The sequence below is a fragment of the Aplidium turbinatum genome, chromosome 14, assembly GCF_918807975.1.
Source record: "Aplidium turbinatum chromosome 14, kaAplTurb1.1, whole genome shotgun sequence".
Taxonomy (NCBI): domain Eukaryota; kingdom Metazoa; phylum Chordata; class Ascidiacea; order Aplousobranchia; family Polyclinidae; genus Aplidium; species Aplidium turbinatum.
The window spans coordinates 17,717,101-17,778,048 of record NC_137485.1 but is presented as its reverse complement, the minus strand read 5'-3'; the positions used below and the strand labels follow the sequence as shown (position 1 = coordinate 17,778,048).

General features: G+C 37.8%; 2 protein-coding genes across 2 annotated transcripts; both read right to left on the bottom strand.

The window, feature by feature from the left end:
• Positions 1–4,194: 4,194 nt before the first annotated feature.
• LOC145782949 (roundabout homolog 1-like) lies at positions 4,195–32,776 on the bottom strand. The gene is made up of 24 exons (XM_082594708.1): positions 32,701–32,776; positions 28,090–28,253; positions 26,489–26,612; positions 25,065–25,200; positions 24,723–24,850; positions 22,874–22,996; positions 21,164–21,331; positions 20,791–21,002; positions 19,865–19,946; positions 19,210–19,369; positions 18,667–18,833; positions 17,923–18,157; positions 16,709–16,827; positions 16,028–16,321; positions 14,514–14,687; positions 13,424–13,625; positions 8,243–8,368; positions 7,855–8,064; positions 7,241–7,408; positions 6,574–6,681; positions 6,003–6,133; positions 5,280–5,398; positions 4,303–4,471; positions 4,195–4,211 (listed from the first exon to the last, which is right to left on the bottom strand). The coding sequence occupies exons 1-24, from the start codon at positions 32,774–32,776 to the stop codon at positions 4,195–4,197; spliced, it is 3,612 nt and encodes a 1,203-aa protein (XP_082450834.1).
• A 5,869-nt stretch (positions 32,777–38,645) lies between these two features.
• LOC145782779 (uncharacterized) lies at positions 38,646–39,986 on the bottom strand. Its single transcript, XM_082594540.1, has 2 exons — positions 39,883–39,986; positions 38,646–39,155 (listed from the first exon to the last, which is right to left on the bottom strand). Exons 1-2 carry the CDS (start codon positions 39,921–39,923, stop codon positions 38,855–38,857), a joined length of 342 nt encoding a protein of 113 aa, XP_082450666.1. The 5' UTR covers positions 39,924–39,986; the 3' UTR covers positions 38,646–38,854.
• Positions 39,987–60,948: the final 20,962 nt, after the last annotated feature.

The window sequence follows — 60,948 nt, the reverse complement described above, 5'->3', positions numbered from 1 at the left end:
GCATTAACACTTAACAGTGCTTAATCAATGAAAATTTCTGTGCTGTATTATTTCCAAACACGATCATGCACAGGTTTAAAAATGTATATATATCCGGACTCTATTACATTCGAATCAGTATGAAAAATAATAATAATGTACAGTAGAAGATTCCTGTTTGAAGAAATTAACTCTTTTTTTTCAAAAGACCCGAACTGAAATCAGTTTGGATAAACTGTCACATTTATACTAAAATTGCAATTCAAAGCTTCATTCTATCGGACATGGCAACCTGCCATAAGCCAAACCAAAACAATTAAAAATCACACTACTGACAAAATGAAGTAAGTGAAAAGAACACTGAACACTATCTTTGTGATTCTGAACACTGAATCACAAAGACATTGTACAGTACAAAAGATTTATGAATGATATTGTCTTTGTTGTTGTGTCATAATAGTAGGTTTTAGTAATGAAAGGCCACCGTGATTGAGGACTGATGTATTGTGGTCTTGGTCGCAGACATTGCCGCATTAACGATGTCTCTTACCGCTATTATCACCTAGTCCTAGCCAACCTGACATCATTGTTTTATGCGGCCGCTAATCGACTTCAACGATCATGGAATGTTACGTAATAAGAACGGTTATATACGCAAAAATAAAAAATATCGATTGCTTAAATGAGCTCTTTTGTTTCATGAACTTTGCGTATTGCTCAACAAGTGTATAAAGTTTAGAATTGACAAGAAAATCACGGCAAATAAACGTATTTAAAACTTTTACTTCAGCCGACGCTGTTTCACACTCAGTAATCTAGGTCGGCAATAATTTTGCCGCAGCAAAAATGCGTTAATTTTGAAGGCTGCCGAGCTGGAAACAGCTTGTCCCGTGTATAACTCGAACCTGGCTTTTTGAGGTGAAAACCACTTGCGAAAATCTCGAACTACACTCGAGTATATACGGTAACAAGTAACATTTTGAATGTAGGCTACAGAACAAACATCGCCGGAGGCTAAATTTTCATGTCAAGTTCAATATTTCTGCTTCTGGAGTGCCCCACAATTAAAGAAGTCACGCCATGGTTACGCTACGCCACTGTCTGTACAGTATAACTCCTGTTGCAAGTAGGCTAACCACAGTTCACCTAAACTGCTTAGTGCATGAACAACGGAGAATGACAGGTATTTAAAGCGCAGATAAACAAGAAAAAAAACAGTTTCCGAACTTCATTGAAAAGCTGCAATGTGCCACAACGTTGTTCTTTGTACTACCGCTTTGAACTTGAAGAAGGATTACGAGTATGAACAAAAGAATAACTTTTAAACCTCATTTTGAATTGAAAAGACATGACGTATAGTAATGTCTTCCATCCTTAGTTATTATATATTGTTTCATTACGTAATGTCTTGTAGGAATAAATTGAAAATCAGTATGATCACTCAAAATGAAAGCAATGGGACTACGAATCCTCACTAAACCAATCAATCAATGGTCTTGTTGCACCTAAGATGACAACCTTATATTTTACTGATCTCCGAAGCTGATGTAAACCTAAGTCATGTCGACTTATGCTTAATATGCCCCCCTTATCGAAATTTGCTCTTTGTAATACCGCTTTGCAGGTGGATTACGACTATGAACAAATGAATAAATTTTAAACTTCAATTTGTATTGAAAATACATGACACAATGTCTTCCAACCTTATCACATATTTTTTCATTACGTAAGGTCTTATAAGAATGAATTGAAAACGAGTCTATTCACTAAAAATGAGAGCAACGGGACCACGAATCCTCACTGAACCAATCAGTAAAAGGTCTTGTTGTGCCTACTGATCTCTGGAGCTTACATAAACCTGAAAAAATATGGACTTATTCTTGATATGAAATTCGGCTACATATTATATAACATATCGATTAATGGATATTTTGTTTCACTGAACTTCAAAGTCAAAATGTATTTGTTTACCACAACCAAACCACTTGTGATGATCGAATTTGTTAATTCCTTATTCGATAAAATGTTTAGATGATGTCACGTCATTACGCCGATTTGAGATACGGTATTTCATTCATGATGTCGTATGGATGAAAAACTTTTACAAGTTTTATACTCTGCTGAGAGTAAAAAAGAAACACAAATGATAAATAATGGAGAAATTGAGTCTCCTTTACAACTTAAGAATTATCGAACAACGCAAAACTGCTGAAACAAAACGTTTTGGTTGAGTGAAAGAATCACTGCAAGCAACCAATGCCAAAATGCGAGCGCAAGAAGTCATGGGAGTGTGAGATATCAAAAATTTAACAGGTTGTTATTTTTCTACATCAATGTGACGTTAGTTACTACTTTAAAAAATCTATATTTTTGCTTCTGTAGAAAATCCGCAGCAAACGCCTTTTTTACATGTTTAGAATCGGCCAAATTTTTCCGAGACCGATACCCAAACAATGGCTGATATCACCGATACCGTTACATCGGATTTTTTATCTACAATTTAGTCATCAATGTTTTCCATACTTTTTCAATACCACGAGTGAGGTTTCACAAAATTCCCGACCTTTTCCCGGTCTGGAAAACGGGTTTTCAAATTCCCTACTTTTTCCCTACTTTCCCGACTGCGTGGGAACCCTGCATATAGTAGACTTGCAATATGTCTTACATATGTATAAAATTAACAACGCCTTTCAGAGGCACAACGCCTTTCAGAGGCATCTACTTTAAAAGTAGCGTGCTACCCGCTACCGTTACTCGGACTAAAGTAGCGCGAGCTACCGCTGCTTTTCTCTTAATTTAAACTGACACAGGAAGCACTTTGTGAAGTCAAAATGACCTTGAAGACGAATGAAATTATTCGTTTACACTGCCATTTTTACGTCGTTACAGAAAACACTTTCTCGTGAAATTTATTGTCACGCATTTTTCAAAACACGAGTCTTTCAAAATGCGAGTAACTGAGTCCTGCCCGATTTGGCTTCAACAATCAGCATGTCTTTTTCAACGAAGAAAAACCTCTCCACCACAGCAGTGGAAGGAATGGGTCTGTTGTATTTAAGAGACTTTATAAATTGGCACTAGGAAAGCTCAAGGACTTGCTTCTGTCAGAAAAAAAGGCTTCTACAATTGGCAAATTTCCACGCATTTACAATTTCCTCCATAAATGTTTTTCGTATCGACGTTGTATGCGATGACACCAACAAAATTCATCTTTGATGTCGTAACTGGTGTTGGTGTCACTCTTGCCGTTATCAACGTGGCTTGATGTTTTCCACAATAATCGAATGATTTCTGCTTTGATTTTTCATGCATTGTTTCCATGAAAAATCTCCAAGAACGAGTCATTTTTTCACTTTGTATTAGGAAGTAGCGGGGTGCGAATGAAAAAAATGTAGCGCCTCTCTGCTACATTGAAACAAATAGCGCCAACACTGCAGCCGCTACTCCAACAAAAATAGCTACCGCTACCAAAAAAGTAGCGCGTTACTGTCCACTTCTGCTTACAGCCTAATGTAACTGGGCAATTGGGCATACGTTACGGCAATTATTGACAAACTCTCTGTTCACCGGCGTGTAGTAAATAAACTTTGGATAAATTGCACAACCAATGCCAAAAACAAAACCATGTGTTTCTGATGAAAAACATGTGATGCATTGTCTTCACCACGGTGTCTGCTCTACTGAGGATACTTAAAAATACAGAATAGCAACCATACAAATTGATTATTATCAAATCTTATAACTCGAGACCTTTAGGCATTCAAATAGTCGTTTAAATTTAAATTTTTCCAGGCATGAAACCCTAACGCAAACCTGGAGTCGATTTCTTGTTCCACTGGGGAAAGGGATTTTCTGACACTTGATCTACCAATCCTACATATTGTGAGCGAGACTGGGCGGTTTGATTTGTTGAAGTTAGAGGCTTGAAGCTCAAACAACTTGATGCTGTGCTGAAGTAAGCGCTGTGTTCTGAAAATTCGCTTGTGGTTGGCGATACAGGAATAGGATGAATGTCATCTTGATCTTTCACATTGCTTGGATCTTTACTCAAATCTAAACGAGGCAATTTGTCTATATTCTGATTCGTGGGCGTCACATCATACGGCACATTTTGTGCCACAGCACTTTGATGCATTTTTGTTCTCTCAGTTTCAGCATAATTAATCTCATCATCAGGAATTCCGTCGTTTCCCGCTAAGCACTCCTCTCCAATTCTCACTCCGTGGTCTTTTCTGCAATGATGATGACGTGACGATCTAGTCACGTGTTTTGTACTGCTCAAGTTTTTTTTAGGCCGTCTCGACTTTCCTGCGTGTCTCTTACTGGGTTTTGGTATGATAGGGTTGAACTTTTGTTGGTTTTCCTCAAGGTTGTCTGGACGGATTTGACGACCTGCTTTTGAATAGTGTTCTTTCACATTCTTCTCACGTGATTTTGAAGTACAACCGTGACGAGGAGATGCTTGGTCTTCATGAGGAAAATTCTTACCAACCTAAAATTAAGTTGTCGATAAAATAAGTGTCAACGATTCCTGTTTAATTAATAATAATAATAATAGAAATAATAGCAATATTTATATAACGCCACTTCCACAGTGCAAACTATGCTTCAGGACGCTGTAGGCCTACATGACAATGGTGATAATTAATAGGCTACGATACTTTCAGTCATAATGTTCAGTGAAATAGAACGTTTTCAAGCGAATTTTTAATTCATTTAAATTTTCAGCTTCTTTTACACAAATTGCTAATTGACTAATTGTTACGAAATGTTAATTCAACCAAATAACACAAGCATACAAGGTGGAAATGGGAAAAGGCAGATGTTTAGGTTATTTCTCCTTAATTGATGAATTCTCTGAACTGCTTTCAGGCCTAACTATTTTAAAAAAATGAAATTAAATTCTTTTCAAGTAAAACAAAATCAAATAAAGCATTAGGCCCAGACGAAAAAAGCACTGAAATGATAAAAGCACTGGGTGACATTGGCATCAACGTTCTTCACGCACTCTCCAACAATATATATAACATTGGTGAAATTCCTAAGTAACCTACCTTGCGTATAGCTTCATTACATACTGTACTTTCACTTCTTCAGGTGATTATTTATCATCTGCAATTCTTGTAATTCCCCACTAAGGGGAAGTTCTCTGCTAGTTAAACACCGCTGGTAAAGCGAGCTTCCAAAAATACTTGTTGTCAGTGCGAATGGGAAGCTATCGGAAAAGGGTAATTTATAATTATCTAATTAATTATCCATTTATTGTTTTTGGCAAATTGACAACAAAATAATTTTTGAACCTGAGATACTGATTCCATGTGAAAAGAATCTTCACCAGACGTAAGTGATTCAATGTCGTAAGGTAGGTCATTGACATGCAATTCTGGGAGATGGATTCTTACATTCGACGAGTTTGTCACTAAAAATAAAGGCAAGTCGAAGCTTGTCCAGAAAAGCAAACCTATGTGATTAAACCGTGCTGCATTTCTGTATTTTCGAAACATGCAACAAACATTACCAGAACGTTTGTACAGATGTGAACTTGGTTAATCAATGTTAGTTTGTGCTAAGTCTGGTTGGCACAGTTTTTTTTAAGGCACAACCAACAGAAAAGTCGTATTTTTTTCACATGTATTCTATTCTCCGTATGCTTACCACTTTAGATGAAATGGAGCTGTTAAAACGTAATTTGAAATCAGCCGACAATTATCTTTTTGTCGGCTAATTTCTTACGCACAGTTTCGAGGAGTAGTTGAAGCAAAACAACCTAAGAAAATGACACCGGAATCTCAACTTAAAAAATCAGTATTTCCGCATGCAAGTAAGATGCAATTTATAACACACATAAAAAAGTGCGTTTAATTTGAAGAAACTATCGCTCCAACAAAATCGATTTTAACTACAACAATATTAAGGAGAAGAAATTGTTGTCCAAACGCCAGCATTGAGAACGGAAACAATATAAAAAAGGATTTTCTAGCTTGGTACCGACAGAGTGAACTGAAGAGTCTTTTAGGACTTACACCGTAAACCGTTTGTTGGATTGTGGTTGCCAGAAAAATTTTGTCCTTGCAGTTGGACGAATCTTTCGTATTCGAAATTCGTGTCTCCTTCTGATGGGTCACCAATGTAGCCGAGGATTGATGATGGATTTCTGGTTTAATTTCAAACATGATTTCATAAACACTCAAAACTAGATTTAGGATAGTTTTACAGTGGTTAGATTAATCAACTTGAAATCGTCATTTATCCCTCACTCCGCCCCAATAGCTCTAATGGAAAAGAGTTTTTCAAGGAAAGTTGTCCATTCAGTGGCACCTAATGGATGAATTTTACAACAACAACACTCCAAAAAGAGAAAACTTTACTCTGTCTATCTCGATAACCAGGTCTGTGTCAGGGGTTGAAGTCGTTACTGGTGTAAAAAACTAACTGTCAGAATTGACCTTCCAATGAGACCTTCATCAGTTTTCAGAAACATTTTCCTCAGTTTCATTTCATCGTAATGGTGATGTGACCCTATGGCAAAAAACAACCCAAGCAGAAAAATTTCTACAATCTCAAACGATGAAAATCAGGCATATATTTTTTTACTTTTTGAGATCAGATTGCCAAGGCGGATAACCATAGGATAAGTTGGAGGATCCGCGGACTGGAAGAGTAGGTGGAGCAGGAGAACTGTTTCTGCAGAGATCCTCAGGTCTAAATATTTGATTAAAAAAAACATTATTACACTTACATTCAACGTTGTACACTGCGCGTCATATCTGGTAATTTTTACACCATTGGCTAAAAAAATAGGGCTATTTTTGTGTATGACGAGACGAATGGTTCTTGTGGCTGTTGAAGATTGTGAGTAAATGGGGTGAAAAGAAGTCAAATGCTCATGTTGACATTCAAGTATGTCATTTAAAGCTGCACTAACAAAGAGTGTCCAACCATCATGCTTTGGAGCATCAGTCAGACTTTATATCTATTTTGTGCTTTTAAACGTTGACGGCTGAAAATGAGAAAAGTCTGACTGATGCTCTAAAGCATGCTGCAATAAACTACGTAAAGCAACACTCCAATGGGTTAGATTAGTTGCTAACCTTGCAGTAATGTCAATGTTTTCAGCGCATAAGTTACTCCTATGCTTGACTGTGCAATATCGACCAACAAATTTGAGCATTGATGACATGCTAACACCGGGAGCCGGTAAGATTTAAAAGTGTAAGTGTAAGATTTAAAAGTGATTTAAGTGTAGAGCTGTACACGATACCTTGTTGTGGAGGGAGTGTTGGCTGGAGAGTCTATACCAGTGTCCGTGTCTGTTAAGTGTTGCTTTCCAACCAACTCATTGGTCAACTTGTTTTCACGCACCACCCTTCGTGACCTTTGACCTGAACGTGATGACCCCGTAGATTGGAAGTTACTACTGACATGGCTTCTGCGTGCAATGAGTTCTTTTATTCGGTTAAGTTACAGACAATAAATTATACTGTAGATTGTAATATAGAGGCTTGTTCTAAGTGGAAAAACCTTGCCTGTCGGTTTTGGCTCCTAGTTTTGTTGAGTTAAATGTTTATAATGTGTGATTTTGTATAGCGCTATATCCATCGCAGATACGCGGTCTTCTCGGCGCTTCACTAAGCAGACAGTATAAACGCAGCCGTGTAGACCTACAAAAGCGCAGTCGTGTAGCCTACACCAGAACGTTCAAAGAAAACTATTCATTTCGGTAAACGTTAATCGCAATAATTAGTGAATGATGATTTATGAAAGTCACGTGTTTATCCACGAATTCTCAGCTGAATCCATTGATAAACGTATCGGTAGGTTAATTTAATTCAACTCATAAACTAACGCATACAATCTCTTGAAACACAAAAGTACCTGTCGCTAATCCACGTTCTTTGGGACAACGGTGGACTCGGTGGCGGGGGAGGAAGGCTTTCTGAGCCGTGAATATTATTCGTGGAGCCGAGGTATTGGCTCGCTTCAAAGTTTGCCTCCAGTTCGGATACATTGTTGCTTCTAGCCATCAAGCGGTGGTGGTAGTGAAGCTGTTGTGAAGGGAGGCTGGCTTGTGTGGATAAATTTGCTCTGAAAATTTAAAAATTTAAAAAGAGCAATGCTAATGTATTGGCGGCCTAATAAAAGGCAAACGCAGCTTTCGAAGGAGTAACTATGCCCACATGTCAAGAAGTTTTCTATTTAAGTAAAAATCGCATTATCCTACTACGCTATTCAACCTTTTGTTTATCGAAGGGAAAAATCTTACCTGGTAAATTGCGGAGGTATATCACTTTTGCAAGTCAATTGATTGGTGACGTAAGAGAAGCTCGGTTGGTTTGCCAGCACAGCTCCAAGTGAATGTTTTTGTACGTAATTTTCAATTTCACCGTTCCTATTGATCCAAAATTGAAATTTATATCAAGATAAGATGAAGAAAAATATCATACAGGAAACGGAAATGCCGTGAATATTGAATATTTTAGGATTTTAAACTTGCAAGGGTCAGTATGCAGCCATTTTATTGTGTCGATTCTCGTCAAGTGCAGTTCAGCAACACACTTCAATAACATTTCGCTTTTGAGGAAAACTTTGCAAGTGAAAGTTTCAAGCTACAAATTTAAACTTTGAATTTTTTGTGATTGCGTCTCCGTCACGTTAGCAGTTGAAAGCATCAGTGAGCGTACTGCAAGTTGCGACCATGCCGAATTCTTGTAGGTTTACTTTGTGCCTTGTTGCAGTGTCGAACATCTTTTGTTACTGTGTTATACAGAGACCTCTGCCGCTATATTGTAGAAAAGCATTGTTTTCGCTTTGTTGGTCAGAAACGAAATCAAACTGAATTGAACGGAACGAGACCTTCCAGTCCAACTAGGAACATTAATTTATTAACCGAGTAATTTTTTCATCACTAAAATGGTTGGTCCTGTTGAAAAGCTGAATGACGAAGTTGAATCCGTGAATGCCTTTTGCTATCTAGGAGATAGATTGAATGCCAGTGGTGGTTGTGAAGCGGCAGTGACTGCAAGAGTAAGGTTTGGTTGGGTGAAATTCAGAGAGTGTCGAGAGTTGTTATGTGGTAGAAGATTTCCGTTGAAAATGAGGGGAAAAATTTATACTAGTTGTGTGAGATCTGCAATGCTGTACGGAAGTGAGACATGGTGCTTACGGGAAAACGAATTGGCGATTTTAAGAAGAACTGAGAGAGCGATGGTGAGAGCAATGTGTGGTGTGAAGCTGATGGACAAAAGGAATACTGAAGAACTTATGAACTTGCTTGGGTGGAATGAAAATGTTGATAAGTTGGCGAAAGCAAATGGAGTGAGGTAGTATGGGCATGTTTTGAGAAGGGATGAAGATGATGTTTTGAGAAGAGCGCTGGAGTTGCGAGTGGAGGGTCGTAAAAAACAAGGAAGACCCAAGAAAACGTGGAAAAGGCAAGTTGAGGAAGAAAGGGTGGCAATTGACTAGTAGACCGTATGGTCGTCTCGTTGCCTCCCTGTCGGTATGGGAACTTGTGTAACTTTTGTACTGTTAGGGTGGTCCTTATATGTAGTCAAAAATTTAAGTTGGAGGAAATTGTATGGGCGCCCCTTACATTGATTCCACTTGATGTAAAAACACTTACTGTAAAATATTTTCTATTCTAAACGAAAATTAAGGTATGCTCAATGCAAACGAAATTTCACGTGGCTGAATCCAATTAATACGATACCGGTAACACAAAATGTTAGCGGTTATCAAATGTTCTACAAAAAAACAATATGACGAATGTCTCTTTACTCTTCTACAATAGTCTGTCTTTCTCATTCTCAACAAGAGCAGCTTTAGTTATGTAGGGCAGTTTCTTTCGGTGCTCAGCCACTACTTGGAGGATAAATTGTATTTGTTCCTCTGATTTTGTCCGCAACCCATTATATTCCTGAATGAGGGCTACACCCCTCTCTGCTGTGTCGTTCGTAACACGAAGTGTTCCAACAGTTTTCTGGGCCTCAATGAATGCTGGCAAACTGGGCCATAAATTAGGATCTTCTTCTAGAAATGAAGTTGAAATACTCAAAGTCTCAAAGAAATTCTTCGTGTTTTTTGTGACGAAGTCAGGGATCTCCTTCGTTCGTATGTCTTGGTCTGACAAACTGACTTGTTTGGCTGGATGTTCTGCTCCTTGTTCAACTAATGCCTGAACCATCTTTCTCTTGTCTTCTAAGGAAATGGAGGCATCAAAGAATGAAAATCCAATAGCTTCTTCAGACAGGTACCAAAAGTGTCGTTTCAGTTTCTTTAGGGCAGCGAGTGATACTTGGTCACCAGATGCCAACAATTCTTTAGCTAGTTGGAGGTCATTCTTTGGAGCTGAAATTCCAAGAGGAGAAGAAAACCAGCTTTTAATATAGAACTTCACTGCAAAGATACATAGGTCTTTGAGACCCTTTAGCTCACGTTTAGTCAGGCAAAATCCACTGTTTCGGAAGATGAATATCTTCATGGTGTAAATGAGACGAGACATAAATCTTGCTCGGTGCATGGCTCCAGGCTTCATGAATCTTATCCCTTCAGGTGGAAATCTCCCTAAGAAGATAATCGTGATTTCGAGAAGTTCTCTGTAATCATCTCTGGGATGTTTGCTGTCTAGCTGCTCCTTGGCATAGGACAGCACCCTCTGCTGAGTTTCAGTATCCAATTCAGCCAGTACAACTTCATCCTGAATTCCAGGAGTGTAGTCATGATGCTTAACCTTAGGCCAGAACTGCTTAAACCTCTTGAAAAGCTGTATTTCTGGGGCAGATGAAGGGCCAAAGCAAGACGAAAATACCTCCTCAAGTATAATCTCATGAATATGGTGGCGGCATGCCAGATACAGAACATCATGTTCAAGTTTTGCTTCAAGAAGTGCACAAGCTCCTTTAAGTCGCCCAGTGTTGGCTGCTGTGGTGTCAAAGCTGAAGGCCTTAATGTCTTCCCTGATATTCCACTCATCAACAGTCTGGATTATGGCATCACATATGGCCTGTCCTGTTCCAAATGGAAGTTTAGGTACTGCTAGAAGCTGATCAACGCCATCAGAAGAAACTATAATGGGCAGTCTATCAACTTTCTCATCTCCTGTCAAATCAAGCATCAGCTTTCCATCCCAGTGAATTGTTAGTGGTTTTCCATAACTCTGAAACGCTGCTTTCAGGTCCCTTGACCTATCTTCACGATACTTTCTGCGATATCGTCGAAGAGAAGAGCGGTTAATAGCAAATTCTGATAGATTCAAACCTGTTGCAGATAGCACAGATGCTACAGTGTGAACTGCATGCCTATCGCTGATCCTACCTCTGTCAAGAGAAGCAAGGACATCTGGTTTAAAAATTTTCTTTCTGCCACGTTTTTGAAGAGGTGAAGGTCTGAAGTCAGACGATGAAGGTCGTATGAAATCTTCGTCTTCTTGTGAATCCTCTTCACTTGAAGAAGAGCTGCTCTCCAGAACAACTTTATCAAACAGTTCCTTCCTGGCTTCGTCACTAGCAATTTTCCGTTTCTTCATTTGTTTCACTCTTGTTGCCTTTTCATTCTCTCTTTTCTTCAGCTTCTTGTCCAATCCTGCCATATACCCCCTCCTGCCAGGTTCCCGTTGAGCAACCAAAAATTCTATGTCCTCTTGAATGTCAATCATTTCGAGAGCATTGCCATGAGAAACATCAAACAAATTTGGATATTCTGCAGTGAAGATTTCTTCATTCATTTTCTGCGTGTCGGTCTTTCTATTCTTATTCTTTTTTAGGTTCTCCCATGCTGTGATAAGACCATCCAACTTCTTAATTGCTCTTCTTTCATCCCGTACTGGAATCTTTGCTCGGCTCCAGTATGCGAAAAGTTTCTGGATAGTATGCTTGGCTGCCTCCCTTTTTGTTTCCTTCATGATCTTTAGCCGGTAAAAGTACACGGCGAGAGCATCATGCACAGATGGCAATTTTGAGCCAGTAAATTCATCCTTCACTGGCCCAACTATCTCAGACTGTTTTCTTGTAGATTCTGCCATTAACGCTTACAGTACCTGAAAAAAACAAGACTATTATATTATTATTAATCAGGCTGCTACAATATTCAGTAGCCTACTCAGCAGGCAAAACACGGCGCAGAGTGCAGACATAGCATTGTGACATCACTCAGTACGATTTGGCTGCACATGTGTTCGGCGTGTCTATCTCGTGATCACGGCGTGGAAAAGAAATGCCAAAACTTTTTATAGTTTGAAAGATTTGAAATAAGGATCCCCCTATAATAACTATCGTTATTAACTTCTCATTTGATATATGCGAGCCCACAGTAGAATGAAAGTGCAGTAACACATGTGCACCCATGCCTCAATGCTATTACCGACTTAAGCTGTTATGCGTAGAAAGTTTAAGCTCTTTGAGCATACCTTAGACGTCGATGATTTTTTTTTTAAAATTTGAGGTTTTCCATTTTAACCAAATTGGAACAGCTTGAGAGGGCGCCCGCTTAAAAATTCAAAAGTTGACAAATAAGGACCACCCTACAGTGTGTATATTGCATATTTCAAACATGTACCTATGTTCCTGTTACTGACAAATAAAACATTGATTGATTGATTGATTGATTGAAAGCAGCAAGGTGGGCTTAACAAGAGAGGACGCGATAGACAGATCGATGTGCCAGTGGAGGCAGGGTGTGAAGGCGATTGCGGCATTTGGACTTTGGAGGTGCATCCGGCCACCCTCGGTAACGGGGACATCACCGGATTAAAACTGGACTACTACTACTAAAGTAGTTGTTAAACCGATTTTGCGCTTAAAGAAAACAGCCCTAAAGAAAACCTTAAAGAAAACTTGGTTTATTCAAGCGAAATACAAAATGACAATTTTTAAAAAACGAATTATTTTGGCGTAGGCTATAGCCTACTACAAGCAAACGATTTCTAGTTTTACAAAGCCAAGTATAAACAATGGGAAGTCTTTTTATTTATTTATTCGGTAATGCTTTATTTGTTTCAGTAGAAATAAATTAAATAGAAATCAAATGATAAAATCAATAGACAACGCAAAATTTTTCATCATACAGGAATACTAGAGCGTGAAAGGATGCCTTGCATAACGATATCTTGCGTCTAACAAACGACATTGGCATGACATAAAGACCAGTGAGCCCACGTTAACCATGTTCATGAGTGTGTGGGCCAGACGCCCAGAAGCACACAGCATCATCCAACACTACCCTATCTATCGACTTCGAAATGGAAATGCTGATCTCAATGTGCTTGATACTCAACGCAGTCCAATTGTTGCAGTGCATAGATGGAATAAACTACAGAGACTGGCAGTCTGGCAGTCACTACAGTTTATTCCATCTATGCGCTGACTGACTGCAGACTGCAGTCATTTCCAAGAAAAATCATTTCCAAAAAAAGTTTAAAACCATGAGTTGTGTGAGTTGTGCTACTCACGTAGGGTTGTAAGTCACCATGGGGTTTGTTGAGGAATTCTGATTTCTGTTTCTATTTCCATGTTCCATTGATTCGCTAAAGTCAGGACAATCATCTGTCCTCGCTACGTTCCCTCCTGTTCCAGAAGGTGTCACACTTTTCGTGATTTGAAATCCAGCATCGAATCGCATTGTGGGATCAAATCTGGCACTTCGATGTGAGCCTGCACAATAATACATGGTCAAGTTTTAAAATATCGCAAGCAATTTTTTTACATTGTTTAAAATTTTTGCGAAAATTTTGTAAATGCGTTTTTTACGATTTTTGTTGAAAAGGTATTGATAGTGCTTGGCTTTGTAAAGAAAAACTATGGAAAAAAAGCTTCGAAAGCCACTGCCTTGGGAGCTGTATTGATTCCTACTCCCGAAAAAGGTTCTACATTACAACTTTGTTCTGTTGCTGAATCAAAATAAGTAGCCTACACAATTTTGTGTCACACCCAAGAAAAAGAAAACCGAAGTGTAGAATGTAGGCAAAAGCCAGAATCTTTTTGAATATCTAGTGATATTGGTCTGCAGCTGGATGTCTCGTCTGGTGGTTTTCCTGGTTTGAGATTTGCTATAACTTAAGCCGTTTTTCATTGCTGAGGGTATTTTCCTTTTTGTAAGAAGGTTTTTAAAGCTTTTGCTAGCCATTTTATCGAATAAGGTCCAAGGTTTCTGATCATGTCAAGGAAAATGCCATCAATTTCTGCGGCTTTTCCAGGTTTAGTGCTTTTTATTGCTATCTTCCACGACCTGGATCATCACGTTGTCGGCGCGTGGACTGCTTGTATCGTGTGGAGACTCCTATCAGGCGCGGCCAACACAAGATTACCCATGTTGGAACGGCTGCTGATGAGATGCCAGACTAAAAACGATCCAAACTCGACGTTATGAAGACACGACAACTAACACATTAAAGTTCAACTGAACACCACCTACTCAAACCTGCAAGTGCAAAGCATAAAATGTCACAAAATAAGCGATCAGGGCATACAATCCACCGGCAATGTAAACAACCATACCGTTTCAATTAGGAGATTTTAATTAACTTAGTCATGGCTTTTTACCGTTTAAGCTTTTTGTTTTCCACTTTCGCTTTGACCTTTGGCAGCAGACCCCGCCCACAATGCAGCTGATAATAACAACCAATAGGGCGACGGCACAGCCTGCTATAATAGCTGGATGTTGAAACCAGGACGTACTCTTTTCTCCGTCAAGGTCGGACACTTCAGTTTGTATTTCTGGATACAAAAAAAGCATCATCAACATCAAAGCATCAACGCATTTTTCAGTGGGCTCGCAGTCGAGAGCCTGCATGTTCGACTCCAGCCACCCGCACTTGCTGTTGTTTTTCTGGGCAAGAAACTTTACGATAATTGCCTCTACCCAGTGATCGATTTTGAGTAATGGGTAGTACCAAATTTAAGTCATAAGTAGAGTAGACAACCGGAAACAGACATTGAAGTCGGCTGCGGCGTGGGTCAGGTGTACGTCGGAAAGCGTACACCGATGCATAGCGCTCAAGTCCGCTTTCCCGCAATGCAGGATAAAGATAATAAAACAAAAATAAAAAACAAAAAAAACAAGTAAACAAATATAACAGCTGCACTTTAAAAAACGATTTAAAGAAGAAAAATGTTTGAACGTTAATTACGGATAGGCCTGTAGAATAAGTACACAATATCACATAACGCTATCATCTGCTACGTTGTTTAAACTGTGAAACCTTATGTCAAACTTTTTTCTGGAATCACACAGTTTTCGAGCTACCACCGTCGTCTTCCATGGCCTAACCAAGCAGTGCCGGTCTTAGGGTATTTCGGGCCCTGTGCGGAATATGCTTTGCCGGCCCCAATGACAATGATCCAATTCAGTAGCGTAGGTAGGTATTTAAAATTTTTTGATGACCGGCGGGCGAAGCCTGACGGCGTGTTCTCCGAAGGCGACACCCAGCGGCAGGAGGTCTGGGAGTCCTCCCCCAGAAAACTTTGAAAAATTACTTTGAATTTGGTGTATTCTGAGAGCATGTTCAACAAAAATTTGGGTATGAATATTACTGTAAAATGGTGTTGTCCGGAGGCATAGCAAAAGGATGACAAAAACTACGGCATTTGAGTAAATTGCGGGCCCCTAATTTGCGGGCCCTGTTGCGATCGCACGGTTTGCACACCCCAGAGACTGGCACTGAACCAAGTCACCAGTGCACTAATTGTTTCGAAAGTATTTACGCACATACACTTCAACCTACGGAAGGTTGTGTCTTAGCCTATTGTATGATTTGTTCAGTTCCATTGGTTGGTGCTATAAAACCTTTTGCCGTAGGTCTCTCGAGGTCGTTTTCTCGACCGAATGAATCCGAATTGACGCGAAGTAAATGTGGATGTTCTTTTTCAGTAGGCACTTGGAGGTAAAAATAATCAACTTTTGTTGAATAAATTTTGCTGCTTTTTTGTCGTAATAGATGTATAACAAAAGAATTTCAAATAACATAAAAAGCCTTCACTCTGCTGGTTTGCGAATTAAGTTGCAATAGGCTTTTGTTATAGTCATAGACCAAACTGATAAGCCATCCAATAGTTACCTTTCAAAATAACAGTTCTTTTATTGCTGGTGACACCTTTCCCTAATCGCGTGAAATACGTTACTGTCGCGTCGTAAGCCACGTTGTTATGCAATCCTGCAAGCACAACATCGGTAGTTGACGAATTAACCTTGATCGTGCGTGAAAACGTGCCGTCTTGTGCGTGACACGTCAAAACGTAACTTGACACGTACGCTGCAGGTAGATCTCGTGGTGGTTGCCATAGAAACAGAATTTTTCCTTTGCCATTTGAAGCTGCTTTTGCGTTGAGCAAAGGGGGAGCAGCTTCTATCACTGCAAAAAAATCTTTCGTAAATTTGTTGAAGCACCTTAACTAAAGTGTTTTAGCCTATCCTAACAGTTCAATCGATGGCTGTGAACCAGGAACATAACCATGAGGGCAATCGCTCCCCTAAAATAATTAAATCTTGCCCTCTTAAAAATGTTTCAATACTATTACAACCTTTACCATTGTAATTCACGTTGAATAACGTTTGCCGCCAAACAGTTGCTTTTGCACCCCTAAAATTTGCTTTCTAGATACGTACTGAAGAAAACTCTAGATACACTCGAGAATCATCGATAGACCAAGGTTCATATAAACCTTTTCTACAACTTTAATTGCGAATTTTTACACGATGTATTATTTTATATCATGCTGAGTTGCAAAAATAAACTCACTTCCTGCTTGAAGGCTAACGAACACAATTGGGCTAGCAGGACCGATAGAAAGATCCTTGAACGGACTTACGCGAACTTCGTATTTATTTCCGCTGACTAAATTCGGTACATCGACCGTCCTGTTGAAAAATATCGAGTTGAAACGAAAAAAAAAAATCAACAACAGCCTGATCAACTGATATAACCTTTCGTTGAAAAAAAAGGTTACCTTCATGAAAAGATAATTTGAGGTGGTCCATGAAAATATTGGCCAAAGCAAATGTATACAAATTTGTAAAATATTTTTTGAATTGCATCTTTTAAATGCTGAGTATGACTAGTTTGCAGCTGACCCGACTCATTGAAACGTTTGATAAGATTTGAAAAATGCAATCAAGTGTAGCTTTAATTTGGTTTTGTGAGTGATAGAAGATAAACATAGAATTAAAACATGAATGAAACAACTGGGTGATGGATTGTGGGAATTGTTGTAATAAGTCCGAGTAAGCTTCTTTGATAGCTTAATCCTGGCATTTTGGATGGAAAGCAGTCCTTATAATGCGTGGCTCAAGCACACGCAACAAGAGCCAAACCAGCACTGCTCAATGTTGCGGTTTCTGTTCGCATGCCCAACTGAGCCAACGAAGCGGATATGAACCCAGCGCTATTTTTACAGATTTTAATGAACTACAAGTCACTGACAAGTTACAGGGGTAATACCAGACAAGGGTTTTTTCAAAAGATGTTTTCCTCTAAAAATCTTACCCTGGTAACTATCCCTACGTGAAAATCCCAAAAAAAGATTCGTGAAAATACTGCGGGGTATAACTTACTTTAAATCACGGGCGATGTCAGGAGAAAAAGCAGCACATTAGTAGCATTTCCAGTCAAGTTGAACATTTAGGTTCCAACCACCCGGGCCTTGTTTTGAAAAAGTTGGCCTATTCGTTTTCGGCAATAAGTTAAAGTTAGAGGTCAAACAACAGAAGCCGGAGACTTTTGTTGAGTACTTCTCAAAGTGAGATTTAATGGGGTTCGTGAATGCATTGCTTTTGGAAAAAAGAACTAAATTACTAAAATTTAAGAGCTAGATTTTATGCACTTAAGAGCTAGATTTTCAATGCACCATGTAGCCTATACGGTGACTTTACAATAGGCAAACAAGATTTAATTTACACACAAAAAACGCATTATTGTCTGTAATAAGATACCACGCACAACTTATGACAAGCTACCTTTGTGAGCAGGAAACTTGCTTGGTGAACAACTCGCTGTTTTTAGAGACTACTGGCCGTGCAGAAGCAACGAAACCATCTATGGCTTCACATCCGCCCTTGGTGTTCCACTGAAGCCGGATTGAACCGGTTTGTAGTCCAGATTTTACAAGAGGGGTAGACTGCGTCATCGTCACAAAAATCCCATCTAAAGGTTTAGGAACTTCTGGAGAGACTGGGTCAATACGTGGCGGCTCTAGCAACAAAGAAAGCACCATAAAGAATAGATGCAAGTCCAACATCTTTGATGTAAAAACATGAAACTCAATAAATGTTTGAGATAGAAACAAACATCACTTTCTAATTAGACAAAATTGGTCTTCCTTTGCAAGCTATGGCGCAAAACCGTGATCAAGTGTGAAAGACAATTTTGGTAAAGAGGTGACTTTCTTCAACCATAGACAGATAAATTTATTTTCAATGTAGATGTAAAATCAGTTATTTTTCGTTACTTGAAAAGGGCTAACATGTGTAATAAACATTGTGTATGGCCGAAAAACGTTCGTAGTTTATAGTTCATGTTCACTTTAATATATTATGTTAAATGCCGTGTGGTTGCTTGGTTTAATCTGTCTATGGTTGAAGTGTGTAAGAGCACTCCAAGCATGCTCTGAAAAGAGAAACATTTAAATGTCGAAATCAACACATGAACCGATGTGAAAAACAACTGGTGTGCTGGCTGGGTAGTGGGTACTGGGTACGAACCTATGGTCCTCATAATCTTCGACACGGGGCTGGGGTTGCTGATGCCGTGTTGGTTCCTCGTTCTTGCAACAAAGATATAAGCAGATGATGGCGACAAATGACGGAGGATGTAAATATTGTTGAGGATCGGAGATAACCGGGACCAATCTAGTGATGAACTGCCAACTCTTTAAATAAACGAAAGACTGATAAAATCATATCTAACGTAAGCACTAAGCATGTTTAATTTGTGAAAATTGAAAAATGTATTAAAAGATGTGTGATTGGTTTAATATGAGAAATTGATGTTTAAAATAACCAGGCAATGTAATCTTGAAGTGCTTTGCCATAAAATCATTTGAACGTTCAAAAGATAAAAAATAAACAAAGTGAGGCAAATTTACGTTGTTGTGTCTTATTTTATTGATTTCAAACCTGATTTCTGTAAAGGGGTTAATTTTTTTAAGGCAAAGCTGAATGGACAAAGCATAGCTTACAGTATGAAAGCATTTCTAGGTAAAAAAAAGAACTGCAATGCCATCAAAAGCGTTTTCTGATGATTACCTATAGTAATCCAAAACGTAATGTTGAACCAGACCCCTTGTGTTTAAGCTTGATTTCCACGTCACAGTGACGTACGATGACGTTGAATTTATGAGTACAGGCTTCCCTGGAGCACGGGGCACATCGTCCCTGGAAAGTGGCGCTATCGCAAATTCTTGAGCTAAAGAAATTGAAGGATGCGCAGTTTGAACCTATATCACATTAGGCTGCTTTTGTTTATGTAGCTTAAAATAAATAAAATAAAACAACTTACATTTTCAAAAATATATTGTTTTATGACTTAAAGCAGGGGTTCTTAACGAATGGATGCGAGACCTGTGGCTAGGCGGTGCGGGATGCTGAATTATCAAGGTTTGTTATTAATATGACGCAAGAAGCAAGTTGTTTTACCAGGTCTCAACAAAAATTTCGAACTGTAGGCGTCTATAACTTTTTAGCCAATTCAAAAAGGGGGTGCGAGAACTGATTGATAATTTCAAGATGGTGCCGACAAGGAAAAAGGTCAAGAATCGCTGCTTTAAAGAAATACGCCAAAACAACACAAAAAAACAGAAGAGATGCATATTGCAGAGCCTACATTAGAATCTGGGATATTTGATAAAAATCGTTTACAATTCCGTGACGCAAACAGTGATATTTTTAGTAAATCACTGACCATGCACTGTGAGCCATGAACTGCATGTGGCCATCCCATAATCGTTCGACACCTTGCATGTGTAGCGGCCTGAGTCTGTTACCTGGTGATCAATGCACAAAAATTGATTTCACAATAAAAACGTGTTGCTTGTTTTCATTAAACTAAACATTTAAGTTCCACTAAAAAGTCCTCTGCTTATGACACTATTATTGTGGTTTCCAACCTTTCTGAAGGACCGGTCAAAGCATTAGCCTATCTTAGTCTATCCAAACCTTCTATACCAAGAGCGCTTCTTGAGTAAAAATTTTGAAAAATTATAGTTAAATGCATTAGTTTTACTGCTTATTTTGTAAAACTGAAATAAAATATAATTACTATCATTATTGTATTAAGGTACTTTTTCTAAAATCAATGCATTTACGAATCTTTTTTGGGGCAGGTAGAATCCAAGCTGAGAATCACCGCACATATTAGCAGTTTTTCAGTTTCGTGTTTTGATAGTTTGTTGTATCAGCTAAGAGCACACAATCGCTTAAAACTGTATTCAGCAGTATAGTAAATGCAAAGCGACGATTGTGTGCTCCCTTAGATGTTGCATATTACAGCTGGTAAAAATCCGCCCTTTTACATAAACTAAACCAGTCGGCTGCATAGCCGAGTGGTGAGAACCCTGGAACGGCAATCGAAAGGGCGCCGGTTCGACACCGCTCAAGAGCATGCGGCTGTGTCTGTGGCAGGACACTTAAAGGCATGCCTGAAGGTGGACACGAAAATTGGCTTCCTTGCCTTCCGGTCCACTTAATCTAAATCTTCAACCACTGGGTGTAACTACCACTGACTAGTGACTATTTTGTGACACTGGGTGTAAGCCTGGATACGACAAAAAAAAACGTTAGCAAACATTGGATTGGATAAAAAAAAAGAGTATTCAGTTTTTCAAATACCTTAACATCGAATATTGTTAGACTTCCTGGTGATTGCTTAACCATCCGAGACTTGATCAAACCGGTTTCAACCAGTACTCCGTTCTTGTACCACCGAATGTCTCGTAGCGGTACACGACGACTTGAGCATTCCAAGATTACATCGGAATTGACCGATGCTGACACATTGGCCGGTCCTTGTTTAATGATTGGAGGATGACTACCTTGTCTTGCTGAGAAATACATTGCAGTGACAAGCGTTAATTTTAACTTAAAAATGTGCCTTGTGCAATGTAAAAACGTTTAAGTACCATACGAGTTACTTAAGACAATCAACATCAAGAAAATATGCTTCTACAGCTAAAACAAAACTAAGTTTTAGTTTCAGACTCACGCTGCACCACCAGCTTGATATTCTCTGTGGCTGACCCATGTGTAGTTGCAACTTGGCAAACATACTGGCCTCTATCATCGAAACGAGCATTGTTTATCGTTAGCTCTCCATTGTCGGTCACAAAAAAGTGACCGTCCAAGTATGAACGCTCTGCCTGCATGTCATTATCTGTAAAAAAAATAATTACAAAGTTAGGAATGTAAAAAAAATTGAAAAATATCGTTAGGTGGAACAATCCAGACGAAACATTTCCAGCGGGAGGTCGATCTAAAACTTAGTTCCCTGTAACTTCTTAAATCCGAAAATGTGTTGCGATCGTGCTAGTTCTGTGATTAGTGAAGCATTTCGATATCTAGCACGCTTTAACGTTCGCGTTTTGTCATTTTAATCTTTTTGCATATCCCTTACAAGTGCTATTTTTAGCTTTGATAGTCGGAAACTAAAATGAAAGTGAAATTGAAAATATCTATAGTAAATGTTGCAGCTTGAAGCTGCAGATTTGGCATTTACTGAAAATCAAGGCTGGATCAGTGACTATTTTGTGACACTTAAAGAATTAAAAACTAGGCGGTGAATACTGCATGATGCGTGACGAGATTTCAAGCATCAGTAGTTGGTATCATCGGAAGTCACGGATCTTAAACCGTTTCAATTGTTTGCAAATCATTGCAGCTGTGTGAATCGTTGAGAGCAAAATAACTGCAAAGCATTGATTGTTCATCTATAGTGTCTAACATTCCGCCAGGTAGAAGTACCGGTAGATATCGACAGAGAGTGGCCTAAGTATATAGCAGCCTAAAACAAACTGCACAGTGCACAGGCCGTCCATACCAAAACAAGCATGTACAGTAAAAACCATCAGATGCACGTACATCAGTCAACTATGATACTATGCCACTTGAAATGGTTTTGAAAAATAATACTTTAAGAAAGGCATATACTGTAATTGCATAAATGATCGGGATTAAGTTCATTTTTTACTACCCAAGCCTTGCATTTCTAAAAAACACCTTCTTTGTTTACGTCTTTTAAAAAGAAAAAAATTGTTGTCAAAATAGCGAAATAGTTACAGAACAGAAGTTGCAGGACATCAGAGTCTATTTCATTAGCTTGCTTATTGGAAAGTTTTACTTGAAAATGATCAATCTGACCTCGATCTGTTCGCAGTTATTTTTTTTTCTTGCACACTCGGTTTTTCTTGCTTTTCCGCTATGATTTTTATTGTGCTTTCACTTCTTCATACATGACATAATTATGCAATAACGTAGCAAAGAATTGTACACGAGTTCTATGTAGCCTAAACAGTATCCATTTTTTTATAACTTCATGGGTCTCGCTTTTCAAAGTTACAGGTTGTGTGCCACTTGTAGGTTGCATCAACAATTATTGCACCACAAAACACAGCTGCCATTTAAACGGCTGGGAAACTCTCGACCAAGGTCTACAACTCTATAATAAATTATTTCAGTAAAAATTTAACCTTGTATGTTCCGTTGTTATGTTATGTAACCTTGTCGCGCGAACAACATACTGTATAGCTGATAAAATTGAAAGTCATCCACTACATTAAAAAATTGTAATTACTTTCCTTAAATCCAGGGCATTACATTGCAATCGACCATCGCATGTAATGCCAAAGCGGTCCCGAGAGTCTCTATTCTTGCGCAAATAAACGCAGAAACACGCAAAAATGATCGTTTGTAAACTTACCATAATGCTGACTTCTCCAAATTGCAGTTGGATGTGAAATCCCCTTCACGTTACAAGGCAAAGTCACTGTCTTTCCAGAAAGCACACTTGAATTTCGAGCAAAATCATTAACTCCCAAATCCTCTAAATAATAAATATTTTACCATAAGCTGTTCTCAGCTTCACAGCGCATCCGACACAATCTGGTATTTTTGCATCGTTTTTACGTCTTGCGACATCAAAACGATACAAATGACTTGGTTGGGAGCAACGGTGATATTTCAAGCGTTATTTTAATGTGCAGCAGCAATGTTTACAATGTTACAATGTGTTTCAAGGTTTGAAAATTTGTGCTTCTGAACTACATAGGTGGCGACAAATGGATGTGAGTTGTTTTTGATTTTATGAAGGATTTAACCGGAAATTAACGAGTTTGTCTTGTAAAAGGCAACACAACTCCTTTCAAATAAAACTAGCTGTTGAAAGTCATAGCGTGGCTGGAGACTGTGGTTTCCGATAAAGGAAGGACACACAACTTGAATAAGAATCAACCATGATCCACCCGCTATGATGTACGGTTGGATCATGGGTGGTTAACGTTGATAAATGATATCAATTTTTTTTTCAGCCAGCAAACTGTGTCCTGCTTACATTGATTCAACCTTTGTGGGCTTTAAATTAATTAGAAAAAGGCTTGGTTTCTTCGGGCTGGATAAAGTGACAAATTTCGTTTCATCTCAGACGCTGCCACACACAGCCACAGATTTTCTCAATGAAATTCGAAACAGCTTTCACAACATAAAAAATAGGAGCAGAGTTACCAACAAAAATAGTATTGAGATATGAATTCGTGCCTAACAAAAATAACCGAACAGCGCATTTTGGAATTTCTTTTCTTCTCAACACTGAACTGTATTGATTTGTAGGTGACTGTCTTCTTCTTTCAGTTGACTCCAAGCGCTTCGCGCCTCTTGTACGAAAAGTGCCTCGGAGTAAGTAAAAACAAAACATCGTAATCCATGAGACTGTCTTCATTTTATCTCTTAGTGTCATATACACAAGTGATAAACAGGATCTCGATAGTTCTCTGCTCAACTGTGAATGCACCCGGAAAACTAGAGTAACTCTTGTCATCGGGCAAAACGCGACCCAAGAATAGCTAATTGTGAAAAAAATCTAAAAAGTAGGCCACTGATGAGTATGTTGCTATTGTTAAATAATTGCGTTGTTATTACGTTTGTTTGTGTTGTTATTCTCTCTGGTCTGTTGTTTAGTTACAACAAAATTGACTGATGGAATCCGCCATGCCACTATTAATTTAGGTTACCAGTTTCATGCTAAAACAAAACTTGGTTTCAGGATTAATTTCAGAGGTATGGTCATTATATATTTTCACTTATACAAAAGCCAAATTTGTCGCCACCAAAACTATGTAGAAACATTATGCTTGAAAAAAACACTTAACGCCCAAATGCTTTAAAACCAATTATTTAGTAACCATGCCAAAAAAGGTTTTCTTAAGAGTCTTCACTACTGCAGACTGCAACTACAATGTGGTGTCTCACGTGTTAACTTTCTAGAAAAATTGTCTTTCCACTGCCGTGGCTTAACTCGATATTGTTTGTGTATTTACAATGTTTCTGCGTTGTCTTTTAGAAGGATAAACGGCACACCACTGTCAAACGATACAACACAATGTGTCAGGGTCATGTGAACTGAATGTTTGCTCTCATCGAGTTTGAGTTACCGCTACCGTCCCAAGAAGAGGGTTAGTCTCGGCCGCTTTGGCTAGCGAAAACATATGGCTCATACGCAGAAGTTGTATGTTTACTGGTGTAACAACATTTAACTACAACAACAATTAAGGCACCTTGCACTGTGATAACAGCAGATGCTTTATCCATTCCCACTCTATTGAGAGCTGTGCATACATATTCTCCACTGTCCTCTACCTTAGCTTCAATTATTCGCATGTTACCATTGTCGATTGATATTGATCTGCAAATCGAAGAAGATCTAGTGTAAAGGTATTGTACTGCTGCTGTAGAAGTAGGCAATTCATTGCTCCTCGATTTTGAACTTATATAAGCCTGGGTTGTTATTGGTAGCCTCAGTATGGAAAACGTTATTATTTGGGCTTACTTTTATATCCAGCTTTCGAAAAGTTTTTCTCTTTAACGTTAACGTAAAAAACTAAGCAAAGTAGTTTTACCTTTCTGATAACGTGCCATCAATTTTGGACCATTGTATACTTGGTCTTGGGTCGCCGTCCGCATTGCATTGGAGTTCGACAGTCCGTCCCGTCTGGATTGTTTGGTCGGTTGGTACTACAGTTATCTGTGGGGGTTCTGCCAAAGAAAAGAAGTTAATTTAAAAAAAAAATGCAAATTATTTTTCAAAAAGGCCGTTGCAAATGACCTAAGTGAGTATTGGCAAATCTCTGAATTGCAGGCTAATTAAATGCACAAAATGAATGGACAAAAATTATCAGGAATATTATACCAATATTAGCGATATAGACGACAATTATACCGATATTTAAAGCAATTTAAATGTAGGTTGAATAATATTTTGCATCCACAGGACCTCTGATTTTAATTCTTCGATTTTCTATAGCAACAAGCACCAAGAGCAGCCCACTGGGCTGAGTTGCCAGATTCACTCTGGCGTCACCGAAAGCGAATTAAGAAGGTGACATAAATTATGCAGATTATGACAGAATGTTATAAGAAATATGATCGGCTGTCATAAGATAATGAGGTAAAGAAATTGCGTTTCACGAATATCGCACGGAAGATCGGAAAGAACGTAGCAACAAAACCATTTTAACAATATTGTATGTGAACTTAACCAAAAAGGGCATACGTCGAATCATGACAGAGCTTACGACCGAAGACGTTTTGCAAATATATTGCACTGAAAGACGCACTTTCAATAAAGTAGCCAAGCATTGATTCAGTTTTTTTATGCGACATTGGATAAAATTTATGCATATTTCTTATCGTTGTATGATGTAGATATGGTTAAATCATCAGCAATGATCGATGCTTGCGTTTGAATGAACCTCCGTGCAAAAGCGACATATGGATAGGTCGTTTAGCGTGATGGCCAAGTAATTTATTTGATTATGCTTCATTACTAAAGTGTGATTCAATATCTTTAATAAGGGCAGGGCAGTTGTCTACCTTGCTTCTCACAGGGAGCATGGAGCAGGAGGGAAAATAAAGTTTATTCAAATTGATGGTGAAAGAAGATTTTGTTAGATTTGTATAAAAACGAAGTGACTCTACAAGTGCTATTGGCCTATGTGCATTGTTTGCCACTGTAACAAACTTGTGTTGAAAGATGCAGCAGCGCTATTTCTAACCACTGCGTCTGCTTATGATCTTAGCAAAAATATTCAGGCTATCCTTTCATTTGTGTTTTCCTAAAACTAGTCTTGCTGTTCGCAAACGCACAAACGTGCACGGAATATGAAAAGCAAACGCACAAACGTGCACGGAATATGAAAAGCAAACTCTGAGGTTTGTGCATGTCAGAGTATGAAGTTTTGAAATGGTTTCATAAGTATTTGTGCACTCAAGTGATTGTGTTAAAGCAGAAAATAAATCTTGATTGCATGAATTCAGTCCATACCTTGCACCATAAGTAGCGCTTCTGCGCTTATTCGTTCACCAGCATTGTTGCTTGCCACACATTCGTAAGAACCGGAGTCGGACTTTTGCAGTCGATGAATCACCAAGTCGCCACTTGGTTTAACCTGCCAGGTTTAAATGTATGTTAGGAAGAAATAGCCTCTTTTAAAGGGGAGGGTGCACAAATTTGCAACGCACAATTACGAAGCTGCCGAGTGACTGGACACCATGCTTCTTTTCCAATGAGTTGCCCTATTCCGCTAAACATCATTTGTCATGTTTACCCGTGTGTGGTAGTTTATAATTTAGTTGGTTCGACTCATTGTCATGCCAGATATTGAAAAGCATTGCTTCGCCTCTGTTCACAGACCAGCAAATTGAGTGGACGCATTTGGTGAAAGAAAAGTATCCGCAGAAAAGACAAAAATACCAATTTAGAAAATTTGCAGCAATTTTAAAGGGGTACTAAAGGAAAAACCTGACTTGGCGATTTTCCACGTTCTTTGTGTTTAACTTGCTACCATAAAACGATTTTCAATAAAATTTTGCCCCATTGCGGTCTGACCAACGGGATATAACACTGTGTTATATCTCGTTGGTCTGACCATCATTGCGCGCGTGCTTTTGTCAGAGTATTCAAAACCAGAATGGGCCTGAGCAGCGAAGCGTGCGACTGTACAGTGTACAGTCTACGTAACAAAAGACGAGCAATCAGCTGATCACGCAACAGTTGTTACTGCCGGCGATTTAACTGTAGGCTATGTATGTACGAGTACTCGTATGTACATCAAAACATCAGATTTCAACGTCAAAACATCAAACAGTTTGCTCAAAACCTCAGATCTGATGTTAAAACATCAGATGTTGTAACGTGGCTTTTGTTATTGCTGTCTTTTGTGACGTATTCTCGCGCTGTGTTTGCACTTTTTGGTCATTTTGAAAAAAAAATGAAATTAATGAAACATTGGACTTTGGGCCTTTCCAGCGCCATTAAAAACAAATTTTTTTCGGTAATTTTTTTTGAAATGTATTCTTGAATGTTCAGTTTACGCATTTTAATGCTTAACTCCCATTTGAAAATTTCATTTAGTATGCCTTTAAAGCCACCTGCTCACCTGCGCGCACGCTCAGACCATTATACTGCCACATAGGTAAAAAGTGAATGTAATCTGTCGCAATCGCTTCTTTTTTGCATTGTGAATAAGCGATACAACAACAATTCACAGCGTAACTAATCGTAGTTTTTGGCATATGAATTTTCGCAAGAGCTCGAGCGCCAGTTCAGTTTACTTTGTTTTGTTGGCGAAAAAACAAAAATATACAAACCACAATAAACACAAATAATTCGCACAAGGGTGGCACAAAGACGAAAAGGTCACCAAAGTCAGCTCCCACACCATTTTTAACTTTGTCGCGTGCAGAATTTGGTACACGTGTCATTTGTTGGACACCACTGCTCTAAATGCAAAATGAACAGTAAACCAACAAGGATCCAGAAATACTTTGTTTTTATTATTTTATGGTAATCAAAGCAATATTGAAATAAAATAATTCAAGCTACAACAGTCATTGCTACTTGGGAAACCAAATAGCCTATCTTGCCTGAAATCTTGATTTAGGAATCAAGGTAGACAATTTTTCTTTGTCCTTTTTCCAACTGATCTTTGGTTCGGGGACTCCTTCTGGACCTTTGCACTCAATCGTCGCAGAGTGGCCAAGGGCGCCCACCGTGTCACGTGGTTCCTTGCGAAACTTATCATCGATCCCTAAACACAGTTTGCACTGATCTAGATGGTATGCTTTAGATAGAATGCTTAGTTGTGACATTTGCCCATGTCTGATCTAGATGGTATGGCGAAATCGAACAGCAGTGCAATACCTAAGAAATCAATTGTGGAAAACGTTTTGACATCAGGTTATCTTCAGTAGTGCAAAGTTAAGAGTAGTTCAGCACTAAAGTGCAACGTTCCTTAGCTTTACATCGTGATCTCCGATTTGCTATCAGCTTCACATAGCACAACATTGTTGTAGTGCACCGTTGGTACGCTATCTAGACTCCAGCAACACATTGCCCCATCGTATCGCGATTATTGCCCATATAGATTTTGCAACACATTGCTCCATTGTATCGTGATTATTGCCCATATAGATTTTAGCAACACATTGCCCCATCGTATTGTGATCATTGCCCATATAAATTTCAGAAATTCATTTCACAGTCGCTTATACTTGCCATGGCCACCTGGAGATGTACTTGCCAATTACATCGGAAACTACATTCTTCGTATCTTACAGTATTCAATTTATCAAACGTTACGACAATGAAACACAACATTTTTACACCTTACTGAGAATCAAGCAAAAACAGTTTTTTTCGTGGACCATGTAGGCTACGGTGTACGTAACCATAGTCGATTTTGGTTATTTAGTCGTTTAGTTGGGCCAACTTAATTTGGTCCCGATTCAGCGGGGTTTACTGAAATAGGGTTTTATTTGATTGCTGCAACCTTGGACTCATATGGAAGTCTAGGGAAACAGATGTTTTGCAACTTAATTTCTTTCTCTCATACACACACACACACACACACACACACACACACACACACACACACACACACACACACACACACACACACACACACACACACACGGTGTACTTAATACTTCGAAAAAAAGGAAATTAAGTCATCCCACAAATACTATTCTATCTTAGTCAAGAAGAGTTTGCGCCAATAAGAGGAGTGTACCGAGTGACAGGATTTTATGATATTTGCGGTAACATATGTGGGGAACAAGAACAAGTTTAAAATTAGAGACAGAATCTCTTATCGACGAATGAATTGAATATATTAAGTAGCTTTTTTTTTTTACCGGCTATCTGGTACATAACAATGCAGTGATAACAGTAGCCTATCGCATTTGTCTATCTCTATATTAGGCTACAGATGGATTAATTATTATTAAAACATACAAATTGCTGCATTAACAAGGATGTACGGGTGAAGAAGCGGTTAATTTCTAAAGGAAAAGATCAAATCCGACCGTCTAATTTACATGTATAAAAAATATTGTAAATGGTCTTGATCTGTTAACAGAAAACGGATGATTAAAGGAATTAAATGATTGACATTTTTAACAAAAACGCTACCGTAGAACTGGACGAATGTGCAGTCAAGTCGTGCGACTCTCTACTCAGTTGTTAAAACATGTCTTGATGATAAACTAACATTGTTATGACGCGCGGTGTACATAAAATCGTTAATCCTCTTTGAATGACATGCAAAAGACGATAATTTGTTTTTTCTCTTTCTGGTTGTCATCATTGCCCGATCGATCGCGCGGAAAATCGATCGAAATCGCGATTGCAAAACCTCAACAACTTTACTGCGAATCACAATGCTAGATTTTTTTGTTACTTCATAACCATTTCAGCCTAACAAAAAAATGGTGGCTACCTGAATTTCAACAAAATTACAACTCATTTTATTGCATCAGCTGACTGTCGATTAGTTGTTAGTTGTGTGACACCTGAAACTAGACAAATTAGTAAAATCACTCATTTTCAAGAAATTTTACTATTCGAAAAGCTGTCATGCAAAACTAAAACGTACAATAAGCTACGTTTTACAATGTCGTCGTTTAATTTCTCATTTCAGCGACGTGCAGCCACATGGTGATTGTATTCGGATAGTTGCTATTTCATCATTTCAGAATACAATTTGTGGTTAATAGAGTTTTAGTACTTTTGCTTAGTGGCAACCTGTGCAAGTGTGTAGTTGCTGAATCAATTTGTGTTCAATATAAAAACTTGCAGTGTGACCGTTTATCGCATAAACTAACGACTGAATTATTTATCGATAACTCAGAAAGTAAATTAGATATTTTTGGTCTGATTCACCACCTCAGGACAGCTGATGTCTGGAAATTTGTGTCCAAAACGCACGGTGCCCAGAGGCTTGCTACTACGTTTATCAACGCGCTACTAATGACAGGAACCAATTTGAACAAATGGTGACCGATTGACAACGACTAGAACGAAAATTGTTGCCAATTTTACAGCGCGTTGCATTAAAGTCACTTATTCTTGTGCAAATGGAGAAAAAGCGTTAGAGAAGTATTGATTTTAGAAGCCAGTTTGTGAGTAAGAACTAGTCTGTCTTGTCACAAAATAAAACGTCCAAACACGCAGTCAATTAGACAACAATTTGGGTTGATGTACATCTTTGAAAAGCAATTGCAATTTAATCGTAAAAAGCGTTGGCAAGCTCGGACGCCTGTATAAATACATTGGGTGTACTTAAACGATTTCTTTTAGACAACTCTGTCGGTTGCCAATTGGTACTGATCATAAAAAAGCTCATGATTATGGGGAGTAGCGAATAAAATACAACTGTCATAATAAACGGCTTTCTCCTAACTGTTTCAAAAACTTATGAAACAAAACAGCTGTAAAAACAACAAAATGTTGACTAACTCTTCAAAGTTTACACATCAGGCAAATTGTACCACATGCTACGTCAAGAAATTAAGAATCGTTATCCATGATAATTTTAACACTGTTCAACGCCTCTAAAGCATCGTCAACTCCCCATTGACCCAGAAATCATAGCGGCCTTTATGATTTTGTGCACATCAAAGATAAAATGAAGGTTTGCTGCTTGTCTCTAGAAAAACTGCATATCGTGAAATATTAGAGTAACCTATGATACGTTGTACCATTGTACGATAATACGATTATACGAGCAACACAAAAAATAATCATGTTAATACAGGTGACCAAATGGAAAAGCAAGCAAACCTTCTATTGCAGTCACTGCTAGGTCTGTAGTAATGAAAGAAAAATACTTGGGCAGCAGCTCTCTATGAAAAAATAGTCACTGTGTATACTTTGACTCATTATTATTATCATCATCATCATTATGTTCCTTCCTCGTATTGAGGGTTGGATACAATGCGCCATTGTTCTCGACCATGAGCTGTTGTCTTCCATGTTCGACCTTGAGCTGTCATTATTATAACTGTCACTTAATCCTGAATTTGTGATGTCAATCTAAGGGGGTTCCCATACTTGATTCAAGTGTCGGGTATGAGAAGATAAGGTTCTCATTGTACTAAGCCTTCGGCACTAAGGAGAGTAGGGTGGCTAGTTCCTTTCTCTCGGCCGCCTTTACTTCAGCAACTACGCCCACCCAATTTATTACACCCTGGGTAAAGGTGAGCGGTGTTTTCAACAACCAGCTGAAGCCGGGAGTCGAACCAGGTTTGCATAATTGGAAAGCCAACGCCTTATCCGTTGCGCCATCCCACCGCTGTGATGTCACCGCTGTGATGTCACCGCTGTGATGTCACCGCTGTGATGTCAATATAATCGAATAAAAACAGCAAAGGACAGATTTTAATCCTCTGGATGAACTAGGTTAAGGAAGATGTAAGACTTAGGAGCAAAATGGTTCGAACAATCGATTGAAATTCATCCCGAAATGGAGAAGCTAAACAACAACCTACAAACGTTTTCAAAACTAAATTATTGTTGTACTTTTCAGTGCTGTCGCAATATGGGAGTCAAGCACAACCTTGCTGGAATTAATCGATCAAGTATTAATCCTTGAAATGGGATTTAAAGCCGAAAGAACGTTTTCCAATCATGACTGAACCAAAAGCTACCACAACCCTCAACAGTATTTACTTGAAAGATTTTTTTTGATGTAATCTAAATGTGACAAACCGTAACACGCAAATAAAATGAAGGAAAGATTTCGAAAAAATGCGAATCGAGTGGTCAACAATAATTTGTGAGTAATAGCACTTACCAGCTTATTTTCAATGAAAGCTAAAATAGTAAAACTTTTTATTGTTGAAAAAATTTTGATAACTGTCGCAAATTGGAGAACAAAATACGGAATAATAGTAATATAAATGCCATTGCGGTATACGAAACCCCTTTTTGGGGTTTAATGTGTCCTAGACTACTATTAAAGAGAATAAGTAAACATTTCAAATGATCTGAGCATACATTTCAACTGACTGCCAGGTACCAGCAGTGGTGCCACCGAATACCCAAAGAGGATGGTTTTTCCGAGAGAAAAAAAATAGTAAACACACTAAAATGCTAACGCTGACAGCTGACCACATTCGTTCGTATGAAACAAAAAGCTTGTGATTAGCAGAATAGAAAGACTTGTAGCCAATTGTTTGTCAGCTCGTTAAGCGTACGGAGGCCTGCTATTCTGTTGGGAAGAGAATACTGAGGTGGGGTGACATCAGTGAATGGCAGTTCGAGCTCTTTCATCTATAGATAAAGATGCTAATTTTAATCCCAATGTCTTTAGGCTTGCGAAAGTGTTTTGTGCGAAACACTGCAGAGCATAAATATTGTGAGACATTTTTCGAACAAAAATTTGTCCTTTCCCACTCCTTTCACAAGACGCTTTTATTGATACTGTTTTTGAAAAATATTAACAAAAGTTGTATTGATAAGTGAAAGAATTTTCATTTATTAAACTTTTCAAAATTTATTTTTCATTTACATGAAGCTAACAAGCAATGAGGCAAAATGAAAGAGGGTGATCTCATTTGTCATCAAAGGCCATTTGCTCATCGACGGGGAGTAAAACAGTAGCAGAACATAAACACAGATCAGCTTTAATTTACGACAGGAAAATGATATGCACCGTTAGGTAACAGATAAGTCAGAAAGTCGTTAGATTAAAGCCAGCGTTATCGGAAACTTTAACGTAGACCCAACTCGTAAAAGTCCGACTAATAAATCAAGGAAGTCAAACTCTAATGGCTTTTCTCTGAGCTCCGGTTCATAAATTTTCAGACAACCTATTTTGATCGTCATCAATTTCTAGTCATAAGAATTTCGGCTTTGTAAAACTGGTCATTTTTACATTAATTTAACGTCTGCAGACGCTGAATTAATGTAAAAAGTACGAATTTTACTGTTTGAGATACTCAAAAGCAGCGACAACTAAACACCATTTCCCCAGATGAAAACAATTAGGCTTGTGGCAAAGAACACAAAAGACCGAACAGGAGGTAACATATTGCAATATAATGCTGTAGCAACATTCATGCCATAAGTTTATTGGAATATAGATCGCCAACAGGGAAAAATTGGGTTGATTATGAAAGAGAAAAAAGTCCCATTAAAAAAATAATAAAGATTTCGCAATTCTTGTTAATGTGATACAGAAAACTGTTAATCAGAAGTATATGTATTGTTGTGTTAACAAAAAGTTCGACGGGAGACAATTTTATTGATATTTCTCAGTGGATTCAGTGAGTAACAATCAATTAATGGCAGCGCTCTCCAACCAGGGTGCACGGTAAGCTCTAAATGTACCACAACGGCCTCAGAGGTGCTTAGCAAGCAAACAATGTATAGTTTCATAATAAAATTTGTAGGTGTTTACGAAAAGCAAGCAAGCACCGTTTCTGGTGTTGGGTGCATAAACTGAAGTCATCCAATGTTAAATCAAAAATGTGATTTCCAAAGGTCAGAGTTGCAGAAGCAGGTCATGCACCAATTATAATTTACAAGGGTGTATCGATAGCAACATAATTTTAAAGGGTGCACAAAAAATGTAGTTCATAAAGGGTGCATAAAAGAAAAAAAAGATGAAAGACCACTAATCTATGGTTTAAATAAGCAGCAAAAGAAAAAGTGTAATAAATTTCAGCACATCAGAAAAAAATACTGACATTTTTAAAAGCCGTAGTTCTCCAGAAGGCTGTGACATATTGGACCACACTTCAAATAAACGACAAAAAAGAAATTCACTCATTGCGAAAGATGACAAAAATGCTAAAATATAAAAGCTTACACGTCTGACAAGTTACACCAAAAAAATGTGTTGTTCTTCTAGAAACGCTTGATTCCGACTATGTTGAGCGTGTATTTTATTGAGTGTAAAAGCACCCATCACTGTGGTCTTTATCATGAAATGGTGCGATACAATTAATTTCAAGATAAGTCGTTTTCGTTTGAAGGCTACTGAATCATTTCTAACGTGACGTCACATAACATAGTTAGTCTGGGAAGGACCGCATGGAGATTTCGTGCTCACTCATGTCAGTGCAACTCTTGTGGAATAACACCAGACACTTTGAAATATTGATTAACACCGCGTTGAATCACAAGACTTAAAAAAGAACGGTGAAGTGTTAGACAAGAGTCTATTCTTTGCAATATTAAAGACTTACAGTACGTTGAAAGCGCAACAAAATATGAACATTGAGTGCTGCTACATTGATAAGCATTTTTGTAAATGAAATTTTCAAGCTCTCACGCTCATTTCTTTCTTTGCTACACCTCAAACGTTATGCTGTAGGCCTGTAGCTCATGCTGAAAGATGACAAGACTGCAGCTGAGACAAATTGTAGCTATAGGCCTACTGTAATGCAGGGCTGCAATAAATTGTCGTTTCGATGAACTATGTATCTTTCGACAACTTGCCGTTTAGAACAAACGCCGTGCGATGCACTGTCTCGAGCATGCGCATAAATACATGCAATGAAAATTGGTAAAACGTTTAACCAAGAACACTGGGAAGGCCAACAACATTATTATGAGGTGGGCTGTGGCTCACGACACATTCGCACGCTCTTAGCACAAAGAAGACGATTTACGAAATAATTTTTGTGTCATTGGGTTTACGAAAGCAAAACGAAACGTTTTCATTACACAGATGAACTTTTGATTTTAACCAGTGTAAAATGGCAAACCACGACAATAAATAAAACCTAGCGACAATAAATACATTTGTCTGGAACTCAATGATGAAAGCGCACAAAAATATTCAGTGTGTACTTCCACACTGACTACATTGGTGCATTGCGGGAACCTCGCAAAAATATTTTTTTCCGCAAGTGCTGTAATAAAATAGCTTATTTGAACTTGATGCGAATATATTCGTTTAATTTAAAATGATTGATTTTAAATCTGCCATCTTACATTGCAACTCCATGAAATGCCAGACGTACTGTACAAGTGTACATGCTCAAACGAGGAAGCTGACAACCGGTAGTTGAAAAAAGGGATCGAAAAGTTACTTTTGGGCCTAGAATGATTTAGATTTAGCGGCCCGGAATCCTTCTAGAAGGTCCGAGAGGTGAGAGAAAATACCAAAAAACAGGTATTTTTCAAGTTCTCTCTGGAAAAAGAGTATTAAAAACGATCGGGCTTCCTTAGATGGGGAATGAAAGGAGCACGGAAAAATGTAACTTGATTGGTACAACACTGACTAGAATCGAAGACAACATGCGGTTGAAGAAACGGCGGTTTAGTTTTTAAATTGAAGGTAAAAATAGGTTACAAGTAGTGCCAGCTCAGCAATGTAAAGTCTGCAAAAATGCTTAACCTTAGTGTCGTAAGGTCTTGAGAGCAGCGCAATATGCCATGCAGTGTTGCCTGGTGTTAGTGTACTGTAGACACAGGAGTATTGTATTCAATTTAGTTGCAGTTGTAAGCGTTGCAAGGAAAAAGTGTTTGTTCTTTAAAAGTTTAGTTTATTCCTACACCATGTCAATGTATCAATAAATTGTTTAATTAAAAAAAATTAGCATTGAATCAACTCATGAATACTTTATTAACGTACACCTGAATTCAACTTGCTCCTGTGTGGGTTGCAAATGTTTAACCTAGCACAAACATGTATATGCTTCAAACAATTTATTTTGTAGCCGGTTATCGCAAAGAATAATTTTCGAATCTGTTTGTGCGAAAGAGATTACGACACAAAATAACAAGCATGCTGAAACCGACAATGATTGGTAAGTTTCTTTGCATACAATCACTTGACACGTTAGTGTAACGTTAAAACACGCTTTCTAAACAAAACTACTGATTGCAGTTTCGAAAAATGTCTGCACCTACTTCAAAAACCTTCAGTCAAGATGAAGTCAATTCATCTGCATCTATAAGACGTATTTACACGTTACAAAGACAAGACGACAGAGTTTATTAAATATAGTCTTACGAAAACGTGTTTAATATTTCATAGGAAGGCTAACTGTAAACAGTGAAAAGTAACAGGATATAGCCTTTTTCTTTTTGAAATAGACCACCTAATGCATATTGCATTACGTCAAGTCTTACTGAGTGTATAAAATCCTTTAATAATTCACACCAAACACGAAAAAGAGTGAATTGGAGACGACGTCATAAAATATAAACGGATATTATGAGCAATAATTGGCGACTTCAACGAAAGGTTACACCTTTCCTATAGTGCAGTGGATATTGTTGCTATTTCCCTATTGAGCATAAAAAAGACGTTAAATGTGCTCTCTATATTCCAATAATATAATATTCCAAAGTAATCCAGATAATTCCAATCAACAAATTCTCATTGCAAGCTTCTCTATCCACGTGGTCACGCGCGGTGTGTTTACCTTTATTGTATGCGATTGAAAGTTAGTTAAGAAATCGAACATCTTGTTTGAGTGAACCATCTCAGCATTCACTACAAAACACTGATTTTTACACTTGCCTACTGTTTTGATAAAAGGGAAAAAATAGTATCATACTGCCAATTGCTTTGAAAGCAACGATCCTTCTTGATTGCTTGTATTATAAGTCAATCTGGCGGTGATCAGGGACACTTTGCACTGTGACTACATTGCGCAATGCGCATATTGCATTGTCACGCAGCAACAGTTTGGGAACTCGTGAAGAAAGGGGCGTTCTTCCAATACCTTCTCGAGTAAGAAGGCCCTTTCATAAAAAAGGCAAAACTTGTGACGTCATCACGAGTAGTTCAGATTGTCAGCGAAGCGCGTATGGTGAATAGAGTTCTGCAATGGCTTTTAAGCTTGCTTCACTGTGTTTTATTGTAGTAAACCAGCAATCTGTGTCTTAATGTCACACGAATGTAAGAAATCATTGTGACCCCTGTGTCTGTAAGCAACTGTAGGTACCACAAATCAACACTTTTTTTTATTTTAAATATTCATGACCATAGTTCCACGCACGCAAACAAATACACTAGATCAAGTGATAGCATACACAATGCTATTGTATTGAAACATGAATCACAATTACAAATGAAAGTCAGATCTCACTTAAAATTTAATGATTAATCAACATGCTGTCAAAAATCATGCAACAATAAACAAATAATTGTTGTATTCAAACACAAAATGCCACAATACTGTAATAAAAATTGATACGCACAATTGATAAACATTACAATTTTCTTATAAACTATTATTTGAGAAAAGAGTATTATCACACATTAAATGTTGTACTTATATACAATTCTATCACAGTTGGCGATCAACATCATGCACATGATTAGTGCTATTGTAAGTGATTTTGAAATTCAAATAACAACATAAAATAATTAACCTATTCAAAGGCAGCATTGTAAACAGACCAGAGTAGGCCTACATAAATTGCACAATCACTAAATGCCATATATATAAATGACAGCAGATTACGAATTAACAGTTTCAAGTTCACGTTTCTTTGCCAGTCTTTGTTGAACAATTACATCATTTTCCTTGCGACAAAAATTATTGAGTAAAGAATTTGTGGATGCCCAGCAAGTCATGTTTGTTATTGTTGACACGCTGTGACCATTTTCACAAGTGTTTGTTGACAAGTAATCAACATCGCAATCCAAAATAGCACATAACGTTGTTTGTAAAACCACCTGCTGTTGGTTCTTTGAGAATAGAAATTATTTAGTTGCAGATAGTTGCTCCACAATAAGATAATTTATTTGAACAATCTTTATAATCTTATCATCAAGGTATAATAATCCTCCTCTAGTGATTGCACTAATACTTGTACCATTTACATTCGACATTGCACAAGTCATGCGTTCTTTGCATTCCTCATATTTCATTTTTTACTAGCGGTATCACAACAATATCCAGCAAGGTAGGTAATGACAGGCAACACAGTTTCACATTTCACACAAATAATGACAAAATATTAAAAAGTCTGGTGGACAAACCGGTAGCTTTTGTGTCATTAAAATTAGCTGTTGACAATTAAACCAAATAGCATTTTCATAATATAAACAACCTTTAATAGACATTAAAATACTAATAACAAGCTTGCACTTTAATGCAAAATCACTTTTACTTGGTAAGGTACAATTTTCAGAGACAATAACAACAATTGTAATACACTCTCCAATGTGGATATGGAATTTACATGCAATGATAAAACGTAATCACTAATGTTTAGGCAAATTTACTGAGCTTCTGTATACGGTCATGCTCAATTGTTCATCTAAAACCGCTGCACTGGTAACAACAGGCACAGCTATAACATGGCTCTTTATTTCACAAATCAATATTTTATCACGTTCGTCCACAATCTGCCATGAAGAATTGAATTTGAACTTTTTCCTCACAGATCTTTAATTGAAGTCAAACTGTCTTTTTCCAGAGCAATGGTAAACTCTTCTTGGCTGTTTGCAATTGCTTGAGAGAGCTGAACGTTATCTATTGTCTCAAGTTTGTCATCATGATTTGCTCTTTTGGATGTGGAAGGTTTGCTCAAATATGATGCGCGATTTGGTAATTGAGATGGTATGGCGCCAGGTACTAATGTCGAAACTTTCAAATCATAGGACAGCTGTTTTCCTGTTCTCTTACCAAATGCAGAAACAGCCTTTTTGATGTCATGTTTGTAAAAGAAGTTCACATACCTAAAAATTAAAAATATTTTTAAACAAAACCGAAATTGCATTCAGACTCATTAATTTGCGTTTACTTGCTTTTGTACATATTCCTCATTTTGCAGCTCAGCCATTTCCCAGACTGCAAATCAGACGTTTTTTCATTGATTCAACGTCCACAGACGTTAAATCGAAGTAAAGAAACGAGTGATTTGCTGTCTGGGTTGTGAAAGCTGTAATCCAGCTAACAGCTCAGCAGTCTGCTAAGAGTAAGCAGCTAGCAAGCATCTGACAATGTAAAAATGCTGTTAAAAGGAAACATTTGCTGGCTCAAAAAGGCATCACACTGTTTCGAACAATTAATCTATATCTAAACAAGCAGAACAACGCTATTCAAGCGTAAACTTAAAGTGGTTGTTTCTTTTGCCAAGTTGCCCGCTTGAAAAGCTATTTCTGTGTTGGCCTACAGAGAACATTACAATACATCGAAAACACGTTAGAGTCTAGAGAGGATTACTAGAAAATTTCGTGAGAGCAGAGAAATCAGAGCAGAGAAAGCAATGCCATTATTTATGAATAGCATTTATTTGAAACAGTCAAACTAAACTAAATGGTTCAGCAGTCAGACATTACTTCCCAGACAGAAAATCGATCGTTTTTTCACATTGATTCACCGTCTGCAGACAATTCAAAAAAGGACTGATTTTCTGTTATGATTGAAACAATTAAGTTGACAAAATAAGTTGAGAGTACATACTCGACTTGACTTTGTTGGAACAAAATCCTTTTTGATAACATAGAGCCACTTCTTTTTTAATTCCTCATCTTTTGGAAAGCTGAAAACTTGCACTTTTAATCCACCATGATAATTTCCATTGCAGTTGGGAACACAGCACATATAAGGCATTGCAAACTTTTTGTTGTTTTCTCACCAGAGTTACAGAGTTTATTTAAAGATACATTCTAGCAACTAAAACACACCAAAAAACCAAAGCAAAAACTAATTAACCAGCAAAATTTAGAAAATTTCTACAAATTTTAATTTTTCAACACAAAGATAGTTTGGTCATCCATCGCTGCCTTTCCTTTTAGTTTGCATTTATAACTAAGTTATCCAGCATTCACAATACCTCGCAATAAGGTAACAAAAAGAGCCTGAATAAATGTGTGAAATACTCTAATTATTTAGTTTTCAGAATTATTAACCTGCTAAGTAAATACTGCTATAATTTCAGATTTCTGTTAGATATTAACTTCTCAAATCTCATCCACTGATCAACAGTCAACACATTACACTGCATTGCGCCTTGCGGGTCTTGCGAATTGCGATGCGGTTAGGAAAAGAAAGCTTACTTAGTGAGGCGTAACGATCTACCAGTGATGACGTCAATACGCAATGAAACGGCCTTCTACCTCTAGGTGGCGTTGGTTCTTCCCGGCTATCAGCACAAGGCTGAGCACTCACTAGTGCAGCGAGCAGTTGCGATTCGCTAACCACAACGGTGTAGCTTCCACGCTAGCCACTCAGACCATCCAATCAACGAGAAACATAATTTTGGGAACTCATTAAGCCGTACATTCTTACAAAATGTAAGAAAACTAAACTGTTTCTTTCACGCGTGTGGTTCTAGTCCTGCCAACAAGGCTGACATTTTTACATCGTTTCACCACCTGGCAACGTTGAAACGATGCAAACGTGGTCACTTTTGTGGTTGAAATACGTGAACATCTTCACATCAAGTTTCTGGTCAATCATTTAAATGAATCCAACAATACTCCTGCCCACAATTGCAAAAAAAAGGTTAAACATAAAGAGCACAGACCAAAAGTTGAGCGTCTCTATGTGCTTCATAACTGCAATGAATGATCTGTCTTTTCTTTCAGCAAAGCTGTTTGTATATTCTGTTGCATATCAAACGATGTAGCCTACTACGAACACGATTGCAACCATTACATAATCTTGATTCAATATTTTTCATGCTTCACTGACCTGTCATCTGGACAGAAGCATTTCTGCTCCATGCAGTTCCAAGATAGTTAGTTGCTGAGCATTGATATATTCCTGTATTTGTACCTTCGCCACTGTTTCTGACACGGAGAAAAGTCAATTCGCTAGTGGTCAATTGTACAATGCTGTTAACTGCAATGCACAAAACAATAATAAATTACAATGCTTTTCAAGTGTTTAGACTTTAGAATGACATAAAGGAGTAGCCTGCAAAACTACTTAAAGTTAAAGATGAAACGTTCTTGAAGTGAAAAAAAAAACGTTATGTTAATTTTACATGCTAAAATGTAACTTCTAACTATGTGATCAAAAGGTTATAATTTAAGTGAAAAATCTTTTTCTTAATGTTAGTGGGCAGGCCGTGTAATGGGTTCTGTGGTGCAACTTGGTGCGCTACGAACAAGTATGTTTTTACTGACTGTGAACAAGGAATCATTTAATAGAAGAATGATTCTACTGCACCACACCAACCACCAGATCAAAGAGAAATAATGTGGTTAGAAGAGAAAACTTTTGCAACAAAGTAACCCAAACTTGTAAGACCGAAACGTAGCCTTTCAGAAGCTGCATTGTCTCCTGCTTTTTTTTTTTGTAAAACAATACGTAGTGCCCACAGAATTCTTTCCTACATGTGTGACTGTACGTGCACACATAGCATAGCGGCATAGCCTACTGTTGAACTTCACTCTGCCACTATATGCATATTCAATTGGTATTTGGTAATGGTGGAGATCCATTTTATTCTACAATATGTTAAAATCAGCGGTGGAATGGCGCTGGAAAAAAGCCAATTGATTTGTCGTTGGCGTAGTTTGAAGCAATTCTTCTCGTTTTTCTGTCATGTCAGCAGCGCGTTGTTTTGCGGAAAAAAGGCAATGTGAATGCTCGATCAGAAAGGTAACTTTCGACTAACTGGAAACTTACCTTTTCGTCTGCTGATGCAAAGCATCAAGTATAGGCAAATACATAGACATATAATTTTGCAATATAGCTTACTTAAAAGTGCTGTTTTTGTATCCATGCAACTGGATGCTTGTTGTAGTTGATAAATCATAAAACAATACACTTTCAAGTATATTGAAAATGTAGAAAAAAATGGGTTAACCTTTGCTCGACTTTTTGATGTTTTGTAAATATACAATAATTTCAACGAAAGCTGTATGTTGTGCATCTTCAATGACTTCATTCTACCCACATTAGTGACACATTTGTATTGTTGAGTCAGTGAAAAGTTGTTGGGAAAATAAAAACAATCAGTTTGTAGGTTTTATTGCATTAGGTCACAATTGTTGCAACAAATTATTGTTGAGAAATGAAGTCAACCTACTACGGTTTAAATTTAACCGAACCTAGGTTTTTTTTTTTCGCCGAGAGTTTTCGGTCATTTGTCCGAAATGACTTGAAAAAATTCGGCCATTTTTTATTTATTTCGGTCATTTTTAGTCATTTTTGATCATATTTAGTCAATTGACTATATTTTTTTCGGACATTTTGCTAAAAAATCGGTCAATGACCGATAAATGACCAAAAAAAAAACCCCAGAACCGAACTAAAGCAAAAACCTACAAAATAAACATCTTGTAACTTGCTAATCTAGGAATGAGGTTTTACCAAAAGCTTCATTGAGCGGAATTCCGTCTTTTCGCCAAGATATTGTTGGTTCAGGATGACCGCGAGCCCGGCAATTCAGTCGGACGTTGGTTTCCGGTGTTTCCACCAGCCAGTCTTCCGGTTGTTCCGTGATCACTGGAGGATATGATCTTACAGACTCGTTTCTCGATGTTTGAGAACTATACGTTTTCAAGGAAGCTGATGCTGAAACATACAGTAAAAATTGACCATTTGAAAATCCTATTACCAGTAACTTAGATATTTGCTTCTTCGACAATATATTAAAAATTTGCAGAAAAAATGAACAATGCTTTCACAATAATACTTTTTGTTTTAAAGAGGTTAGTTGGTAATTTATATTAGTAATAAGATAGCAATTGGTAAATATGCTAGTGACCACATCGCACAGGCAACATCAAGTTGATTGGTTATTTCATGTTGCTCAAAACTCTTTTCTATTTCAAAGCCATGATCTTCTTTTTTATCGTGAGCTTGTGGAAGTGGAAATTACTCCCATCCAGTGCTGGATAAAATCTACCTTCTGTGCTCTCTCCTATCTGTTGAAAAAGAAAGATCACGGAAGACCTAACTCAACGTTGAGTGTTCTAATCTCTGAATTTTTGAGAAATGTTTTGCGCTCGAAGCTCTCGTGTGCTCTGCGGCTCCAGCAATTACTGGTCTCATCGATTTCCATGACAAGATTTATATGGTGGTCTTCAGTATAGACAACTTAAAAAGATTATAATCCAAATAAGCAACCAAACTTTTCAGTACTCATCAGCCACGGCCAATGGAGCTCGGAGTGGAAGAAGAACTCCTCAGGACTCCAAAGTTTCATCTCCGACACCAGCAACCACCCAACCGGAATGCATTTGCCAAGGAAGGCCTGGGTGCGGCTCAACCGCCTGCGTACTGGCGTCGGACTATTCCGCTCCAACATGCACAAATGGGGGATGGCTCCATCCGCGGTTTGTGAGTGTGGCAAGGAGGAACAAACCGTAGACCACACCATTTGTAATTACGCCATCTACCATGGGCCAAATGGTGTGTGTGGTCTGCGTGAACTGGATGACAAATCAATTGAATGGCTGCTCGACACCTGCCCAAACATCTAGACCGCGTCGCCGCCACTGCCCAAGGGTGGTAAAAGGCAGAGCCCCTCGACCCTTGGAGTGGCGAAGAAGGTTCAAACGAAGAAGAAGAAGAAGCCACGGCCACAATTGCAAATCGCAGAAAAAGCAAAATTTGTGGTTTTATTTTCTGAAAACATTCAAAACTTTCTATTGAAATCAAAAATAAAATTCAACAGCAATCACTGAAGTTTGTTTCTCCACAGAAAATTATGAAAAGCAGCCAAGTGTAAAACTCATGATTATTAATTTAGCCGTCGAACTGAAAAATACAATAACTGAAAATTGCTCAGACAAAATTCTGTCAGTGAAAGAGATGGCGCCGTGATCGAAGCTTCTCGCATATTAAATTGCAATCGCTCCAACGACATAAACAATGGACGCTTGCTGCATCCACATGCAATGCATTTTATTTAATTTTATTTTTTTATTTAATTTCAGTAGAATTTTAGATTTGCTGGCAAACTGAAGAATGTGTGGCAGGGGTCCCAACACTATAGCCCTCTCCAAAAATTACCTTCAAAAGTGAAAGGATCACAAATTGATCTTGGCAGAAAATAAAGAATGATCAAGCAACAAGAGCCACACACAGAAAATCATTCAACAGCATTAAACATATGGCCCGCACTTTGGTGAACCGATTTAGTTGATATCTCTTTCAACAGTACGATCGTTTTACATCAGAGTACTTTCATTCGTCGGTTTTGGTTATAGTCAATCTCAAGGTATAAACAAGCTCACCGTCAGCTCCCAGCATATTTGAAGCAGACTTATCTTTCAATATTCATCAATAATTTATGAACACATGATGTTGTCAACCCGCTGACAAACTTGGAATAAAATCCAAGATTGCGAGCCTGTTGTTTTAAGTTTTTATGTTTATTCAATGTGTGAAGACGTTAAAACGATAAAAATGGAGTCACCAAACCAAGCCATATCATCCAAATACCAAACACAGCAGAAATGGATCCAAAAAACTAATTTAAAAAAATTGAAATTTATTTTCTTGCGGTCATGCCTGCCATCAGCTGACGCCTTAATCAATTTCTCGCGTCCTGCTTGTTAGCAACGCGCCGGTGTCACAGCCAAAATGCGATGACGTAGGCCTAGTAAGGATGCTCTGCGTGCGTTTTCGAGTTGTTTGTGACGTTGGTTACTTGTTCAATGTTCATGGGCGTTGGAAACCCCCAAGAAAATTTAGGACAAGAAGTTTAAGAAACAGTGACCTTAGATTTAACTCCCTGGAGCATGAATTTTAAGAATTAGTAGTGATCAGTCATCCTATTTTTGTAGTCTTTGAAAACATCCTAAGACAGCGATTACGCTTTTATGCGACATGATAACAATCTACTTTTCACCATTGCACTGAAGTCTTCATAAATGAAGTTTTTTTTCCACTCCCGTGGTTACACTGCGAATATTACTTCCAAGCCTCTACCATTAGGCCACTTTTTCAAAAGGTTCAAAAAATTCCTATTCCTGAATTTAAGAACGTAAACATTTCATATTTTATTATGTTTCAAGCGACATGATAGAATATTTGACATAACAAAATCGTTTTCTTTAGCCTAGAGTAAAATTAAACCACATTATGCTACAAGTTTTTCCTTTTACAATTATTGGATTGCGGATTGCTTGGAAAAGTGATGATGTCAATGAAGAATTGTAAAACGCAACAAGTACTGTAATAGCAAAAAATTAGATGAAATATAATCACACATGGTATTTATATAGCAAAGAGATTCGTACTTTTTTACCTGCAATAGTATTGAAGATGAATAGCCAGAATGCAATAGTCAACCATAATGATGGTGTCTTGCTGCTGCTCAATTTCATAACTGCTCTCTTTGTTACAAGCTTTTCAAGAGTTGAACGCAGAAAATTTCAAGTTCTGTTTCTGGACAGCCATATATACAATGACTGACCAAGACGCTGGAGATTGAATAGTAGAGGAATATTATCTTCAAGTTTGTTCAGAGGATAGTGATCTTCAAGATAGAGCACTGTTGCACAATACACAGTCAATAACGTTTCGCCCGAAAACTAAAACTAGACAACCTACTTTCTCGCAATATGCAAACTTTCTATGTTTGGTAATTAACATAGAATGTAAAAATAAAAGCAATTAAATTGCAATTTAAAACACATTTAGTAACAATAGATGAAAAAAATAGCCTAAAAAATAATTCTTTTCTGATTAACCTTTAATTAACCTTATTAAATTACCCTTTTCTGATTTGAAACATTGACTAATTTTGCACTTTTTTGCCAAACTGAAACTCCCATAGCAAAAATCTCTAAACTCGAAAGTGCAAACTTCAAATTTGTAAGACTGTTCCAATCCAGAAAAACATGAAGTTTTGCTAAATGCGAAATTTAATTCGGTAAACAATAAAAATATTTTGCATTTACAGCCCGCAACCACAACACTATACTTTTTCAACTGCGGCGCGGTAGTTTTCCATACTTTTTTTTGTATTTTGTTTGCGTTTTTAGTGCCATAGCTTTCTCACTATTTTATTGATTGCTGTGCGTAAATCAGCAAGTCACCTGCTAAAAAAATTAGAGAACCAGTGCAGCTTGTTTCCAAAATTTATAAAAACTAATGTGAACAGACAACTAGAGTTAAGTTTTAAACATCTAGGAGTCTGTCCTTTTCGAAAATCCTCTTTCAAATTGAATCTTGGGTATATTGAAAAGCGATCCTCCTTCAAAATGCGAGATTGTGAAAAATAAAAGGAAAGACGTCAGCAGAACAAAATTGCATTTTTAACCAAAATTTCGAGATCGACAAATTTAAAATTTTTTCCACAAACGTTAATTAATCGGGGATGTTTTTTTAAGTAGATAGGCTACGTCACGTCAGTTCGCAAAATCATTTCGCATCAGGTAAATGTAAATATTGTAATCCCTACACGGCTCCATAGCCGACCCGAGTGGTGAGAGCCCTGGTACGGCACTCTGAAGGGCGCCGGTTCGACACCGCTCAAGAGCATGTGGCTATGTCTTTGGCAGGACATTTTAAGGCATGCCTGAATGTGGACACGAAGATTGGCTTCCTTGCCTTCCTGTCCACGTAATCCAAATCTTCAAACACTGGGCTAAAGCCTGGATACGACATAATAATACTGTACTAGATGAAGTTGAACTCTCTGGGTACACAGTGATAGCCTTTGCTTCTGTTCAGGGCCGGATTTAGCTGATGGGGGGCCCGGGGCACTTTTAGATCGGGGCGCCCCGTGCAAAAAAAATTTTAGCTCTTACGGCGCGAAAAACCACCTCTACGTACACAGTAGCATTAATCCAGCACTGCACAGCATTTTGCAGAAACTTCAAAGGCTGAAAGAAAGAAAAAAATTACACAAAATCACATTTTTTCCGCGTAGGGGGGCCCTTCAGAAGTCGGGGGGGGGGGGGGGGCGGGGCATCTGCACCCTCTGCCCCCCCCCCTAAATCCGGGTCTGCTTCTGTTACACACAAGTACACCCACAATAATTTTCACTTCAATCCATTATCCTTTTTGACCATTTTTTTGCCTTGAATAAAACAAATTGAACTAAACTACTGACTGCGCTGGCCTATCCGTCTACATTAAAACTGTTAGTAAGAAAAATGTACTGTTTCATTTCAATGCAATGGTGTCTTGGTTTAATAATCTTTTGTTTCAACTATTCATTGTTTTTAGAAAATATGTTTTTCTCCGAATATTTTTGAACAAAAAGAAATCTTCGAACAGCCCCAGTCTGCATAGAGCACATCTTCATTTAATTAAGTATTATTATTGAAAGGTTAGCTTAGCATCTGTTCGATCAATCCTAGTCTACGTCTACAAACATTGAATCAATGCAAAAACAAGACTAATTTGCTCAATGCTGGCGAGATCTCACACTGTCTCTGAAATCACATATTTATATTCGGAAAAATTGACCACAGTGCTGTATTTCTAGCAGTGCTTCCTAGTTAAAGAAACTGTGCTTTTTAATTGCTGGCGCTTGTGTGTTTCAATCAGTTTGTTTTATGAAGTACGTACTGCGTTGAGTTTGAACTTTTTTTGAAACTGTCAAAACGAGTGATTCAAAATCCAAATGCCCAATGAACCTTCGTTTCTTTTTATCGGCACTTTTCTGCTACTGTTTTACTCTTCTTTTTCTACGCTTAGGTCAAAGGGTCAACGTAATCAAGAATAAAATAACGAAAAACTGCAACAACTTGAGAAGGTGTCAAAATATGAACAGCATCGTTTGTTCGCTATTTCAGCATTTAGCAAAAAAAGTTAAGGGAAGAGTACAGGCCTTTTTAAGCACACATGATTAGAAACACACGTTTTGAGCACTTCAAAGATTTTTCAACCTCTTAGTCTTCACGCAAGCTACAACATCAAACAATGATCAAACACACAGTATGTAGCGCACTATTTTTAATTACAACTTAAAGTTCTGAAATAGCATTTCTCCACTGTAATCAGAACACTATTACACTGTCGTCATTCTTCGAAAAGCAAATGCAACATATGGCTATCTACTTTACGTAAATGAGCAGAACAAACATGGCGAATTTATAATTAGAGTGAAAAAGCAACATCTTTCCAAACACTACTGCGCAAGGCAAGCCAGTCAAACTGCTGTAGTTGTTTCATCAACTTGGGAATTGATCAGCACTCAGCAGAGTTTTTTTCAAATTGTGATCAAAAAATGGAACTAAAAAAGGCTGACGCCTTTCTCAGTGAAGCTTTGCAAGAAATGTTATCTGGTGAAGAAAGACCTTTCACTGAGAAACTTGATTAGAAACAAAATTTTTTTTACTAACGTTTTCCAATAATTTTGATTCCACACGAAACGAAATTTCGAGAAAAAAACGAAAGTACAGTATTTGAAAAAAATTTCGGATCCTTAATTTAAAAAAAATAGGGGACCGTATGTGAACAGATAGAACACTCAATCGATTGAGCTTAGAAATTGTGACTGCGGAGCATGGGCCTTGCTCATGTAGGCTATTATGTCACTATTTTTTGCATGATCATTGTCATTATCCCCAAAAAATAAACGGTCGCTTTTAAAGTTTACAATTTTTTATCCGTCTTCAAAGATAATATCCGTCTTCAAACAACAATCTCCTTATTACTTTTCAAACTGCCAGATGCGCTACTGGCTACTTCACACAAGTTTTATAATTGATGCTATGAGAAAATTCTGTTTCAATTCTTCATTTGACGTTACAGTAGACTTGAAGTAGGTTATATATAAAAATTGATAACCAAATGATCTGGCAATCCTGGGAAAGTATAAAACACGGTAGCCACTTTTAACAAGTCGAAATTCTGCCACTGCGAATGACTACAATGCAACCGCCAACCAATCAGAACATGTTGTAAGAGGCTACCGTCCAATTGTGACCCTTCTAGCACTCATCCAGAGAGTTAATGCTTGTTTTGAACTTTATTTGGTAATTACAGAAGAAAAAGAGCAATAGCAGTGGTGGGAATCGAACCCACGTCAATGAAATGACTACTTTCTAGCCCTAACCCCTAAGCCAACCAGCTGACAAAAAATCCATCACTTAATTTGCTTTCTATCATCTTCTTTTCGCCATTTTTTTACGTCACTTAAACCATAGTTTATGATTGGTTGGCGGTTTCACTTCGTGTCCACCTTTAGGCATGCCTTCAAGTGTCCTGCTCTTGAGCGGTGTCGAACTATATTTTGGAACGCCCAGCCAGTGCTCCTCACCACTCGGCTATGCAGCCGACTACTAGGCTTCTAGACGGCTATCCAGTGGTTCCCAACTCGTTTTTAAGGCGACCCATTTTAAAAAAAAATTCAGTTCGGTAAAATCTTGCGACCCAAGCAAATTGTCGTAATATTTTAAAAGCCATACAAGATTGTGTTGCAAACAAACAGCACTACAAAAGCAGTAACTTTTTCCGAAAATAATATGTTTATCAAATCACTAATGAGATAGCTGTGCAGGCTTGCTGTCAGTGAATTTTTGAAATCGAGGCGTTATTTTGCTTCGGCATAGCCGCATGTCGGCTTCCTTCCAGCCGGTTTCGCTGTTCAGTTTTCAATACACACATGGCGCTAAATCCAATCTTACAAAGCCAAGTTGTTGCAAATGGAATCTGTTTTTGAATCCCTAATTGTGAAACTGTGAGATACACTTTGTACATGGAAGCCCAAAAGTGGATGTTTGCAGAATCTTTGGGGTATTTGTCTTTGAAGGACGCAAAAGAAATACGGTTTGCTACTTCTGTCGTTATGTCCATAACTGTTCTGCAACATGGATGGAAAGTTGAAGCAGATCTTTTCTAACAAATGGATCAATTATCCAATCATTTTGGTTATTAAGTGTTAGAGATTCTCCATAGTAGTGCACAAACTTTTTGGCAAACTGTTCCAGGTGTCTAATTATCGTTTGCTTAATATCAACTTCATTGCCACAGATATATTGCGTTAGCTGAGGAAACATACCGTACTCATCTCTGGTGACATAACTTTTCCAGAATATGAGTTTTTTGTGGTAACAAAAACTTTTGCGGCGTGATCAATCACCGTAAAACCATTGCCTTGCATAGATAAATTTAGAGAATTCAGAGAGTCAAATATATCAGCAAGGTAAGCAACTTTTGCCTTGAAATCTTCTTGCAAAAACTTCTCGGTTAATCTCACACAGTTCTGTTGCCTCAGGAAGGTAGCAATCTCCTCCTGCAAATTACAAACTCGCTTCAGGACACGACCTCGTGACAACTATCGCACTTCTGTGTGCAACAGCAATGTTTGATAATAATCAGAATCCACAAAGACGAAAACAAATGCCGATTTAGTTGACTTGCTTTGATGAAGTTTACACACTTCACATCATTCAACGCTTCGTGCCGCTCTTGAGACAGCTTTTTTGCAGCAAAGGCCTCTCTGTGAAGAAAGCAATGAGTCCATACAGCACTTGGGGCTTTGTCTTTGATGCGTTTTATCACACCAGACTATGCGTGGTCCAACGTGTGGAAAACTTTGTCATAGTTTGTCCGACATAGCGTTCGTGATAAATAGTGCACGTTACAATATATATCCCGTAACTTTGTCAAGTTAATTTATGTATGAGACTGAAATTTTTGTTGGGTTTACATTTAATAATAATAATAACAATAATAAAAGCGAAAATTGTTAAAACTTCTTGCACTACGATCATGCTACAAAGCTTTCCGATGTCTCGACATGAAACGCTTCATGACTTGTGTTTATATTGTCCAGTTTTGTGATCGATCTCATCACGTTTTAAACTTTTTTTATTGTTATTTTTTTCGCCCAAGATACAATATGCCTGAAAAACAAGCGACCCAAAAAAATTATCAGGCGACCCAACTTTGGGTCGCGACCCATGAGTTGGGAACCACTGCTTTAGCCTATTAAGAAAATGATTTCGAAACGAAAACGAGACAAGAAATTTCGCTTCGAAACGAAGCAAAATATTTCGAAACAATCCTGAAATATTTTTCAAATGTTTTGTTGCAAATAGCTTCAGCACTTACTCTTTCTTTTACTCTTTTCCTTACCCTTACTCTTTCCTTAACTATTTTTTTGCTAAATGCTGAAATCAGGGCTTCCAAAAATTAATTTCTATTTCCTCATCACCATGTAACTATTTCTTATTTCCTTATTTTGGAAACTAAATTCCTCTTAAATTTTCTCTGACATAATATACATGCTATTGACCGAAACAGTAGGTTATTATTCAACAAAACCTTGAAAGTGTAGTAGTATAGATCGTAGGCTTTCGAATAGCATTTTTAAATCTGCGAAATTTCGAGGTTAGGTTTACTCTCTGGTCTCCGCACATGACTTCAAAATTTCCCAAATCAAAAGTTTTTGTCTGACGGCTTTGAAGTTTTCTTAACACTATCTGTAGCGACACGGGGTTTATGAGGACGCCCTACTCTAGTAGTAAAAAATTTCACAGAAGAAAATATGCTAGAAATGTGAAATTTCTTGACTTTTAGTTTTTATTCTTTGCGAATTTTCTAAACCTACGCTGGTCATTTTTCTACCTTCCTTCCCTTCTCAATAAGCATTTCGTCTCTGGTGACTAGACATTTTCGTGCAATGCTAGTTATATATATGTTAATGTTAGTGCAATATAAATGTTAGTGCAATTACTTTGAAATTGAAAAATGCCCAAAAATGGCTTATATTTATGAGAAAAAGTAATGTTTTGTTTAGTTTAGCATTACTTTATGTTATAATTCAAAAATTTCAATTTTGAAGCTACTTTCGGGAAAGTAGAATAAAAACCGACTTTCTGACGTTTTTTCATCTCAAACAATTGATCTCTATAAATTTGTTGGGTAAAAATTTAATTTTTATACGCACAATACACATGGCTATTATCTTGTAAAATATTTTGGCTCTGTGATTGTGATAGCTCCCGTTATTAGCGATTAATTAGCATGGGGCTAAGATAGCCCGTGACGTGCTTTCCGCGTACGAAAACAGCTCGTATTAAGATAGGGTTAAACAAGGATCGACTTTTTTATCTGGCAACACCCATTACAAACGGCGCCGTAAATATAGCCACTTTCCAATTAACAACGAAACCTAGATAAGTTTTAAAATGAAACATTTTAAAATATTTCGGACTTATAGTAATAGACACTAGTAAACCTGAATAACTTGCGAATTCTTTCGTTTCGAGTAATTTGTTTTGGAACATCCTAGCTAAATCTCTACTTTTGGTTAACTCCTTCCAGCTCTGAACTATTTTGGGAAAGCTGAAATCTCTTCCAACAAGCACAATATCAAAAGCACTATAAGTATAGCCTATCACTCCCCAGACAGCAAAATCACCTGTTTTTTTTTTTATAGATGCAACGTTTTCAGATGCTAAATAAATGCAAAAACGGTTGATTTGCTGCCTCGGTCATAGCCTGTGGATTCAACAATCAGATTTTTTCTGCATAAAATTTAAACTGTTTCAAACAAATTGCAAAATAACTTGTACCAAATGTAGGCTGTGCATAACTTCAGCTCTATTGCCAACAGCAATTAAAATTTAAATTCAACACATTTTCACTTTTTTATTTCTGTTATGGGCCACATAATGGTGGAGCTATCTCAAAACTTAGCAGAACTAATAACACAAAACTATCGTGATTAAAGTTTGTTTGTTTAAGTTTGATTTCAGACCCTTTAAGATTCGTTAAGCACTGAAACTGAGTTTTCTTCAACCGATAACTAAGCCTGGATACGATAAAGAAAGCGATATCTAATAATTGTTAATTTTGTTGCATTATGTTTTGTTATCATCAAAAAGGATGACACTTTCACGATATTATATTTTGAACACCTCGCCTAGCAAAAATTTGCAATATTGAAAGAAATTGCTGACACGATTGTGAAAATTTTGAAGAATTAACAATTTCTCCACTTTTCTGGCTTTAACAGTACAGTAGGCTACAAGTTTTTTATTGGGTTAACCTCGTCTTCGCTTCTCGACTCAAATCACTCATTTACAATCAATATTCACACGAAGACGAAGACTCCGGTTTGTGAGTGGTGAAAAGTGTGGGTAATGCATCAGTTTGTTCATCAGCAATAAGCCTTTTTGATGTTCTGGCGACACCTAGCGACTACCAATGAACCATAGATCTAAGTGGATTTAATTGAATCCTGGGATCATTCAGAAAAATGACAAATCACACATGATGCGATACTGGTATCACCTGACTATTTTTAGGTTACAAATTTACATACTCTCATTTGTTCCAAAAGCCTAATTGACTGCAATAACCTTATCTTCTAATATCCCATTGCTTTGGCTGGACCTGGTGCTGACAGCTTCAGATGAACAATCAATCCAAGTAGCCTATTTCTATCATACCTGCTATCATGCGTTTTATGAGTAATTTAATCGCTTTCTGCTTTGCCATTTTTAATGGGCTAATCTTTGCGGGAATGTAGAAAATATTAAAACGATAAATTACGTCTGATTCATTCATAATACAAAACGTTTTCCGCAAGAAAAACGGTGAAGACAAAAAAAAAATTAAGTCGTTGTACCAAAAAATTAGGTTGTTACCGGTACATGTCTCGCTTTTTCCACGTCGCTTATACCAAAAAAAAGTGATATCATAGCAACGTCAAATAATAAATCAGCAAGAAACTTCTGCAGGACGCAAAATTGCAACAACCGATCTACTGTAGTGATTGTCCAATCTACGCAAAAGTTCAAGGGATAATAATCATTTTGCTGTTCATAACACAATATAGAAAGTAGGTTGGCCACTATGACGTTTTTTTTTTATGACAGAATCGATTCTTGGTTTCCATGATAGACTGTTGTTTGAAGATGAGTTTTAAGTTTAAAGAAATTTCTTTTGGTTCCTCAAGAATCAAAATAGGCTACTGTAAATTTTTCACGCTGGCCAAGAAAATAATTTTTTTTCTTTTAAAACGTATATTGACAACTATTGCAGTCTTAATCTATTCCCTTGTTTTTGTCCACAAGAGACTGCTGTTCTTTAGTAATCGATTGATCAGTCTGAAAATGAAGTCGTATTACGTCCAATCCTCTTTTTTAAAACAAACTCTGTATGATGCTTTTAATTAGCATTAAGGAAACTTATTGTTGGAGTAAAAATAAAATAAAATGTAATATATTTTTAATTAAAGTTGCAGTAAAAGCTTCCATTTACAGTATGCACGAGGAATCGAGCATTTTAAACCGCAATACTTTAGTCTTGTGATTTATTGGCTACAGTATTAAAAAACTGGCAACCCTTAAGTGGCAGTTTACTAAGCATGTTAAAGTTTCCCTTTAAGTGTCTTTGCCGAGACAGCCGTGTGCTTTGGAGCGGTGTCGAACTCACGTCCTTTCGAACGTCGCGCAGACGTTTTTATCACTCGGCCACGCAGATTTGCCGATGAGGTTCATTTGTGTAGCCAGGACCGTTGAGGATAATTTGGGGCGGTACCATTGAAAACCTTGGGCTCCAAGTCCAAACATTTGTAATGAAAATGCATTATATCTAAATAATACGCGATGGCTTATTCAATTTCCCGGGCCCCTTGGAAACGTTATGGGCCCCTGAAATCATCCCGGACCCGGGTCTAAAAGTACCCGTTGGACCCCTCCTGTCAACGCTAGGCTACTGTGTGTAGCTAATTGTGAAAACCAGTTCAGCAAGTTACAAGCTACATGTTTGATGTAGTGCCTATAGTGCCTACTTTTGATTTGGTATTCAAATGGACAACCAAAGTACTGTTTGTTTGCTATATCTACACTCTAGTCCAGGGGTCCGCAAATACTTTTTAGTGCGACCCAAAAAGCAATCGTTCGAAATCTTCGCGACCCAAATGTTTCGGAATGCGCAAAACACTTTGCAAATTAATATCAATTCCAATATGGTCGTCCCCGCTTGTTAAGGCCACATCGGGACCGGACGATTTTGGCTTATTAAGCGGGGAACATTTTTCTACCACTCCTATACCTTCAGTTATTCCGGAATGGACCAAATTGGGCTTAATAAGCGGGTGGTCGGGGTGGACCTATTAACCGTGTGCTTCGTCGTCGTGCAAGCCTCTTGGGCCGAGGGTCTACTCTATCCTTTTACCGCTCCGAATTCAAGATGTTCCCGGACTACACTGGAAGGCTACTAGAGAGCAGCCAGTCTTTAGTTTCATCATCCATGACACGCAGACCTTCCACTTCGTTAGGTGGCTTGAAGATGGTGCAATCATTGATGATGTGGTCTGCGGTCTGTTCCTCGTCACCACAATCACAGGAGGAGGAAGAGGCCGATTCCCCATTGTTGCATATGGTTGAGCGGAAAAACCCGACGCCCGTACGAAGACAGTTGAGGCGCACTCATGCTTGTCTTTGTAGTATCAGGCCGATGGGGCATGTGTCAGCGTCGGGGATGAACGAATGGAGTCTGGTGGCACTTGACTTCCCTTCAGAATTCCATTTATAGTCCGCCCAAGTAGCTGCAGAGATGAAGTTCATCTGCTTCGTTGATCAGACGTTGAGCGACTGGTACGAATGGGTGTCTTGATTTCAGTCGACGGGAGTGCTGGTTTGGGGGAGCAGAGATCTTGTGGTGGAGAAGATGGTTAGGCTCTAGTGCCCATCGACCAAGAAACAGAGTGGCTTCTTCGCGACGAAGCTCAGCAGGTTGGATGCCAGCGAGAATAGCAAAATTGTCCAATGGTGTGGGACGCAGGCATCCGGTAACTGTGCGCAGGGCGCTGTTTATGGCAGTGTCGATGTTACGGCAGTGAGCACTGCGGCACCAAACAGGTTCACAGTACTCTGCTGAGGAGTAGACAAGGGCTAAGGCTGCTATACGCAAAGTGTCAGCTCTCGTCCCCCAGCTGGAGCCTGCCAGGCGCTTGAGTAGTGGATGTCATGTAGTGGAAGTGGCGCTTGAGTAGTGCAGCGCGGGATGTCATTTTCTTGCGCAGTGACACCAAATGGTGGCGGTATGTGTACGACCTGTCTAGTGCCACCCCAAGATATTTTGGTTCGGGGCAGAAGGACAGAAGTTATCAGCGTACAAGTATAACCAAAAATACTTTTTTTGAGGAGTTAAAGAGCATGAAGGCAAAAAATACTTTCCGGGAAGCATATTTTTGCTTTGCATACGATTCCACCGACCGACCAATCAGATTGTAGTTCTAGGTGAGGGTCGCTTAAAGTCATTCCAATGCGATGTCCAGCCACACTGTTCCAGTGGTTGATTAAAACGTCTTTTTTCGAATTTCGAAATTGTCTGTGAGCATAGTGTTGCTTGTTGCCTTATATTAAGTTTGTAAATGTCATGTGAACACTATAATGCGTTTCACCGTTATTGTGTTTCACCAGCAGTGTTCCCTTTATTCAAGTTTTTGTTGGCAAAATAGGCCGATGTGCCAACTCATTTTATAATAAATTGACAAAATATTATACATAAATTTAAAGACTTTTTCTGGTTGTATTACGAAAATATTTAGCTTAGTACTGCAAAATGTTGTTAATCAACAATTCTTTCCATGCTAATAAGCACCGCAAGTGACATTTGTCTAATAATCAAAGAAAGACGGTTTTATTGACTTTCACAAAACAGATTAAAAACCAACTCATTGCTTTTGAAGGGAAGACTGTTCATGAATTACGATAGAAATGTTTTTTCGTTGATTTCCACAAGCGTTTGTTTCAAGGTGCCTGGTTTCTTTCTCCCTGTTATTGGAGCCTATTTTTTGCTGATATGTTTGCAGGTCACTATTGTTGCCAGTATTGCGATGTGTCAAACATTTCCATGTTTACTAAAACTGTTAATTGCAAGATATCTTTTGTGAAGCGAAGTGACAACACCACTCTTGCTTGGTGATAAATATTCTGATGAAACCGCTCGCCTCGCTATAAGTGCGCAAAACAAGTGGCCTCGTATATTAGGCATTGTTAAAAAAATCAAAAGTTGTAAAAGGAGCTTGGCCTGGCAGTAGCGTTGTTCGATTAATTTTTGTGGCTGCGGTATTCTAACATAAATATGAACAACATGTAACGCTGGATACTGGGTACAAAATGCGTTGTTTTCTAGCATAAGAGTCAACCTACCTAACATTTTATTAGTGCGGCCTCCACAGCTCTCCTTAGTGCCAAATTGGCCGCATGCAAAAAAGGTTGGTGACCCTTGAACTACAGCATTTTGCAGACACATTAGCAAAAGATTCTTCCTACATTGTCCTTTCTGGCTGTATCCGTCAGACACAAACGGAATGTTTCATGAATTACGTCACTATTGGATTACATCGCGTTGCGCAATCCGCCTGTAATAAAGACATAGCAGAACATGTAAAATTTGAAAAAGCAATTATCTCGAAAACCGGATGTGTTAAAAAAGTAAGGGCATTTTCAAAAATCCTTTAACAATCAACTTCACTGATGTCAGTTTAAAAATTGCTGTTGACCAGTGCAATTCACAATTGTGCGAGCTTTATTATTTTTTTGATGACACAAACCGCATGACATGAAGGAAGGAAGTTTACTTATGATTGTATGAAATGGCTAATGCATCAATGCAGAAAATTGTCAAATGCTTGCTGCAAATGATGATGTTCGCCCTTCGTTTCCGAAGGTAGCCATTTACTGCAAACAATTTGTTTTGAATGTAAACTAAATAATGAAACCAAATTTATGATATTCGATATTAGTGTCAATCGTCCGACAGAATATGTTTAAAATAGGTTGCTTGAAAGAGGGAAGAACATAAGCTTCCAGGTTCTGCTTCAGAACGATATTCTTTCATGAAAATCGTATTTGCAACATTTGATACAAAAGCTTCAAAACTTTTTGATATTATTACTAAGATTAAGGCTTGCTTTAGTTTGTCCAATTCATTCAACTTTTACCATTTTCTAATTGTAAGCGACCTTAATTATGGCATTAGTAAAGGTAAAAGTGAGTCTCATACTTGAATCCATTCATCGGGGAACGAGAAGATAAGGTTCTCATTGTACTAAACCTTTGGCCCTAACGAGAGTAGGGTGGCCAGTTCCTTTACTCCTTTACTCACGGCTCACTTACTTCCTTTACTCACGGCCGCCTTTACTTCAGCAACTACGCCCACCCAATTTATTACACCCTGGGTAGAGATGAGCGGTGTTTGTCAACAACCAGCGTAAGCTGGGAGTCGAACCAGGATAGCATGATTGGAAAGCGAGCGCCTTACCTGCTGCGCCATCCCAACGCTGCAGTTATGGTAACACGCCTTGAAAATATCGTGATGATGCAAGAACTATTTAACATATTTCAAAAATAAACTCCGTTCAATAGTGATAGCTATTGCAAGAGCCATGTGTCAATTAAGCAATTATTCAAACTCGAAACTGACTTATTTATGTTCAAATTTCACAACAATAATAATTCAGCACATACTGTAATATTATATTTCTCTAACGTTTTCAAATAGGTTTAATGACTGTCTATGAGAATTCTAATGACGATTTACATTTAAAGACTAAAATTTTCAGTTTTTTTGTTCAATACTCTAACTCAATATTCAATAACAAAACTATGAAACGAACTTATAAATTCCTCATTAAACAAATGTTTGTCCAAAATACTTTTTGTCCACAAGTTGAAACAGATAAGCGACAAAATACTATTGGCCCGTTAGAGACAATTTTGCACTTAGTGAGAGATTTCAATCATGAACTGAAATACTGTATGCTTAGATATTTAAAAAAGATTACGGATTTCCTGTTTCCAGTTCTGTTATTTATCGATTTTAGCAGCAACGTCAAACTATTTCACACCAAAAACAAACCCATTACGAATGAGAAGATGAGGAATAATATGACGTGAAATGATCTGGATGCAAAGTAGGGTGGGGTTATGTTATTTTAAAGCTATCGACATTTTAGAAAGTTGTATAACAATTTTATAACTAAAGTAAAGTAACAATTTATCACTGAAAAATAGTACTGCGTTTGGTGATAAATCTACAATCAAAATACACGAAAAAGTCTTAATAAAGCAGCGACAGTGCAATTTACTTGAACAAAGAGTTTTTTAAAACTTAAAATTGCTAGATATTGTGTTTAACGAGATAAAATACTTACCCACAAACCCGACAGCAGCTATACAAATATTAACATTCTACCAGTTTTTATTTTCAGATTTTTTTAATACAAAGGTGTGTTTGAACATTGAAATAACGACACAGATAAGATGCATAATAACCAAGGAACACAGTAAGATAACTGCAAAAATTACAGCCATATGCGTAAAAGCAAGGTACAGTTCAACTTCCAATTTTTTACTGCATAAGATTTCATTTTATGTTCTGCTTTTTCAGGTTTTCCGAGTTTACGATAATCACCAGCTCCTGCAAAACATAACATTGATTAACAAAAGCACGAAGATTAACAATGGCTGCCAATAATTCGAAACAAAACTAAACACCATTATTTATTTCAGGAAAGCCTGAGGGGGGTTTGAAACTAAATGTTGTTTATTGACCGTGCAAAGCATACAATTTAAAATAATAACGATCAGAAAGACATCTTACATTTATTGGTAATGACTTGTCTATTTTTAGATGTTTACAGTCAAGTACGATATCCTTTTTTATGCTAGCATAAGTAACGTACATGTTTAAATAAGTACCAATCCACTTGTACGCCACTTGCTTAGTGTATACACAAAGGATTTTACGTAAAGAGTAAGTGGACCTACATGCTCGCTACTCGGAAAAGCTTCGTGAGAGTATCCGGGAGGACTGGCGATCAATACAGGAAGCTCTGTTTCAGGATGCTTTTGAAGTCTATGACGTATTATCAACAAAATTAAAAGCCTGAAGCATCCTATTATATAAGGATTAATTCTTATGTAATAATGGGAAAAAATTCTTTACGGTGCGGTGTGGCTAATGGGTAAAGAGCGTAACAAAGCTATAAACAGAATTGGAAATATGACATGGCAGTTTATGTAATTTGACTTATAACTTAGAGCAAATACCAAAACCTGCAAATAGCCTATGAGGCGATACCTTTTGATTCGTTAAGTTGTATTGAAAACACGACAAGATTTGATTTGATGTCATCCATAACCCTGTTTTACTTCATTTTCGTCAAAACACAATGTTTCAAGTTGAGTTTCTTTATTTTGCAGTCGCATGTAAGTACTTTAAACAATTTTATGTTTTCTAGAATAAGTTTTCGTTCATAAATTCCGGGTAATTTTTTTTAGGTAACTCTTAGTTTTTTATGGCTAAAATGCTGTAAACTGAATATTGGTATTGTTTTTTTTTTTAGCTTTCGCCTGATGCAGAGATAAAGCCTTCCTGAAAACAAATGTCTGAATGTTGTGCATTCAAAAGTTAGCCAAAAATTGTTATCGAGATGAAGTTTTTAAGTCACCATCGTTATGACTCTTATGCGGGATGCATGATGGTTCTTGTTTGGAACCGATGAGAAACGTTACTTGCCCTCAAGGCAAGGCAATCCTCGAAAGGAATACTACTTTTCCTTGCAGTGATGAAAATGGCTGAAAGATTTTTAGCCAATTTTTAATCTACTATCAATGATTGAAAAAATTTAAGTGGATG

Coding starts and splice junctions, on each gene's coding strand:
- LOC145782949 (XM_082594708.1), bottom strand. CDS start 32,776: ATGAAAGAGCTCGAACTGCCATTCACTGATGTCACCCCACCTCAGTAT. Junction 24,851..25,064: donor GATGGCACGTTATCAGAAAG/GTAAAACTACTT, acceptor TTCGATTTGCAG/ATCAATATCAATCGACAATG. Junction 16,828..17,922: donor CAAGTTTCCTGCTCACAAAG/GTAGCTTGTCAT, acceptor ATTTTTCAACAG/GACGGTCGATGTACCGAATT.
- LOC145782779 (XM_082594540.1), bottom strand. CDS start 39,923: ATGTTATCAAAAAGGATTTTGTTCCAACAAAGTCAAGTCGA. Junction 39,156..39,882: donor TTCCAACAAAGTCAAGTCGA/GTATGTACTCTC, acceptor TTTAATTTTTAG/GTATGTGAACTTCTTTTACA.